At 44.2% G+C, this 70130-nt stretch overlaps 2 pseudogenes and 3 gene segments (V, D, J or C); all 5 read left to right on the forward strand.

Annotated features, from left to right (window-relative positions):
- The first annotated feature begins 8353 nt into the window (after positions 1-8353).
- Positions 8354-8800, forward strand: LOC118660986 (annotated as a pseudogene).
- Positions 8801-28454: 19654 nt separating this feature from the next.
- LOC118660987 lies at positions 28455-30074 on the forward strand. The segment is given in 3 exon segments: positions 28455-28524; positions 28628-28939; positions 30066-30074. Coding segments are annotated over 3 exon segments (367 nt in total).
- Positions 30075-33300: 3226 nt separating this feature from the next.
- On the forward strand, positions 33301-35429 carry LOC118660991 (annotated as a pseudogene).
- A 4509-nt stretch (positions 35430-39938) lies between these two features.
- On the forward strand, positions 39939-40519 carry LOC118660988. The segment is given in 2 exon segments: positions 39939-40120; positions 40203-40519. Coding segments are annotated over 2 exon segments (363 nt in total).
- A 3557-nt stretch (positions 40520-44076) lies between these two features.
- On the forward strand, positions 44077-44535 carry LOC118660990. The segment is given in 2 exon segments: positions 44077-44122; positions 44207-44535. Coding segments are annotated over 2 exon segments (375 nt in total).
- Positions 44536-70130: the final 25595 nt, after the last annotated feature.

Genomic DNA, 70130 nt, shown 5'->3' on the forward strand with positions numbered 1-70130 from the left:
CCAGGGCACTTGCAACCACAAGCAACAGCTGTGTGAGCATGCCCCCTCCCCCGTCCAAGGAGCAGCAACCACACGAGCAGCCTGACCAGTCTGAGGATCAGCAGCCGCAAGAGCAGTCTGCCTATGTCTGAGGAGTGGCAGCCCTGTGCAGCCCACCCCCATCCGAGGAGCAGCAGCTGCGCACAGCCTGTACCCTGCACCAGTCCGAGGAGCAGCAGCTGTGCAAGCATCTTGCCCTCATCCAAGCAGCAGCAGCCGCACCAGTAGCCTACCCAATCCAAGGAGCAGCAGCTGTGTGAGCAGCCCACCCCCATCCGAGGAGCAGCAGTTCTACAAGCAGCCCGTCCCCATTCAAGGAGCAGCAACAGCCCACCCTGGTCCGAGGAGGAGCAGCCACACGAGCAGATCACCCACATCCGAGGAGCAGCAGCCCTGCACAGCAAGCACTGGTCCGAGGAGCAGAGCTACACACAGCCTGCACCTGTCCGACAAGCAGCAGCTGGGTGAATGGCCCATCCCCGTCAGAGGAGGAGCAGCCACGTGTGCAGCTCACTCCCATCTGAAGAACAGCAGCTGCACAAGCAGCCCACCCCTTTCCGAGGAGCAGCAGCCTTGCAATCAACCAGTCCAAGTCCAAGGAGCAGTAGCCCCACAAGCAGCCCACCACATCAGAGGAACAACAGCAGTGTGAAGCCAGCCCCCATTCAAGGAACAGCAGCCACATGAGCAGTCCACCCCAGTTCAAGGAGTAGCAGCTGTGTGTGTAGCCCGCCTGATCCAAGGAACAGCAGTCTTGTCATCAGCACACCCTCTGTCGGAGGAACAGCAGCTGTGTGAGAAGCCTCTCCCACCAGCCAGAGGAGCCACGACAGCTGTGAACAGTACCCACCAGAGGAGTTGCTGCCAACTGAGGAGCAGCTGCTACTACAACTGCCCGAGGAATAACCACAGCCCGAGGAGCCACTGCGACCCAAGGAGCAGGCCCTGAATGACTCCACATCTAGACCTGTTGGTGAGATCGAACATGGGTAGACAAAGAAACCCCCAAAGGAAAGAAAAGGAGAACTCACCAGAAAAGCTGCTAAGTGAAACGGAGGCATGCAATATGTCAGAAAAAGAATTCAAAATAAGGGTCCTAGAGTGCATAAACCGGATGGAGGGAAAAATCAACAACTTATGCAAGAATCAAGAAGAAATCAACAACTTCTGTAAGAATAAATAAGAAATGAGGGGTGATCTAGCTGCAATAAAAAACACAATTGAAAGTTTCAACAGCAGACTAGGAGAAGCGGAGGACCAAATTAGCGAATTAGAAGACATGGAAGCAAAACACACACACACTGAACTGCAGTTGGAGAAAAAAATAAAATAAAAGACAGAAGGAGAGCCTAAGGTAGCTATGTGACAACATGAAACGAAGCAACATACGAATAATAGGGGTGCCAGAACAACAGGAAGAGGAACAAGGATTGGAAAATCTATTTGAAGAAATAATATCAGAAAACATCCCTGAGGTGGGGAAGAAAATAGTCACACAAGCACAGAGAGTCCCAAGCAAGATGAACCCGAAAAGACCCACACAAAGACACATCATAATTACCATGGCAAATGTTCAGGACAAAGAGAATCTTAAAGGCTTCAAGAAAGAGAGGGAAAGTTACATACAAGGGATCTTCCATTAGATTATCAAATGATTTCTCAACAGAAACACATCAGGCCAGAAAAGAATGGATGGAAATTTACAAAGTGATGCAAAGCAAGAGATTGAATCCAAGAATACTCTATCCAGCAAGGCTATCATTCAAAATTGAAGGGGAAATAAGAAGCTTCACAGACAAAAAAGGCTAAGGGAGTTTATCACTACCAAACCAGCAATGCAAGAAATGCTAAAGAGACTGGTGTAAAAAGAAGAAATAAAAAGCTAAGAAAGAAAACTGGCACAAAAAATAAAAACGGCTACAAATAAGTACCTTTCAATAATAACTTTACACATAAATGGACTAAATGCTCTAATCAAAAGACATCGGGTGGCTGAATGGATAAAAAAACATGACCCATATATTTTCTGTCTACAAGAGACCCACTTCAGAATAAGGGACTCACACAGACTGAAAGTGAAGGGATGGAAAAATATCTTTCAGGCAAATGGAAATGAAAAAAAAAAAGCTTGGGTAGCAATACTTATATTAGACAAAATAGACCTCAAAGTGAATGCCATAACAAGAAATAAGGAAGGCCACTTCAAAATACTAAATGGATTTATACAACAAGAGGATATAACCCTGAAAAACATATATGCACCCAATGCAGGAGCACCCATATACATAAAAAATACAATTCCTGAAAGGTATCAAGGGAGATATAGACAACAATACAATCATAGTAGGGGACTTTAATACACCACTGACATCACTGGATAAATCTTCTAGACAAAAAAAATCAGCAAAGAAACAGCAATTCTAAATGACTCACTAGATCAGATGGACTTAATTGGCATCTTCAGAACATTTCACTCCAAAACCACGGACTATATGGTCTTCTCAAGTGCACATGGGACATTTTCAAAAATAGAGCACATATTGGGTCACAAGCAAAGTCTCCCCAAATTCAAGAAGATTGAAATTATACCAAGCATCTTCTCAGATCACAATGGCATAATATTAGAAATAAACTACAATAAAAACAACCCAAAACACTCAAACACTTTGAAAATGAATAGCATGTTATTAAATATTGATTGGGTTACCAATGAGATCAAAGAAGAAATTAAAAACACCCTGGAAACTAATAACAATGAAAACACAACAATCCAAAACCTATGGGACACAATGAAAGCAGTCCTTTGAGGGAAGTTTATAGCTCTACAGGCCTACCTCAAAAAACAAGAAAAACTGGTAGTAAATAATCTAACTCTACATCTCAAAGAATTAGAAAGAGAGCAACAAGAAAAGCCCAGAGTGATCAGAAGGAAGGAGATAATAAAGATTAGAGCAGAAATAAATGACATAGAGACCAAAAAAACCCCAAAACAAACAAACAAACAAACAAAAAACAATACATAAAATCAATGTAACCAAGAGCTGGTTCTTTGAAAGGATAAACAAGATTGATGAACCTCCAGCCACGCTCACCAAGAAACAAAGAGAGAGGATCCAAATAAACAAAATCAGAAACGATAGAGGCGAAATAACAACAGACCCCACAGAAATACAAATAATTTTAAAAAATACTATGGAGAACTCTACTCCAACAAACTAGACAACCGGGAGGAAATGGACATATTCCTAGAAAAATACAACATTCCAAAACTCAATCAGGAAGAATCTAAAAATCTCAATAGGCCGATAACTATGGAAGAAATTGAAGCAGTCATCAAAAAGCTTCCATCAAACAAAAGCCCAGGGCCAGACAGCTTCACAGGGAAGTTTTACCAAACATTCAATGAAGAACTAAAACCTATCCTCCTCAGATTATTCCAAAAACTTCAAGAGGAAGGAACCCTTCCAAGCTCATTCTATGAAGCCAGCATCACCCTAATACCAAAACCAGTAAAAACAACACAATAAAAGAGAATTAAACGCCAATAGGCCTCGTGAAATAGATGCCAAAATCCTCAACAAAATCTTATCACATGAGATCCAGCAGTATATCAGAAAGATCATACACCATGACCAAGTAGGATTTATCCCAGGGATGCAAGGATAGTACAATATCCACAAATCAATAAACGTGATACATCACATAAACAAACTGAAAGAAAAAAACCATATAGTCATATCAATTGCTACAGAAAAAGCATTTAAAAAAATCCAACACCCATTTTTGATAAAAACTCTCAGTATGTGGTAATAGAAGGATCATACCTCAACATAATAAAAGCCATATATGACAAACCCACAGCCAACATCATACTCAATGGACAAAAACTAAAACCATTTCCCCTAAGAACAGGAACAAGACAGGGATGCCCACTCTCACCACTCCTGTTCAACATAGTACTGGAAGTATTAGCCATTGCAATTAGACAAAAAGAAGAACTAAAAGGCATCCAAATGGGAAAAGAAAAATTAAAACTGTGCTTATTCGCATATGACATTATATTAGACATAAAAAACCCTAAAGACTCCATCAAAAAACTATTAAACTTAATAATGATTTCGGCAATGTAGCAAGATACAAAATTAATGCCAAGAAATCTTTGGCATTTCTATACACCAATAGTGAACTTACAGAAAGAAAGACTTAAAAGGCAATCCCATTTACCATCGCACCAAATAAATTAAACTACCTAGGAATAAACTTAACTAAAGAGGTAAGAGACCTCTACTCAGAAAACTACAGGATGGTGAAAAAAGAGACAGAGGAAGACATAAACAGATGGAAGAACATACCATGTTCTTAGATTGGTAGAATCTACATCATTAAAATATCCATACTACCCAAAGCAATCTATAAATTCAATGCACTTCCCACTAAAATACCAATGGCATATTTCACAGACCTAGAACGAACTATCCAAAAATTTATCTGGAATAAAAAAAGACCCCAAATAGCTGCAGCGATCCTGAGAAAGAAGAACACAGTAGGTGGGATCTCAATGCCAGATATCAACTGTATTACAAAGCCACTGTTCTCAAAACTGTCTGGTACTGGCACAAGAACAGATATAAAGATCAATGAATAGCATGGAGAACCCAGAAATTGACCTGAACCAAAATGCTCAATTAATATTTAGCAAAGGCAGCAAGAACATACAATGGAGTCAAGATAGTCTCTTCAATAAATGGTGTTGAGAGAATTGGACAGATACATGAAAAAAAAAAAAAGAAACTAGACCACCAACTTATACCATACACAAAAATAAACTCAAAATGGATAAAGGACTTAAATGTAAGATGAGAAACCATAAAAATACTAGAGGAATCCAAAGGCAACAAAATCTCAGACATATGCTGAAACAATTTCTTCACCGATACAGCTCCTAGGGCATTGGAAACTAAAGAGAAAATGAACAAATGGGACTACATCAAAATAAAAAGCTTCTACACAGCAAAAAAACCCATCAACAAAATAACAAGAAAGCCCACTGAATGGGAGAACATATTTGCCAATGTTACCACCAAAAAGGGTTTAATCTCCAACATTTATAGGGAACTCATACAACTTAACAAAAAGGAAGATAAAGAACCCAATCAAAAAATGAGCAAAGGACTTAAATAGACACTTGAAAAGAGAACATTCAGAAAGCAAAGAGACATATGAAAACATGCTCAAAGTCACTAATCATCTGAGAGATGCAAATCAAACAACAATGAGGTATCATATCACACCTGTCAGAATGTCTATCATCAACAAATCAACAGCCGACAAGTGCTGGAGAGGATGCGGAGAAAAGGGAACACTAGTGCACTGCTGGTGGGAATGCAGACTGGTGCAGCCACTATGGAAGACAGTATGGAGTTTCCTCAAAAAGTTAAAAATGGAACTCCCATTTGACCCTGTGATCCCACTTGTAGGAATATATCCCCCCAAAAAAAACAGAAATACCAATCAGAAAGGATATATGCATCCCTATGTTCATAGCAACACAATTTGCCATAGCGAGGATCTGGAAGCAGCCTAAGTGCCCATCACCAGATGAATGGATTTGAAAACTGTTGTACATCTACACAATGGAATACTATGCTGCTGTAAAAAAGAAAGAATTCTTACCATTTGTAACAGCATGGATGGAACTGGAGAGCATTATGCTAAGTGAAATAAGCCAGTCAATGAAAGAAAAATACCACATGATCTCACTCATTTATGGATAATAAAGACCATTATAAACTGATGAGCAAAAATAGATACAGAGGCAGAGCAGCATCTAACAGACTGTCAAACTACAGAGGGAAGGCTGGGGAGGGTTGGGAGGCGGGAGGGAGGTGGGTAAGAGATCAACCGAAGGACTTGTATGCATGCATATAAGCATGACCAATGGACAGAAGACATGGGGGTTATGGGAGGCTAGGGGAAGGTAAAGGAGAGAGAGAAAAAAGGAGTCATATATAATACTCTTTGTAATACTTTAAGTCAGGGGTCCTCAAAATACGGCCCGCCGTAAACATTTATCCGGCCCACCAGGTGTTTTTGCAGCCGCTGCCTGTCCTACTTAGCAGCCAACTTGTCCCGGGCCAGCAGTGTGCATGTGTGGAATGTCTGAGGGACAGTGAACTGTCCCCCTGTTTAAAAATTTTGAGGACCTCTGCTTTAAGCAATAAAACAATTTTAAAAAAGCCAGAGGAATTATAGAGAAACCTAATTTATGCAAATAAGCAAATATGTTAGATGTAGTAAGTTAAAGGGCTAAATGCGTACTGAGAGCTAAAAAGAACCCAGACCACAATGTTATTCCCATTCTTATTTTATCTTTTTAGCTGCTTAATTCCAGGAAAACCAGTTAGCCCTCTAAGGCTCTGCTTTCTCATTTGTATAACGAGAAAATAACACCCAATTTGTTGGGTCCTTGTGGATTATATGAGAAAATTGATAAAGAATGTTTCCATAGACCATGGACCACAGTAGATACTCAATAAATACATTTATATAGTTATAATTCTATTTAATATTAACACTATTTAAAAATAACTCAGAAATGCCCATGTTAATTTTTTGTAATATGAAAAAGACTATAGACAAATAAATAAGTAAAATAAATAGAAATTATTGAACTAAACGGAGTAAATAGAAATTAATAAATAGCATATCTTCTTAACTACTTTAATGTGAACTGGATAGTTTTCTTTGAAGAGTTTTCATACTACCTTTGCAATTGATGCCATCTCCGTAATATCCAAGGGGGCAGCTTCCACATCGGAAGTGACCATCGGTGGTTGGCACACAGGAAACACCCAGAAAGCCAGGCGATTCTGCACAGGTTGGTATTTTGATTGACTCTGGCTTTTCTGGCAAAATAGTGATGACTCTACTAACTGATGCTGCAAACCCATCCATGTGCTGTGTGTAACCCTGGGCAGATGTGAAAACTTGATAATTATATCCTTCTGTCTCTGTTTGGACAGTGCCCTGGCTAATGTCCTTTACTTCATCATGGGAGAGATTGGGGTTAATGCGTATATAACTACGATTGTCCATAGGAACTTCTAGCTCCCCCAGGCTGAGGTTTGTACTCAAAGTATGAGCCGCATGTTTAAAACCTGATATTTGATGAGACATTGCCTTTGAATTATTCATTCGAGTTATAACTGTTTTTAATGAAAAGTACGAGATGTTGCTGGTTTTGGTAGTAAACAGACTGTGGGTAAAACTTGCACCAGTTAGTAAATGCTCTGTTGATGGCGACTGAGAATTTATATCTAAATAACTGGTGGGGAAATAAATGTTAGTCAATAATAATAAAAAAAGAATTATTACCATAAGCAAACCAACGCATTGTTTGTGGAGCACTTGAGGATGTGGAAAAAAGTGAACCCTAGTACAGTGCTGGTGGGACTACAGATTGGTGCAGCCACTATGGAAAACACTATGGAGTTTCTTCAAAATATTAACTATGGAACTGCCATTTAACCCTGTGATCCCACTTCTAGGAATATATCCTAAGGGAATGGAAACATCAATCAGAAAGCATGTCTGCATCCCTGTGTTCATAGCAGCACAATTTATAATAGCTAAGACCTGGAAACAGCGCAAGAGACCATCAGTAGATGAGTGGATTAAAAATCTGTGGTGTGTTTATACCACAAAGTATTATACATCCATAAAAAGAAGGATCTCTTGCCCTTTGAGACAGCATAGAGGGACCTGGAGAGTATCATGCTAAGTGAAATAAGTCAGAGAAAGACAAGTATCACATTATCTGATTCATATATGGAATCTAATAAAAAAATTAAATGATGAACGAAATGGATCCAGAGACCTAGAAGAATAGGGAATCTCAGATGGAAAGTAGGAGAGGATGGGTGGTTGGGAAGAGATCAACCAAAAAACTTGTATGCATATATGTATAACCCATGGACACAGGCAATAGGCTGGTGGAGGCCTTTGGAAGGGGGGGGGGTGCGGCTAGAAGGGGTCAATGGGAGATAAAGAGGACATATGTAAGACCTTCAACAATAAAGATATAATGTTTAAAAAAAGAATTAGGACCTGGGCACTCAGTCTCCTACTGAGCCTGGTCCCTGTGCCATCCACCTTCTCTCAGGTGGGGTCAAGACCTCAGCTCTGAAATACTCTGCCTCATGAATATGCAAAAGACAGGAGGTAGACTAGGTTAAATATGGACAAGTCTGTGCCCTGAGGGATCACCAACAGCCACACCTTCCCCTACAGAAGTGCTCACAGCACAGCCCTCACCATGGACTGGAGTTGGAGAACCCTCCTCCTGGTGGCCATGGCTACATGTAAGGGGATCCCCAGTCCCTGGGTTGAGGGGGGGACCAGGGAGAGTCAAGGAGAATTTCCACCCACTCCTGTCTCCTCTCCCCACAGGTGTCCAATCCCAGGTGCAGCTGGTGCAATCTGGGGCTAAGGTGAGGAAGCCACGGGCCTCTGTGAATGTCTCCTGCAAGACTTCTGGAAACACCTTCACCAGCTACTGGATGCACTGGGTGCGACAGGCCCCAGGACAGGGCTTGAGTGGGTGGGGAGGGTTTACCTTAACAATGGAAACACAAATTATGCACAGAAGTTCCAACGCAGAGTGTCCATGACTAGACACCTCCATGAGCACAGCCACATGGAGCTGAGCAGCCTGAGAGCTGAGGACACAGCCATGTATTACTGTGCAAGAGACACACAGTGATGGAAAGTCGGGGTGAGCCCAGAAACAGACCTCTCTGCAAGAGAGGCTGTGACCAACAGGGGGCACTCACATTCCCTGAATGCATGGACCATCCCAGTAGCAGGTGTGGTTGGAGGTTTGGGCTGGTTTCCTGTGTGGTTTCCTCTTCATGTCACGGTTTCCCTCAGGAAACCTCTGGTTTGCTGATTCTGCACTTACCTCTGAAGTCTCTGAGTTAGAAAAGTCTCTTGAAACAGAGACAACTTCTTCATATGGACAAATGTCAGAGAGTCTCTTTCAGACTCTTGTGCCAACTACCAAGTAATGATCAAATCTTCTGACCTAAGTCAGCTAAATCCAACCAGAGGTTCTGCTGACTCAACAGTGCAGCTCTGCTCCACCCACACAGCTCAGGGTCCCAGCCAGCCAGCAGGACAAGATCGTGTTGGACAGCAGACACCAGAGGCATGTGACTCCAAAGCTAGAGATGAAGAATCACTGGTGGTTACATTCATTGACTTGCCATCATGCTTATAGAGCCAAAAGTAGGGGATGCCAGGAAAAAGCAGAGGGACCCACAGAATCGTGTTTTGCATGTCCAGGCTGATTATAAATACACTCACCACAGGGACGTGGAATGTTTATTATGCACACGGTTGAAATCTCTAGGAAGCACAGGGAAGGCCCTTCAGCAGTTCAGAACTGCTTTGATGGAGTAAGGAAAGGAGACTGGCTCTGTGCTTTATTATTTTCAAAGAGATGGGAGAGGGAATGAATTCTGTTTCCAGGGGCTTGAGTGGTTTCTATCTCCCAATGACATCTAAAGACAAAACCCTGATTTCTTATCAGATATCTCCTGTGTGGCAGATGGAGAAGAGGCAAGAATAAGCCATCAGTTGTGAGTAGTCAAGCAAAAATAAAATAGAGTATGACTACCTGTTTTATATAACAAATATAAAAAAAATGAGCAAAAGTTGAGATAAGGTGTTATTGTGTGTGTTAAAAAAACAGGTCTAAACAAAATGGAAAGAATAATTATAAGTAAGAAATTGAGAATGAGGATGATGAAGATAATCATGATTTTGATGATGTTGGTGATGGTGATAATAATATTGGACAACAGTAACTCTCTGTTCCAATGTCTTTGTGGGAATCTGTACTTTATCCAAGGCCACCAGTTATTAGAAGGCCTTGGGTCAACTTAGAGTTGGGCTTTTGGGGTTTCAATTTTCCAATGACAGCCATGGTGAAGACTCCTGCTTTCTTTTCCTATGAAAAGTCATTGTGTGTGGACAACCACCTTGTCTATAGAAAATGAGAAGAAAGATTATAGGTAAAAAATGGTGATGATTATGATAATGATGATGATTAATATGATGCACAATGGGTCAAAGGGGAGACTTATATAACACTTCAAACAATATGATTTCTTAAAAAAAGAATCACACGTTGAAAAAGACGATGACTACAGATTGGGGCAGGGTCTTGGTTTAATAAAATGATGGCTCCTTATACAGACACACCATCACCATGGCTTCTCCAGTGAGGGGTATCCACTCTTATCTCTAAGTATTGAAAGATTTCATAAAAGGGATCTCAATGAATTAGGCAGCTTTAGTGATTCAGGGTGAGACCAGATCAGTAATGACCCCAAAGTTGTCCAAATGCAGATCCCTGGACCTGGGAAGTGTTACCTTCTAGAACAGAGACACTGTGAGAATGTGCATGTAAGAGACAGGGAACCCCTACCCACCAGTGTGCAATGACAGGTTCCTTATTTATCTTGATTCCTACCTACAAGATCTTTAATGATTTTATTTCTATCAAACTACTGTTCATAATTATTCGTGTATTTTCTATAATGACACAAGTTGTTTCTATAGTGCCCTGCACTTCCTACTGGGCCTTCACTGGAGGCTTTAAACCCACATGTCCAGTAACTCTCTGTCCATGAACATCAGGCACATTTCTGTCATGTGACTCAAAACAAGTCCAGCTTCCTCCCCTCACCCAGTTCCACAGTCACGTCCAGATTTATGGGTAGTTTCCCAGCAGTGCTCCCCTCTGGTACCAGAACCTGCTCCAGTCCCTGTGGCTGCTGTAGCCAATCCACATGGACAGTGGAGGCTCAGCATTTTCTGAGGAGTTCTATGTAAAATCACCCAAAGCAGGACCCATTAAAGAAAATACTGATGAATTGAACTGTAATAAAATGAAAAACATTTGTTCCTCCAAATATTCCATCAAGGATATTCAATGATTAGCTTAGCAAGAGACTATCTTTCTGAATCATGTGCCTGATGGGAGAATGTGTGCATTACACATTAAGGATGTTGTATGTTAGGGGGAGAGCCCAACACCCTCTGACTACAGTGAGCATCCCCAGGGACAGGGCAGAGGGAGGCTGGGATGAGGGATTCCTGACAGGGTTGAAGTTCCCTTTCCTGTGAGAAAATGTGTGCTAGGAATTCTCCAATTTCCCTTACTGTGATCCCCAACATCAGTGACAACCCTAGACTGAGAAATCAGGTCACTTAACAGGCTGCATATATTGTTCAAGATATGAAAGGTTCTCAGTGGTACACATGCAAATATCTTTATCTCTTATCTTTTATCCAGGTTAAAACATGATTATTTCAGATGTGGTTATTTCAGGGTGTCTGCAATATGCCATGGGTTTGCATAAGGGAAGAGTTTGCACAGTGTGTCATAACACATTAAAAGTTACGACATCAAGTATCAAGGGTCTCCCTTTTTCTTGTGGTTGGGAATCAGGTACTCATATGAAAGTAGAAATGAAGACAATGTGATGGGAAAAAAATGGTTGTGCTTTCTTTTTAAAATATTTTACACCAGGTGAACATAATTAGCATATAAAATGACAATGATAAACATTTCTTACTTGTAGATATATGTAATTGTTAGATTTCAGAAGCTAAACAATTGCTAAACCCTATTAAATTTGTTTGAAAGATGAATGAGAACTTACCAATGTAACGTATTCATCTAGTTCAACATTTCTTCTTCTGCTCAGGTAAGGTTGTCCTTGACCTAATTCCAATGTGTCTCATGACCCAGGTAGTTCCCTGTCCCTGACTTACATGGTGAGTAAGATTAAGGAAAGAGATTCCCCGACATGAACCCCCAAATGATCAGGGAATACAGACCTCAGTCCCTCTACTTAGAAGGAAAAGACTGCCCGACATGCAAATTTCTCTTCAAGCTCCAGGGTAAATCCTCTCCTGGGCTGTGCAGGCTCACAGCTCTCTCCTCACACAGGGCTGAGGTCTCTGGGAAGGCAGAGCTGTGGTCTAGAAGAAGATGAGACTGCTGGGTCTTCTCCTGTGCCTGGTGACAGCCCCCCAAGGTGAGGGTCTCAGGGGTCAGACAGGGGTCATGGGATGGCTGTGACTGCAGGTGACTGACAGGGACTGATGCTCCTTGTCCATGGGTGTCCTGTCCCAGGTGCAGCTGCAGGAGTCGGGCCCAGGACTGGAATAACCCTCACAGACCCTCTCCCTCACCTGCACTGTCCCTGGATTCTCTCCAATGGGCTATGATGTGAAAGGAATCCTCCAGGCTCCCAGAAAGGGGCTGGAGTGGGTTGGGGTTATATGAGGTTATGGGGTTACAAACTATGATCCCATACAGAAATCCAACCTCAGCACCACCAGGGAAAAGTCCAAGAACCAGGTTTATTTACCATTGGACAGCCTGAGAGCCAAGGACACGGCCATGTATTCCTGTGCAAGACAAAGTGAGGGGAAGTCAGTGTGTGCCCAGACACAAACCTCTCTGCAGGAGACAGCAGGGCTGGGCCATAGAGGGTGCTCAGGACACCAGGGGGCACTCCTGACCCCTGAAGCCCAGAGGACAGCCCCAGGAGCAAGGGTAGAGGGAGGTGGGGAAGGAAGGGGCTTCCTGGCAAAAAATCCTGTACCAATCAATAATTGTTTTAAATGTAAATGGCTTAAATGCTACAATCAAAAGACTTAGGGTAGCTGATTGGATAAGAAAGCAAGACTCACATCTATGCTGTCCACAACCGACATACTCCAGAATGAAAGATACACACAGAGAAAAGTAAAGGCTGAAAAACAAATTTTCATGCAAATGGAAATGAAAAAATAAATAAAACAAAACTGGGGCAGCAATACCTGTATCTGACAAAACAGACTTTGAAACAAAGACTCTAGTAAGAGACAAAGAAAGAGACTACATAATAATAAACAGAGCAATCCAGCAAGAGGATATAACGCTGGTAAACATTTATAACCCCAACAAAGGAGAACCTAAATATGTAAAGAACATTTTGAGTCCAGCCTGTGTGTCCCCATGGTTGAGCTCTGACCTGTGAACTAAGAGGTCACAGTTGGATGCCCAGTCAGGGCACATGCCCATATTTGAGGCTCTTTCCCCAGAGCAGGCCAAGGCAGCTGATCAATGATTCTCTCTCATCCTTGACATTTCTTTCTCTCTCTCCCTCTCCTTTCCTCTCTGAAATCAATAAAAATACATTTTAAAAAAGCAAATCTTGAAGGACATGAAGGGAGAGATTGACAGGAATACTTACATTGTATCAGACTTTAACACCCCATTAACATCAATGGATAGATGTTCCATACAGGAAATCAACAAGAAAACACATATCTTCAATCATATACTAAAGCAGATGGATTTAATTGAAATATTCAGAGCATTCCACCCCAAAGCAGCAGAATATACATTCTTTCCATGTGCACATGAAACATGAAATATTTTCTAAGATAGACCACATGTTAGTACACAAAGCAAATCTCAATAAGTTTAAAAAGATTGAAATCATATCGAGCACCTTCTCTGACTATAAAGTTATGAAATTATAAGTCAACCACAGAAGAAAAAACAGAACAACACACAAAGTCAGTGAGGCTAAGGAACATGTTACTGAACAATGAATGGGTTATCAGAGAGACCAAGGAAGAAATCAAAGTTACCTTAAAACAAATGAAAATGAGAGCACAACAAGCCAAATCTAAGGGACATAGAACAAGCAGTTATAATAGGGAAATCCAAACCTCAGGAAACAGAAACAAGGATACCATTCTAACTCTACACCTAACGGAATGGGGGTAAAAATCCTGGAGTGAGTACAAGGAAGGAAATAATAAAGACCATAGAGGAAATAAACAAAACACAGTCTAAGGAAATTAATGAAACCAAGAGCTGGTTCTTTCAAAAGATAGACTAGATTGACAAACTTTTAAACAGACTAGTCAAGAAATAAAGAGAGATGACACTAATAAATAAAATGAAAAATAAAAGTGATGTAACAACTAACACCATAGAAATAGAAAGGGTTATACTAAACTATTATGAACAACCATATATCAACATATTGGAAAACATGGGTGAAAATGCTAAATTTCTAGGAACATATATCCTTTCAAAACTGAATCAGAAACAATAAGAAAATCTAAATAGACCAAATTAACCTAATGAAATCAAAGCAGGAATTAAAAAAACTACCAACAAATAAAAGTCCTGCACCAGATGCCTTCACAGGTGAATCTCACCAGACATTCCAAAAAGCACTAACACCGATCTTTCTCAAAATACTACCAAAATTCAAGAAGAAGAAAATCTCCCAAGCTGCCTTCCACTGTCCACATCCTCCCTACATCTGTCCGAGTCCCTGAGCTCCATGGCCAGAGCCCTGCTGACTCTCCCCAGCTGTTCCCACAGCGTCAAGGGCAGATCAGACCCTGTAAAAGCCACCTGCCCCCCTTCATCCACCAGCACCCCTCTCACAGGTGCATGCAGCTGTGGACACCCCAGGACAGGTCACAGACAGGAGACCTGAAGCTGAGCCAGGACATGGTGACAGTGGTCCCAAGGGTCACATGCAGACATCAGATTTCCAATAACAATTTTTTCATAACCTAATCTTCATTATTCCTCAATCATTAGCCACATCTAACCCTTAAGCACACCTGGTCATGAGGGAGATTCTTCTATATCCCAATGTGTGAAACTGGATCTACAACAGATTCTAGAGAATAAACACCACAAAGGAGGCAGTGCAGGTGCTACACATCCAGCACCAAACTCCCCTGAAGGAATAGGACCCGGGAGCTGTGTCTGCATATCCATAGTTCATGCTTCTGGTTCCCAGGGACCCACACAGACACTCCACTCTCCCCCAACACTTGGTCCACTGGCTCTAGGCTCACACTCTTGTCTTGGTTTATCCTCTGATCACTTTGTAGGGTAAATAGTGTCGAATGGAACTTCCCATCTCCTGAACATGAACCTGCTGTACTTTTACTTATCCGATTTGAAGGTTAATTTCTCTTTCTTTTCATTACTGGTGACTGTCGAAGGAATCCATCATTTTTAATCCTTCTCTTTTTTGTACAGGTGACCTGGAGTGATTGGTTCTGGTATGGAGAACATAGGCCCAGATGCCGGGAATTATTTAACATACATGCATCCCTAGACATGTCACATTCTTATATGGTGTCATTTGTACCAGCATCCAACCCAAGAGCTTCCTATATACTAGGAGGACATGCAAATATGGACCCCTCTGCTCATAAAAACCAGCCCACCCTCGACCCTGCAGCTCTGGGATAGGAGCCCAGCCCCGGGATCCCTAGGTGTTTCCATTCCTGATCAGGACTGAACACAGACCACTCACCATGGGGTTTTGGCTTAGCTGGGTTTTTATTGTGGCTCTTTCAAGAGGTAGTTTATGGAGAAAAAGAAAGACTGAGTATGTGAGTGGATGTGAGTGAGAGAAACAGTGGACTTGTGAGAGTTTCCTGACCAGGATGTCTTTGTGTTTGCAGGTGTCCAGTGTGAGGTGCAGTTGGTGGAGTCTGGGGGAGGCTTGGTGCAGCCTGGAGGGTCTCTGAGACTCTCCTGTGCAGCCTCTGGATTCACCTTCAGTAGCTACTGGATGCACTGGGTCCGCCAGGCTCCAGGGAAGGGGCTGGAGTGGTTATGTCGAATGAATCCTGATGGAAGTACCACATACTATGCCAACTCTGTGAAGGGCCGATTCACCATCTCCAGAGACAACACCAAGAACATGCTGTATCTGCAAATGAACAGCCTGAGAGCTGAGGACACAGCCATGTATTACTGTGCAAGAGACACAGTGAGGGGAAGTCAGTGTGAGCCCAGACACAAACCTCCCTGCAGCAGAAGCTGTGACCACAAGCGGGCACTAGGGTCCCTGAACACAAGGACTATCACAGCAGCAGGAGCAGTTGAAGGTTTGGGCTGGTTTCCTGTGTGGTTTCCCCTTCATGTCACAGTTCCCCTCAGGGAACTTCTGTATTCCTGACTCTGTGCTTACCGCTGACGTCTCTGAGGTAGAAAGTCTGTTGTAAAAAGAGACAACTTTCTCACGCAGACAAACTGCAGTGTGTCTTTCTTTGACTCTTGAGCCCAAATGACAATTCATCATCAAATGTCTGACCTGCATCAGCTAAATCTAACCAGAATCTCTCCTGACTCAACAGTGCATCTCAGCTCCACGCATCTCTGGGTACCACCAGCTAGAAACAGAACTCGTGTGTTCTGGACAGCAGGCACCAGAAGCTTATGAATGCAAAGCTAGAGAAGAAGGACCCCTGCGGTGACAGTCATTGACTTGGCATCATGCTCATAGCACCAAGAGCAGGTGGTACCAGGAAGAGGTAGGTGGACTCACGGCGGCTTGGTATGGATGACCAGGATGATGATTAACACACACACCAAGGGACATGGAATGTTTATTATGCACATAGTTGAAATCTCTGAGAAGCACAGGAAAGGCCCTTCAGGAAGTCAGACCTGCTTTGATGGAGCCAGGAAAGGGGGCTGACTGAGGGATTTTATTTTGTCTAGGTGGTGGGGCAGGGGGAGGAATCCTGCTTTCAGGGGCTTGTGTGGATTCAACCTCTTATTGACATCTGGAGAGGAGACCCAACCTTTCTTTTCAAATTCCCATGTGGGGCAGGAAGAAGCCATCAGTTTTCAATAACCAAATGAAAAGAAAATAAAGTATGGCTAGATATTTTGTTCACAATTACAAAAATTGAGCAAACATTGAGAGAAATGGTCATTATGTGTATACAACAACAGCTTCTACTGTAACTAAGAAAAATAATTATAAATAGCCATATGATGATAATGGTGGTTCTGGTGATGGTGATGGTGCTGATGACCATAGAATTGGACAGGGGTCCTGGCCCATTGTCCTGGGAGGGATCTCTCCCCTGTCCAAAACCATAAGTTGTTTGGAAGGCCTTGTAACAACTCTTAGGTGTGGCAGTTGTGATTTCAATGTCCAATGACATCTAAATGGAAGATTCCTGTTTTCATTATTTGATAAAAAGTTAATGTTTGTGGAAAACTACCATGTCTACAAAATATAAGAATGATTATAAGTCAACAAGGGATGAGGAGGAGGAGGAAGTGGAAGAGGATGATGATGATGAGGTTGGGCTGAGACAGGGCTCTTCACCTAAAGAAATGAAGGCTGTTCAGAGGGTCACACATCACCATGGCTCTTCCAATGAGGGGTGCACACGCTTCCCTAAAAGTGTTGAGAAATTTCACAAATGGGACCTCAATGAATTAGGCAGCTTGGGTGATTCATGGTAAGATCAGATCAGTAATGACCCCAAAGGTGTCTAAGTGCAGATCCCTTGCACCTGGGAAGGTGTTACCTTTCAGAACTGAGACACTGCGGGAATGTGCATGTAGGCAACAGGAATCCCCTTCCCACCAGTTGGCAATGGCATGTTCCTTATTTTTCTTATCCCCTTCCTGCTGAATTTTTAAGCTTTCAATTTCTAAGAAACTCCTGCTCATAAATATTCTGGTATTTCCTCCAGTGATACAAGATGTCTCTATCATGCCCTGTACTTCTTTCTGACCCTTCACTGGAAGAGGTTTTAGACCCACATGCCCAGTAACTCTCTGTCCATGAACACCAGGCATATTTCTGTCATGTGACTCAAAACAGTCCAGCTTCCTCCCCTGACCCAGTTCCACAGTCACATCCAGATTTATGGGTAGTTTCCCAGCAGCGCCCCCCTCTGGTACCAGAACCTGCTCCAGTCCCTGTGGTTGCTGTAGCAAATCCACATGGACAGTGGAGCCTAAGCGTTTTCTGGGGAGTTCTTTGTAAAATCACCAAAACAGGTCCCATTAAAGAAATTATTATTAAATTAGCCTTGGTCAAAATTAAAGACTTTGGTCCCATCAAGGATTCCATTGAGCAACTTAAAACATAAACAAAGAATATATTTCCAAATCAGTCTGATGGTAGAGTTAATAAAAAATACATCAAGGATGTTACAATTTGTGGGAGAGCCCAGTACCCTCTGACCACTGTGACCTCCCAGGGAAAGGGCAGAGGGAGGCTGGAAATGAAGCATTCCTCTCAGGGTTAAAGTTCTCTTTCCTATGAGAAATTCTATGGTAGGAATTCTCTGTCCTCACCTCCCTCTGGACCCTAACATTACTGATAACACTAGACTGAGAAAAGAGGTAAATCCCCTACCATTATCACTTCAACATATGAAAGATTCTGAGTTGTACACCTGCATGATCACTGCTTTTATTTCTTGTCTTTTCTCCACTTAAAGCCATGACTATTTCTGATGTAACTAGATTGGGGTCTCTGCAATAGGCCACTGCCTTGCATATCAAATAGTTTCTACAAGAAACTGTAGACACAATAAAAATTTTTCCAACATCGAGAATCACAAATGTTTCACCTGTCTGTGCTTGAGAGGTAGTTTCTCAGATCAAAGTAACATCATAATTTAAGATATAAGATATTGAGAATTGATGCCCTTTATATTTTTCACAATGATATAAATTGTTTCTAAAATATTAGATTCAAAAAATTAGGAAATTGTGGATACAATATGATTTTGAGATTCAGAAATCGTCTGAACAAATGGTAATCCCTTTCACATCAGCTTGAAAGATGCATGAAAAGTTAAATGTGTAACCTTCTCATTGAGTCAACCATTTCTTTTTTTGCTCAGAAACTTTAGGTCAATCTTTTACCAAACTACAATGTGCTTTGTGACCCAGCTGGTCCCCTATCCCTGACTTATGTGGTGAGTGAGGCCAGGGGAAGAGATGCCAGAAGAGGCATCCAGAATGACCAGGGCAGCCCAACCTCAGGCCCTATACTTATAGGAAAGGCTGCACCACATGCATATTTCTCTTCAAGCTCAAGGTTAAATCCTCTCCTGGGCTGTAAAGGCTCACAGCTCTCTCCTCACACAGAGCTGAGGTCTCTGGGAAGGCAGAGCTGTGATCTAGAAGAAGATGAGACTGCTGGGTCTTCTCTTGTCCTTGGTGACAGCCCCCCTAAGTGAGGGTCTCAGGGGTCACACAGTGATTATGGGACAACTGTGTCTGAAAGTAACTGACAGGAATTGATGCTCCTTGTCCCCAGGTGTCCTGCCCCAGGTCCAGCTGCAGGAGTTTGGCCCAGGACTAGTGGAGCCCTAGCAGACCCTCTCCCCCACCTGGGCTGTCTCTGGATTCTATTTAATGAGCTAAGATATGAACTAGATCTACCAGCCTATGTGGACTGGTAAAGATGCACTATAACCCAACACTGAGATCCAATAGCATCACTAGAGACATGTCCAAGAGCCAAGTTTACTTAACATTGAACAGCTTGACTACTTCATGTCATTCCCTCTGGCCTGTAGAGTTTCTGATGATAAATCAGGTGTCACCCTTATAGGAACTCCTTTGTAGGTAATAGTTTTCTTTTCTCTTGCTGCCTTTAAGTTTCTCTCCTTATCTTTAATTTTTGGCATTTGAATTATGATGTGTATCGGTGTGGTTCTGTTTAGGTTCTTCTTGTTTGGGGTTCTCTGTGCCTCCTAAACCTGTATGACTTATCCCTTTACCAGGTTAAGGAAGTTGTCTACCATTATTTCTTTAAACATCTTCTCAATTCTTTTCTCCCTTTCTGCATCTTCTGGCACACCTACTATTCTAATATTGTTACGTTTCACAATGTCTCACAGCTCCCTTAAGCTGTCCTCCTGTTTTTTAATTGTTGATTCTTTTTGGTTCTCTAATTGAGTGATATTTTCAACTCTGTCTTCTAATTCACTGATTTAATCCTAAGCTTCCCCTAATCTACTGTGTATACCTTCCAATGTTTTCTTTATTTGTATTACATCATTCTATTTTTATTAAATATTTATTGTTAAAATTATTACAGTTGTTCCTCTTTTTCCCCCCATAGCTCCATTCCACCCGGTTCCCACCCCACCATCTGCCCTTACCCCCCCACTGTCCTCATCCATAGTGTACAATTTTTTAATATATGTTATTAATTTTTTACAGAGAAGAAAAGCGAGGGATAGAGAGTTAGAAACACAGATGAGAGAGAAACATTGATCAGCTGCCTTCTGCACACCTCCCACTGGGGATGTACCTGCAACCAAAGTACATGCCCTTGACCAGAATCAAACCTGGGACCTTTCAGTCCACAGGCCAACGATCTATCCACTGATCCAAACCGGTCACGGCCATAGGTGTACAATTTTTGTCCAGTCTCTTCCTGCACCCCCACACCCCTTTCCTCTCAAGAATTGTCAGTCCACTCCCTTTCTATGCTCCTGGTTCTATTATATTCACCAGTTTATTCTGTTCATCAGATTTTTTATTCACTTGATTTTTAGATTCACTTGTTGATAGATATGTATTTGTTGTTCATAATTTTTATACTTACCTTTTTCTTCTTCTTCCTCTTCTTAAAGAATACCTTTCGGCATTTCATATAATACTGGTTTGGTGGTGATGGACCCCTTTAGCTTTTTCTTATCTGTGAAGCTCTTTATCTGATCTTCAATTCTGAATGATAGCTTTGAGGGGTAAGGTAATCTTGGCTGTAGGTTCTTGCTATTAATCACTTTGAATATTTCTTGCCACTCCCTTCTGGCCTGCATAATTTCTGTTGAGAAATCAGCTGACAATCATATGGGTACTCCCTTGTAGGTAACTGTTTTTCTTTTGCTGCTTTTAAGACTCTCTCTTTGTCTTTTGCTCTTGGCATTTTAATTATGATGTGTCTTGGTGTGGTCCTCTTTGGATTCCTTTTGTTTGGGGTTCTCTGTGCTTCCTGGACTTGTAAGTCTATTTCTTTCACCAGATAGGGAAAATTTTCTGTCATTATTTCTTCAAATAGGTTTCTAATATCTTGCTCTATCTCTTCTTCTGGCACCCCCATAATTTGGATATTGGTATGCTTGAAGTTGTCCCAGAGGCTCTTTACACTATCTTCATATTTTTGGGTTCTTTTTTCTTTTTGTTTTTCCAGTTGGGTGTTTTTTGCTTCTTCGTATTTCAAATCTTTGACTTGATTCTTGAGATCCTCTAGTCTGCTGTTGGATCTCTGTATATTATTCTTTATTTCAGTCAGTGTATGCTTAATTTCTAGTTGGTCTTTTTTTCATATCCTCCAGGGTCTCACTAAATTTATAGGCGGTTTCCAGAAAATTCTTGAAAAACCTTATAACCGTGGTTTTGAACTCTATATCCAGTCTTTTGCTTTCCTCCATTTCTGTCATTTGTGACCTGCTTCTTTGTCTCCGCATTTTTTATGCTTCCCTGTGTTAGTAGAGTGACTTTGTGTGCTATGTGTCCTATAGGGCCCAGTGGCTCAGCCTCCCCAATTACCTGAGGTAGACACTCTTGGTGCACCCCTTTGTAGGCTTTGTGCACAGTCTTGTTGTAGTTAACCTTGATTGTTGTAGTTATCACTGGGAGGAATTAACCTTCAGGCCAATTGGCTATGAGAATCAGCTGTGTCTGCAGTGGGAGAACTTCTGTGCTGAAGACACCCTTCTGGGGAAAGACTTGCTTCAGTGGGGCTTTGGTGCTCACTGAGTATGCCCCCTGAGTGTGTCCCTTATGGATCTGAGGAATTGTAACCTGGATGGTCCCAATCTGACCACTGGGTACACTGGCTCTTGGATCTAAGGAGGTGATAATTTATCCTCTTCCTGAGGCTACCCAGCAGGAGCTACAAAGAGATCTGCAGATTGCCCTTCCTTTTTGGGGGTTTGGAGGTGCCAGATGAGGCCCAGCTGTGAAGCAATGCAAGCTGCTCTGGGGCCATGGGACTTCTCTTAGAAGTTCTGGGTCTGTCTGGCCCAGCTGCAATTTGTTAGGTAATTTTAGATTGCAAAGGGCCAGGGAATTCATATGCAAAAGCCTCCGCAGCAGCCTGGGTGGGGCGGGGTCTCAGGGAATCAACAGGGCAAGCAGCTATGGCTGATCCTCAGCCCTGCCCTAAGGGGCCCTGTGTCTCACTGTCCCCGTAATTGCTGCAAGCACCTCTGAGGGAAAGTGGCCCTCAAGTTCCGAGTTCTGCCAGTTGTCAGACAGTCCAGTTTCTCCCCGTATGAGTCCTGGGTTCCCAGAGACTTCCTAGAACTGGAGTTCAGAGAAGTTGGGAGCTTGTGACTCCTCCAGATTCAAAAATACAGCAGTGAAGATGGCTGCTAAATAGGCAGACACGTCCCAGGTCTTGTCCTGAAGCAAATGGAGTGAGCAGCTGAAACTAATAACACCCACCCCGGAACTGGCAAAGTATACCCAGCTGGTGAGACAGTTTGCAGCAGGGAAGGGCGGAGTACCCCCAGAAAGGTAAAAACCAGTGATATGGACAAGAACGTTTGCCAGACCTCTGAGTTCAGAGGGTCAGAGGGAGACCACGAGCACAGCACACAGTCGCGTCTCTTGGGACAGACAAAAAGACAGCCACATCCTCAGGTAGCAGTCCCTTTCTGTGCATGCTCGAGCCTCTGTACCTCTGTACCTCTGTACTTTACTTCCGCAGCTCCTCTGAGTCTCAGTGTACTTTTCTCTTTCCTTCTAGTTGTAGCATTTCCACTCAGCCAGCCTTCCTGTAGTTCTGGATGATGTCTGTTTTGTCTTTTCATTGTATTTTTGAAGTTGTTGTGGGAGGCAGCAGTTTCCGGTGTTTACCTATGCTACCATCTTGGTTTTTCCTAATCTTGAGTGGTTTCAATCTCACAATTACATCTAAAGACAAAACCATGATTTCCTATCAGATTTCTTGTGTGTGGGAGATGGAGAAGAGGCAAAAATAAGCCTTCCCTTCTCAGCAGTCAAATGGAAAATAAGAGCATGGCAACCTATTTTACTTAACACATATGCAAAATGACCAAAAATTTTAGATAAAGTGTCCTTATGAGTATTCAAAAACTAGACCTACAGAAAATCAGAAGAATAATTACAAGTAAGCATGTGATAATGATGATGATGGTGGTGCTGGTGATGGTGATGGAGGTGGTGATGATGTTGATAGAACTGGACAGAGATCATGGTCCAAAGTTCTGGATGGAATCTGTACTTTATCCAAGGTCATCAGTTTTTAGAAGGCCTTGTGTGAACTTAGAGTTGGGCCTTTCAGGGTTGAATTTTCCAATGGCATCTAAAGAGGAGGCACCTGTTTTCTTTTCCTATAAAAAGTCATTGTGTGTCGACAACCACCATGTCTACAGAAAATGAGAAGAGTGGTTACAAATAAGCAAATCACAAACACTATGGCAGTGAGGGCCTGGTGCAGGGGGTGTGGTCATGCAGAAAGAAAAAGCAAATGGCAATGATTCAGATTACGACTATGATGGAATGACACGGGTCTTGGTCCAAGGAAATTATGGCACAAATGCAAACACACCTTCACCATGGCTCCTCCAGCGAGAGATACCCACTCTTCCCTGCAACTATTGCGATATTTTACAAATGGGACCCCAATGAATTATACAGCTTGGGTGATCCAGGTGTGACCATATCAATAATGACCCTAAAAGTGCCCAAGTTCCGATCTCCTGGACCTGGGAAGGTGTTACCTTCTAGAACAGAGACACTGTGAGAATGTGCATGTAGGAAACAGGGGTCCCCTTCCCACCAGTTTGAAGTGACATGCTCCTTATCTCTCTTGATCCCTGCCTGAATGACCTTAAATGATTTTATTTCTAACAAACTCCTGCTCAAGCTGTCAGCTGTATCCAGGGAGGATTCTTGCTTTTTTGCTTTGGCTCTAATTCCCTGTATTCTCACAGGCGACACCAGAGGAGGAGGTCACATTGCTGTTGGCAGATGGCATATGGGCAGTGACTGGGGACTGTCCTTCACTAACATGATACTGTACGTAGAAAACCCGAAGGACTCAAACAAAAAAAAAACTGCTAGATTTAATAAATGATTTCGGTAATGTAACAGGATACAAAATTAATACTCAGAAATCAAAGCTATTTTTATACACCAATAATGAATTCTCAGAAGGAGAAAATTAACACACAATCCTTTTTACCATTGCATTGCAAAAACAACAACAACAAAACTTAAGATACTTAGGTATAAATTGAACCAAGGGGGCAAAAGACCTGTACTGGGAAACCTACAAGATGTTGAAAATAGATATAGAGGAAAACATAAAAAAGTGTAAGAATATACAGTGTTCAGAAATTGATATTATTAACATAATTAATATGCCTATACTACCCAAAGCGATCTATAGATTCAATGAAATTCTTATTAAAATACCCACTGTGGTCTTCACAGATATATAACAAATATTCTAAAAATTTATATGGAATCAAAAGAGATCCTGAAAAGCTCAGTAATCTTGAGAAACAAGAATAAAATTTGAGGGATCACAATACCGGATATAAAATTATACTACAAAACCACTGTAATCAAAACAGCCTGGTACTGGCATAAGAACAGACATATAGACCAATTAAATAGAACATAGACCCCAGAAATTGACCCAAGTCATTATGCTCAATTAATATTTGATAAAGGAGGCAAAATCATACAATGGAGTCAAGAGAGTCTCTTGAATAAATGATGTTCAGAAAATGGGACAGCCATGTGCAAGCAAAATTAAACCAGACCAACTTACACCATACACAAGAAAAAGCTCAAAATGGATAAAAGTCTTAAAAGTCATGAAAACATAAAAATCGTACAAGAAACCATAGGCAGTATAATCTCAGACATCTCTAGTAGCAATGTTTACAGATACATCTCCTAGGGCAAAGGAAATTAAGGAGAAAAGAAACAAATGGGACTACATAAAAATAAAAAGTTACTGGAATGTATTCACGCCTATATTCATAGCAGCACAACTTACAATAGTTAAGATCTGGAAATAGCCCAAGTGCCCATCAGTAGATGAGTGGTTATAAAAGCTGTGGTACATTTATATCATGGAATACTATGCAGCAGTAACAAAGAAGAGACTCTTACCCTTTGAGACAGCATGGAGTGACCTGGAGAGTATCATGCTATGTGAAATAAATCAGTCAGAGAAAGACAAATATCACATAATCTCACTCATATTTTCCTGTGGAACAAAATAAACTGATGAATGGAGTGGATCCAGAATCATGGAAGCATGGAACAGAGTTCAGAATCTCAGAAGGAAACCAGGGAAGGGTGGGTGGGTGGCAAGAGATCAACTAAAAACTTGAATGCATATATACATAATCCATGGACACAGACAATAGGATGGTGAAGTCTTGGGGCAGGCTAGAAGGGGTCAATGGGGAATTAAATGGGACATATGTAATAATTTCAACAATAAAGATATAATTTATAGAAAAGAAAAACAAGAATAAGGACTAGGACCCTCAGACTTCCACTGAGCCTGTCCCTATGTCATCCATCTTCTCTCACGTGGGACCAAGATGTCAGCTATGAAATACTCTGCCTCATGAATATGCAAAAGAGAGGGAGTAGACTAGGTTAAATATGGATAAGTCTGTGCCTTGAGGGCATCACCCACAGCCACACCTTCCCCTATAGAAGTGCTCACAGCACAGCCCCTCACCATGGACTGGAGCTGGAGAACCCTCCTCCTGGTGGCCATGGCTACTGGTAAGGGGCTCCCCAGTCCCTGGGTTAAGGAGCGGATCAGGGAGGATCAAGGAGGATTTCCACCCACTTCTGTCTCCTCTCCACAGGTGTCCACTCCCAGGTGCAGCTGGTGCAGTCTGGGGCTGAGGTGAGGAAGCCTGGGGCCTCCGTGAAGGTCTCCTGCAAGGCTTCTGGATACACCTTCACCAGCTACTGGATGCACTGGGTGCGACAGGCCCCAGAACAGGGGCTTGAGTGGATGGGGTGGGTTTACCCTAACAATGGAAACACAAAATATGCACAGAAGTTCCAAGGCAGAGTCTCCATGACCAGAGACACGTCCATGAGCACAGCCTACATGGAGCTGAGCAGCCTGAGAGCCGAGGACACGGCCGTGTATTACTGTGCAAGGGACACACAGTGAGGGGAAGTCAATGTGAGCCCAAACACAAACCTCCCTGAGGGAGACAGCAGGGCTGGGCTGCAGGGGGCGCTCAGGACACCAGGGGGTGCTCAGGACCCACAGCACAGAGAGCAGCCCCAGGAGCAGGGGCAGAGGAAGGTGGGGAGGGAAGGGGCTTCCTGTTGGGCACAGGGATTTCCTCTCAAGCTCTCAGCTGCCTCCAGGGATGGCTCTTCCTTCTCATATTCTCACTGCAGACATTTCATTCTCAATGAAGAAGGGACATTGTCTGTTTGCAGGAGACATGTCAGCAGTGACAGGGACTCTCCTTCACAATTCTTCGTATTTTCTATTTCTCTTTCTCTGCAAGGAAACCATCCTCAGTGCTCTCCTTGTCCTGGGTTTTGGAAACCTTCCCACCAAGAGAGACCCCAGTGCAGCCCAGGCCCCTGTGTGCTGACCTCAGGCCCCCTGTCCCCACAGACCCACCTGTCCCCATGTTTCCCTCTGACAGTCCCATCTGTTTCCCTCTGAAAGGCCCACCTGGGCCACAGCGGCGAGGATCATCCCCCAGGACCTCCCTCCACAGCTCTCCATCCTCCCTACCAAAGGCTTCCCTCCTGGTCCTCATTCACTTGGATGGGTGAGCAATCCCACTCCAACATCTGGTTTCAATGATTTCATTTTAGTCTGATTTGTTTGTTTCTCTCTGAAGGGGACCCTTGTGGTTATTGATATCTCCCAGCAGATGAGTCAGGATAATCCCCGTGTTAGAACACTTAGCTCCCTCGTCCCCACCTTAACCATGTCTGCAAAGTCCTGTCATATAAGGACACCCACAGGCTCCAGCGATGAGAACCTAGATATTCCTGATGTCAGGGTCCAGCCATCACAGTCCCCTGAGAGTCAGGGCCTCCACTGCCCCTCAGGAACCTGGGATGAGTTTCTTCCCTGGGAACTGGGAATTGTGTGCATGAGAGTGGAGTGAGCATATGTGTGTTCACATGTTAATCTGTTTGGAATTCAGCCATGACACCTGTCTGTCTGGGATGCATGGCACAGTAGTTTGGACCTCACCTGGAACCTGGAACTTGGGTTAAATTTTAAGTCAGTGCTTCCTTATCTGAATGACTGCAGATGTTATGTGTGGCTATTTCAGGAAAAAGGGAGACAAACTGAACTGGGAAAACAATGAGGAAATCACCACACAATGAAGGGACAATCCTGGAGCTGTGCCTGCTCAGACGTGGTGAATTCCCGTCCATGGTAATTCATCTTCCGCCTCGGGGTGGCTTTTCCCATGTTGCACATTGGTCCATCCAGTGAATGGGCCTCCGGTCCCAGGGGACGCCCATCATGTACAGACACGGTGACTGCACTGCCAAGGGCCACATGCAGATGTGAGTAGGCACTGGAGAGGGAGGACATGGTGCCTCTGAAATGAGCTGCTGATGAAGCAGGAAAGCCCAACATGCCCTCCTGCTCCCCGGTTAGAACCATGTCACATGTCCTCATGGACACAGACCCTGATGGTGAATACAAGGCAGAACCCATAAGGGTGACCAGGTTTCTATCAGTGATCTGCATCAAGACCTTACATAATTAAATTCCCAAAACTTAAACTTAATTGGTTCCCAATTATTACCAGCAACTTCACCTAAACAGTTCTGGTTATAATGGAGATTCTTTTATGTTCTAATGTTTGAAACTGGATTGACAACAAAGTCTAGAGAATACATACCACAAAGGAGGCAGTGCAGCTGCTACACGTCCAGCACCAAACTCATCTGAATAAATTGGACCTGGGAGCTCTGTCTGTGTCTCTATAGTTCATGCTTCTGGTTCCCAGGGACCAACACAGACTCTCCACTCTCTCCCAACACTTGGTCCACTGGCTCTAGGCTCACACTCTGGTCTTAGTTTCTCCTCTGATCACTTTGTAGGGGAAACAGTGTCAGATGGAATTTCCCATCTCCTGAACATGAACCTCCTGCACTTTTACTTCTTTCTCTGGTTGTGAGGGTTGATTTCTCTTGGTTGTCATTACTGGTGACTGTCCAAGGCATCTCTCATTTTAAACCTCTTCTTTTTCATTTTTGAAAATTTTTCTCCTGGGTCTTTGTACAGGTCTCCTGGAGCCTTTGGGTCCACTGGGGGGAGCACAGGCCCAGATGTGTTGAGTAATTCCTCACACACAGCACCCTTGGACATGTCACACTCTGGGACTATGTCCTTTATGTCATAATCCAACCCCAAAGCTCCCTATATAGGAGGTGGACATGCAAATCAGGACCCCTCATAAAAACAGCCCAGCCCTGACCCCACACCTCTGAGATCCCCAAGTGTTCCCAGTCTCTGATCAAGACTGAACACAGACCACTAACCATGGGGTTTGGGCTCAGCTGGGTTTTCTTTGTTGCTATTTTAAGAGGTAATTTATGGAGAATGAGAAACACTGTGTATTGTGAGTGGATATGAGTGAGGGTAACAGTGGATGTGTGAGTTTCGTGACCAGGATGTCTTTGTGTTTGCAGGTGTCCAGTGTGAGGTGCAGCTGGTGGAGTCTGGGGGAGGCTTGGTGCAGCCTGGGGGGTCTCTGAGACTCTCCTGTTGCAGCCTCTGGATTCAACTTCAGTAGATATGACATGCACTGGATCCGCCAGGCTCCAGGGAAAGGACTCGAGTGGTTGGCAGTTATATGGTTTGATGGAAGTCAGAAATACTATGCAGACTCGGTGAAGGACCGCTTCACCATCTCCAGAGACAATGTCAAGAACATGGCGTATCTGCAAATGAACAGCCTGAGAGTTGAGGACACCGCAGTGTATTACTGTGAAGCATACACAGTGAGGGAAAGTCAGTGTGAGCCCAGACACAAACCTCCCTGCAGCAGAGGCTGTGACCAGCAGGGGGCAAACAGGACCCACAGACTTTGTGTTGCAGCCCCAGGAGCAGTTGCAGGTGGTATTTATGGCAGTTTCCTCTGAGGGCTCTGGGTTTCCTCTCCATATAACAGTTTATCCAGGAGCCTCTCTAGATATATGCCTCTGTGACTACCACTGATGGCTCTGTGTTTCAACAGTTATACTATATTAGTAGAAACACTCTCACATGCAGCACAGTTGAAGTTTCATGTTTGCAGGAAGAGAAATGCAGAGGGTGAGGGCTCAACGTGGTTTTGATGTAGGTGGATTTTACTCTCACCTCCTCCCAGAACCAACTGGAAATTACAACTAAATTGGGACTCAATCACCTTGAATTACCAATTAAAGGCTATCTGAAGAGGAGACATTTAACCAAGGAGCTGGGAGAAACCACCTGGAGACTAGAAGGAAGGGGGGACACTCAAAAGAGGCTGGCCCCTCTCCCCTGGTTGTCAGGCCAAGGTGATAGAGGGATAGTTCAGCTGCAGAGGTTCACCCTGAGAGGTGTGAAGCCCAGACCAAGACCAGGCCCCTGCCTGGAGTGCCAGAGACTTGAATAGGCAACAACATAGCACCCAGCTGTGAAACGCAGGTAGGTTTCTGTTTGCCAAGGAGAGGCAGAGCCTGCTGGAGACAAAGCCACCACTTTAAAGGCCAAGGAGCAAAATGAGTGTTAGCAACCAGTCCTGCTGTGCTCCAAGGGAAGGAGGGCAGTCAGAAGGCACCAGCCTGAGGAGAGTCAGGATGGGTGGCTTTGGGGAGGGACGTGGGGAAGAGCCTCCAGGACACTGTACTGGGCCCTCCTCCATTCCTCAGCAGCCATATTTCTTGGGAGGAGCTATCCCCACCCAATGGCATCAGCTTGGGGAAAGCAATCCCCCACCTCTGGAACCCTGTCACCCCACCCTGCATCCTAGGCCCTGCTGAGGAGTCAGGGGCATAGGCCTGGTGTAGACATCTGGGAAGTATCGGGAGGTGTCAGAGACTGGCTTTGGTGAGGCCATTGACCCACTTTCTCATGAACCTCACTGGTGCCTGCTCCTCACAGGAGATCTGAGAAAAATGCTCTTTGGGAGACCCAATCTCTGGTCTGCAAAGTCCCCACCCACCTGACCACCAGGGGTTCCAAGGTACCAAGTTCAGGGTAAAATCAGGGACAGACTCAGACAAGTGGCTCTGGAGCAGGGGAACACACCCACCATCTTCCCTGAAGTCTGATCAGTACTTCCTAAGAGCCCCATTCTCCTGATTCTGCCAGAGGCTCTTTAAGAGACTGAGCTTTTCCAGATACGGAGGTTAACAGCCAGTCAGCAGGGAGAGGCAGGAACAGGAGGATCCAGGGGTGCCTTGGGACATTTGCTGACCCCCACCCTGGACTCTGTGGTGGTAAACACCAGGCTTGGTGCTCAGCTTGTTTCTTTCTATGCACAGCCAAGCCCAGCAGAGGCACCACAAACTGTGAGTCACTTATATCTTCAAAGTGGTTGTCAAGGACTAGGCATAGACAACACTTAAGATTTGCCTTCACCAGAGAACCTCCCAGGGGGCCCTAAACCAGCACACCCACTAGCCATCTTCAGACAACATTGGAGCAGCATCCAACAAGCTTCACACACAGCATATCCAAAGGGAGATTACAGCAGGTAAAACATACTCTATTGAGGTGAACCCCAATTTTTCCTTTTTATTCTTTTCATTATAGTTTAAATTTCTTTTTTTTCCTACTGTCTTTTATATTTCTTACTAGAGGTCCAGTGCATGAAAACTCATGCACTGGAGTGGGGGTCCCTCAGCCCGGCCTGCCCCCTCTCATAGTCCAGGAGCCCGCAGGGGCAGGAGGTGACTGGGTGATCAGGGAAAGGCGATGCCCCCATCGCATCTCTGCTGCTGCCACTGTCAGCAGCCCAAGCCTTGGCCGGCCCTGGTTACCTGAGCCTCAACGGCTCTGGGCAGCTGGGCAGCTGCTTTCTGAAGCTTTCCTGTGACCCAGGCTGGGAGTGGGCTTGGCCTTGCCACATGCCTGCCACACCGGCGGGGCTAAGAAGACTGGGTGCCACCATCTTGTGACTGTGGGTGCCACCATCTTTGAGGGTGGCGCAGGCAATTAGCATATTCCCTCCTTATTGGCCGTGAGCACCACCATATTTTGTGATGGTGTGAGGGTCAATAAACATGTTTCTTCTTTATTAGGCAGGATTTTTCTCTTTTCTTATTCTATTATTTCCCATTTACATTCCTCATCCCTTATTTTTCCGTCTTTCCTTTCAAATTTTTTGCTATTCTTGTTCTTCTTTCTTTATTCTATTTTTAATTTTTCATTCATGTTTATTTGTTTGTTTTTAGTTTTTATTCATGGTGTTGATGGTGTTTTGTTCTTATCATTGTATTGTATTGTATTGTATTATTTGAAGACATCTGTATAACAATTCCATGATGTGGTCTGGTTTGAGTCTCACAGTGAGCCAGTCTGAAGGTCAATACAAGCCATGAATGGGACAAGAGAAATCAAGACCCAATTACGAAAAGAGGGCCCACATAATTCACAATAGGGACATTCCAGAGCATCAGGCTCAAGACATCAAGGAGATAGCACCAATGGGGCTCACAGGACACCTACTTCCTAAAACATTCCCAAAAAGACTGGGAGTCATATCAGTTCTATCTGATACATAGAAAGAAACACAAAGAGACAGCCATATTGGGGAGACAAAGAAACAGGCCCCAGAACAAACAAGAGGAATCTCCAGAAAATGAACTAAATCAAATGGAGGCAAGCAATTTCTCAGATATAGAGTTTTAAGTAGTGGTTATAAGGATGCTCAATGAACTTAGTGGGAACTACAATGGCATGAAAAATTGCATAGAGACTCTGAATAAGAACCAGTTTGAAATGAAGAACACCATATCTGCCATCAAGAATACACTGGAAGGAATTAAAAGTAGGTTGGATGAAGCAGAGGATCAAAACAGTGATTTGGGAGAAAAAGTAGTGGGAGAGAACATTTGGAGAAGAAAAACATAATGAAAAAGAATTAGGATAGTTTTAAGAAAATTTGGAACAACATGGAATGAAACAACTTCTTCATCATAATGGTATCAGAAGGAGGAGACACTGAGCAAGTGATCAAGAACCTATTTCATGAAATAACAACTGAAACTTTCCCTAAACTGGTGAAGGAAAAAGACACACAAGTACAGGAATCACAGAGAGTCCCAAATAAGATGAACCCAAAGAGGCCCACAACAAGACACAGGATCATTTAAATGACAAATATTAAATACAAAGAGAGAATCTTAACAGCAGTAAGAGAAAAGGTAGTTAATTAACCACAGTGCAGCTCCCATAAGAATGTCAGCTGGTTTATCAACAGAAATATTTCATTCCAGAAGAGATTGGCAAGAAATATTCAAAGTGTTGAAAAGCAAGAACCTACAATCAAGACTACTTTACCCAGCAACATTTTTAGAATTGAAGGCAAAACAGTTTCCCAGACAAGAAAAAGCTAAAGGAGTTTGTTACCATCAAACCAGTATTACAAGAGATGTTAAAGGTCTGCTAGAAAAAAAAAAAAAAGAAAGAAAAAGAAAAGAAAAAAAAAAGGAGGAGGAGGACAATGAAAAGAAAAAGAAGAAAAAATACAGAGGTGAAAACATAAAATGGCAATAAATATGTACCAATCAATCATCACTTTAAAAGTAAATTGATTAAATGCTGCAATGAAAAGACATAGGGTAGCTGATTGGATAAGAAAGCAAGACTCACATATATGGTGTCCACAACTGACATACTCCAGGATGAAAGATACACACAGAGAAAAGTAGAGGGATGAAAAAAGAAATTTCATACAAATGGATATGAAAGAAAAACACCTGGGATATCAATACTTACATCTGACAAAAATAGACTTTGAAACAAAGACTAAAGTAAGAGACAAAGAAAGAGACTACAGAATAATAAAAGGAGCAATCCAACAAAAGGCTATAACTATGGTAAACATTTATAAACCTAACAATGGAGGACTTAAATATATAAAGAAAATCTTGAGTCCGGCCAGTGTGGTTCAGTGGTTGAGCACTGACCTATGAACCAGTGGTCAGAGATGCATTGGCACTCAGGGCACAAGCCCAGGTTTCAGGCTTTATCCCAAGTACAAAACCAACACTTTTCAGAGTCAGAAATGGCTGCCTGGCCACTTCCCCTGTGTCGGAAAGAGCTCCAGGAAAGTGCTGGAAATTCAGGCCTGAAAGCAGAGGCTGAAAGAAAAACATCCGAAAAAATAAAAATGAGTGACTACTGGGAATACTATGGTGGATGATAAGCTGTCGTGCAGATTGAGTAAAGGAAATGAAATCAAGCAGAAGATTGAGCTGCTGATGTCAGTTAACTCTGAGAAGTTGTCCTCTTCAGAAAGGCCGGAGCCTCAACAAAATGCTCCCTTAGTTCCTCCACCACCACCTCGGCCACCACAGCCACTTCTGCTAGACCCCAAGCTCCCAGAGCCAGCTGAGGAGATCCTGGGTTCAAACAATGAGGAGCAGGAGGACCCCACAGACTAATGCAAAGGTGGCCATCATCCTGTGAAAATGGAGACCATTTCAATGGTCAGTATCATGTTACTAGGAAGTTAGGATGGGGACACTTCTCTACTGTCTGGCTGTGCTGGGACATGCAGGGGGAAAACTTGTTGCAATGAAATTTGTAAAAAGTGCCCAGCATTATGCAGAGACAGCCTTGGATTAAATAAAATTGCTCAAATATGTTCTAGAAAGTGATTCCAGTGACCCAAGTAAAGACATGGTAGTACAGCTAATTGATGACTTCAAGATTTCAAGTATGAATGGAATACATGTCTGCATGTTCTTCTAAGTGCTTGGCCACCATCTCCTCAAATGGATTATCAAGCCCAGCTATCAAGGCCTTCCTTTATGTTTTGTGAGGAGTATCATTTGATAGGTACTGCCGGGGTTAGATTATCTACACAGGAAATGCAAGATCATTCATACTGACATCAAGCCAGGGGACATCTTAATGTGTGTGATGATGCACACGTGAGAAGAATGGCAGCTGAGGCCATGCAATGGCAGAAAGCCGGTGCTCCTCCTCCTTCAGGGACTGCAGTGAGTACGGCTCCACAGCATAAACCTATAGGAAAAAATTCTAAAAACAAAAAAGCAGCAGAAAAGGCAGGCTGAGTTACTGGAAAAGCACCTGCTTTTGGGAAGAATTGGAGTGTGAAGCCAAAAGGAAAACAATAGAAGAAAATGTCACATCAGCCGTACCTTCCAAGGAGCAAGATGATGAATACCGCCCAGAGGTGAAACTAAAAATAGAAGCACTAGAGGCTGCTGAGGCAGAGCCTGTGCTTAACAACAGTGAAGCTGAGGACCAGGAAGAGAAAGAAGATGCTGAGGAAGAAAACATTGAGCAGATGAAGACGATGGTGAACAGGAGCTCGAGAAGATAGACCCCACCTGGATAGAATCACCTGAAACCAATGACCACATTGGGAATGGCCTGTTCCTGCTGGAGCAGCAGCTGGACGATGAAGACAATGATGAAGAAGATTGCCCAAACTCCGAGGAGTATAACTTTGATGAGCCAAACTCAGAAAGTGATTACATGTATACCAGCTCCTATGAACAATTCAATGGTAAATTGCCAAATGGATGGAATAAAATTCCTAAGTCTCAGTTTCCAGAGTTTTCCACCTCATTGTCCTCTAGGCCCTTAGAACCTGTGGCTTGTGGCTCTGCACTTTCTGAGGAATCCCGCTTACTGAGCAGGAGGAAAACAGCCCATCCCAAGACAAGAGCAGGATGGTTTTGGCCTTTGGCACTGGGGATTTGCCACCAAACAAAACACAGGTAGCAGACTTACTGGTGAATCCCTCTGGATCCATGGAACACTTATAAAGTTAGAGTAAAGACTGCTGACCTGTGAGGTGCTTGTTGGGTGCATACACACTTCACAGAAGACATTCAGACATGTCAGTACAGATCCATCGAGGTTTTAATAGGAGCAGGTTAAAGCACACCTGCTGACACCTGGAGCATGGTGTGTATGGCATTTGAGCTGACGACGGGCGATTATTTGTTTGAACCGCGTTCTGGAGAGGACTGTTCCAGACAGGAAGACCACATAGGCCATATCATAGAACTGCTATGCAGTATCCCAGGGCACTTTGCTCTATCTGGAAAATACTCTAGGAAATTCTTCAATCGCAGAGGAGAACTGCGGCACATCACCAAGCTGAAGCCCTGGAGCCTCCTTGATGTACTTGTGGAAAAGTATGTGTGTCCCCATGGAGATGCTGCACAGTTTACAGGTTTCCTGATTCCGATGTTAGAAATGGTTCCAGAAAAACAAGCCTCTGCTGGCGAATGCCTTCAGCATCCTTGGCTGACTTCTTAGTAGATTTTACAAATATGGTATTCTGAGCTAGCAAATGTTTTCCAGTACATTGGGTCTAAACGGTGACTCTCATTCTTTTAACATGATTACAAGTGAGCTGGCTTCATCCTCAGACCTTTATTTTGCTTTGAGGTACTGTCGTTTGACATTTTTCTTTGTGCAATATGATCCTGGAGAAGGGCAGTCTCTATATTCAGCTTAGTAGCTCACTGACCCACTTTCTTCTGGAACAACACCACGTCTCTAAGCATTGTTTGTGGCGTTGTGTGACATCCAAATGTCAGGTTTTTTGTTTTTTTGTTTTTTTGTTTTAATATACTTTCTTCTTGTGTTTTGGGAGGTTTTGTAACTATTTATTAAGAAATGTTTTATGCCGAAACCAGTTTGGCTCAGTGGACAGAGCGTCGGCCTGCGGACTGAGAGGTCCCAGGTTCAATTCCGGTCAAGGGCATGTACCTGGGTTGCGGGCACATCCCCAGTAGGAGATGTGCAGGAGGCAGCTGATCGATGATTCTCTCTCATCGATGTTTCTGACTCTCTATCTCTCTCCCTTCCTTTCTGTAAAAAATCAATAAAATATATTTAAAAAAAAGAAAGAAATGTTTTAGCCAGATACTATATAGTTTACAATCTTAAGAAATTATCAAGTTGGAACGAAGAAATAGCAGAAAATTTACAATTTTATCTTCTGGCAAAGGGAAATCATTCCTGTATTATAGGATATGTAAATGCAATGCACCCTGTAAATGTTAATTCCCATTAAATATAGGATGGAAACTCCAATTTTAGAAAGAAAGAAAGAAAGAAAGAAAGAAAGAAAGAAAGAAAGAAAGAAAGAAAGAAAAAAAAAAGAAATGGCTGCCTGGTGGCATGGCTCAGTGGTTGAGAGTCACAGTTCCATTGCTGGTCAGGGCACGTGCCCAGGTTGCAGTCTCAATACCAGTGTGGGACATGCAGGGGGAAGCAGATTCATGGCTCTCTCTCAACATTGATATTTCTATCTCTCCCCCATCTCTTCCTCTCTGAAATCATTGAAAAATATATTTTTGAACAAAAAGGAAAGAAATGTTTGGAACCCCCAGGTAAGGACACTGGTTCAGGGTTTTATTGTGGATGAAGGTGGGGTCAGGGAGGGTCCTTCACACAGAGGGGCTTATGTGGTTTCAATGTCCCACCTGCAGGACACATGGGGGCATCCCGCTTTCTCTTCCATTTTCCCCTAAGTTTGCAGGAGAAGAGAGAGGGATGAACCATAACACCTCAGCATGAATCATCAGACATAGAGCCTTTGAAAGAACCAAGATGGTGGCATAGGTAAATGCCTGTACGCACCACCTCCCACAACCACATCAAAATAATAACTAAAATACAGAACAACCATCAATCAGAATAGCCTGAAAGCTGGCAGAATGGAAGTCCTACAATTGGAAAAGAAAAGAAGACAGTACATTGGAAAGGAGGAAGTAAAACTGTCAATATTTGCAGGTGATATGATATTGTACATAGAAAACCCTAAAGACTCCACCAAAAATCTACTAGATTTAATAAATGAATTTTGCAATATGGCAGGATACAAAATTAACACCAATAAATTGATGATATTTTTATGCACCAATAATGAATTGTGATAAAGAGAAACTAAACAATCTCATTTACCAGTGCAACAACAACAACAAAAAAATGATACTTAGAAATAAACTTAACCCAGGAGGTAAAATACTTGTATTGAGGAAACTACAAGACTTTGAAAAAAGAGATAGAGTAAAATATAAACAAATATAAGAATATACAGTGTCCATGAATTGGTAGAATTAACATCAGTAAAATGTCCATGTTACCAAAGGCAATCTACAGATGTAATGCAACCCCTATTAAAATAACAACAGCATGTTTCATAGAGCTAGAACAAACACTCCAAAAATTTATATGGAACCAAAAAACACCCCAAATAGCTACAGCACTTTTGAGAAAGAAGAACAAAATTGGAGGGATCACAAGTCTAGGTACCAAGTTATAGTACAAAAGCCACCATAATCAAAACAGCCTGGTGCTGGGAAAAGAACAGGCATATTGACCAATGAAATAGAACAGAGAACCCAGAAATGGACCCAAGCCATTACACACAATTAATATTTGACAGAGGAAACAAGAACTTACAATGGAGTCAAGGCAGACATGCACCTATGGATGAGGACAGTGGGTGGGGAGTGAGGGCGGAGGGTGGGGTGGGAACTGGAAGGAGGGGAGATATGGGGGGAAAAAAGAGGAAAAATGTAATAATCTGAACAATAAAGATTTAATAAAACAATTAAAAAATTAAAAGTAGAAAAAAAAAAGACAGACTTTTCAATAAATGCTTTGGGGTTAAATTGAACAGATTCATGCAAAAGCAAATGAAAATAGACCACCAACTTACACCATACACAGGAAATAACTTAAAATAGATAACGACTGAAATGTAAGTTGGAAAACTATAAAAACACTAGAAGAAACCATAGGCAGCAAAATCTGACATCTCTCATAGCAATATGTTTACAGGTATATCTCCTAGGGCAAAGGAAACTAAGTAGAAAATTAACAAATGGGGCTACATCAACATAAAAAGCTTCTGCACAGCAAAAGAAACCATCAACAAAATGAAAAGGGAGGCCACTGTACGGGAGGACATATTTGGCAAGGATACATCTGATAAAGGGTTAATATTCAAAATATATAAGGAACTCATACAACTTAACAAAAGGAAAACAAACAAACCAATTAAAATATGGACAAAGGACCTAAATTAACACTTCCCCAAAGGGAACATACATATGACCAAGAGACATATGAGAATATGCTCAAGTCACTAATTATCCAAGAGATGCAAATTATAAAAAAAGTGAGGTATCACCCAACACCTGTTAGAATGATCATCATAAACAAACCAACAAGTTGTGTGTGGAGCACTTGAGGATGTGGAAAAAATGAACCCAGGTACAATGCTGGTGGGAATGGAGACTGGTGCAACCACTATGGAAAACACTATGGTTTTTCTTCAAAAAATTAACTATGGAACTGTCATTTAACCCAGTGTTCCCACTTCTAGGAATATATCCTAAGGGACTGGAAACATCAATCAGAAGGAATGTCTGCACCCCTGTGTTCATAGCAGCACAATTTATAATAGCTAAGACCTGGAAACAGACCAAGAGACCATCAGTAGATGAGTGGATAAAAAATCTGTGGTATATTTATACAACAAATTATTATCTATAATAATGAAAGCGTAATACGCAAACTGAACAGCAGAAAGACCGTCTGGACGACCTTCCGGATGACCACGCTATGACATGCACCGGTGCCAGGCCAGCCAAGGCAGGTGAGATGCAATTGGCCCCGCCATCGCCCAAACATCACCCCATAGAGGGAGGTCCAGACCACCCTACTGGCTGTGCTGAGGCGAGTGGGCAGGGCCTCCCTCTGCAGGGCTATGGATCTGGGGGTCCCCTCCATCGATTTCCCCACAGAGGGAGGACCAGGCCACCAGCCAGCAATGCTGTGGCAGGTGGCCAGTGATTTCACTGCAGAGGGAGGCCCACGTCAGCCAAGCGATGGCACCCCATGCCTGTCCAGCAGATGGAGGCAATGGGTGGTGGGGGAGGGGAAGCAACGCTGCACAGATTGCAAGCAGTGTCAGCAGGGGAGCTGGGCAAGCTGCTGACAGCCAGGGGAAGGAAAGCCCCAAAAGGCCAGGCCTAGGACACCCTCACCCCCTCCCCCGACCTCATGCAGGGATTCCGTATACCAGGCTACAGTACATCCATAAAAAAGAAGGATCTCGCCCTGACTGGTTTGGCTCAGTGGATAGAGCATTGGCCTGTGGACCGAAGGGTCCCAGGTTCGATTCCGGTCAAGGGCATGTAACTTGGTTGCGGGCACAACCCTGGTAAGTGGTGTGCAGGAGGCAGCTAATCGATGTTTCTCTCTCATCGATGTTTCTAACTCTCTAATCCTCTCCCTTCCTCTCTGTAAAAAACCAATAAAATATATTATAAAAAAAGAAGGATCTCTTGCCCTGAGATAGCTTGGAGGGACCTGGAGAGTATCAGGCTAAGTGAAATAAGTCTGTCAGAGAAAGACAAGTATCACAGGATCTCACTCATATATGGAATCTAATGAACAAAATAAACTGATGAACAAAATGGATCCAGAGACTTAGAAGCTTGGAACAGACTGTGGAATCTCAGAGGGAAGGTAGGGGAGGGCGGGAGGGTCTGGAGAGATCAACCAAAGAACTCCTATGCATATATGTATAATTCATAGGTACAGACAATAGGCTGGTGAAGGCCATGGGCAGAGGGTTGGGGTGGGCTAGAAGGGGTCATTGGGAGATAAAACAGGACATATGTAATACCTTCTACAATGAAGATACATTTTTTTAAAAAAGAATGAGGACCTGGAGACTCAGTCTACCACTGAGCATGGTCCCTGTGTCACCCATCTTCTCTCAGGTGGGGTCAAGACCTCAGCTATGAAATACTCTGCCTCATGAATATGCAAAAGAGAGGGGGTAGACTAGGTTAAATATGGGTAAGTCTGTGCCCTGAGGGCATCACCCACAGCCACACCTTCCCCTACAGAAGTGCTCACAGCACAGCCCCTCACCATGGACTGGAGCTGGAGAACCCTCCTCCTGGTGGCCATGGCTACAGGTAAGGGGCTCCTGTCCTGGGTTAAGGAGGGTCCAGGGAGAGTCAAGGGGGATTTCCACCCACTCCTGTCTCCTCCCCACAGGTGTCCACTCCCAGGTGCAGCTGGTGCAGTCTGGGGCTGAGGTGAGAAAGCCTGGGGCCTCCGTGAAGGTCTACTGCAAGGCTTCTGGATACACCTTCACCAGCTACTGGATGCACTGGGTGTTACAGGCCCCAGAGCAGGGGCATGAGTGGATGGGGTGGTTTTACCCTAACAATAGGAACACAAAATATGCACAGAAGTTCCAAGGCAGAGTCTCCATGACCAGAGACATATCCACAAGCACAGCCTACATGGAGCTCAGCAGCCTGAGAGCCGAGGACACAGCCATTTATTATTCTGCAAGGGACACAAAGTGAGAGGAAGTCAGTGTGAGCCCAGACACAAACCTCCCTGCAGCAGAGGCTGTGACCAGCAGGGGGCGCTCAGGGTCCCTGAACAGAAGGACCATCCCAGCAGCAGGTGCAGTTGGAGATTTGGACTGGTTTCCTGTATGGTTTCCTCTTCATATCACAGTTTCCCTCAGGGAATCTGTCTACATTCCTGATTCTGCACTTACCTCTGAAGTCTCTGAGTTAGAAAAGTCTGTTGTAAACAGAGACAACTTCTTCAAATGGACAAATATCATAGAGAGTCTATTTCAGATGCTCTTGTGCCAAGTACCAATTAATGATTAAATCTTCTGAATCAAGTCAGCTAAATACAACCAGAGGCTCTGCTGACTCAACCATGCAGCTCAGCCCCACAAAGCTCAGGGTCCCAGCCAGCAGCAGGACGTGATTGTGTTGGAAAGCAGACACCAGAGGCATGTGACCTGAAAGCCTGAAATGAAGAATTCACGGTGGTTACAATCATTGACTTGTCATCATGCTCATAGCATCAAGAGTAGGTGACACTAGGCAGAGGCATATGGACCCACAGAAGCTTGGTTCACATGTACAGGCTGATGACAAATACACACACAAGGGGACATGGGATGTTTATTATGCACACAGTTCAAAGCTCAGGGAAGCACAGAGAAGGCCCTTCATCTGGTCAGACCTGCTTGGATGGAATCAGGAAAGGAGACTGGCTTTCTGCTCTATTATTTTCAAAGAGATGGGGGAGGGAATGAATTCTGTTTCCAGGGGCTTGAGTGGTTTCAATCCCCCAATGACATCTGAAGACAAAACCCTGATTTCTTATCAGATTTCTCCTGTTTGTCAGATGGAGAAGGGGCAAGAATAAGGCATCAGTTGTCAGCAGTCAAGCAAAAATAAAATAGGGTATGGGTACATATTTTTCTTAACAACTATACAAAATGTGAAAAAGTTGAAATAAAGTGTCATTATGTGTATTCAAAATCCAGGGCTACAGAAAATGGGGAGAATAATTATAAGTAAGAAAATGAGGATGAGGATGATGAAGGTGATCATGATGATGATGATTTTGGTCATGGTGGTGGAGGCGGTGATGGTGATAATAAAATTGTACAACAGTAACTCTCTGTTCCAATGTCTGTGGGAATCTGTACTTTATCCAAGGTCACCAGTTTTTAGAAGGCCTTGTGTCAACTTAGAGTTGGGCCTTTGGGGTTTCAATTTCCCAATGACATCCAAAGAGGAGACACCTGCTTTCTTTTCCTATAAAAAGTCATTGTGAGTGGACAACCAGCTTGTCTATAGAAAATGAGAAGAACAATTTTAAGTAAGAAAATGGTGATGATGGTGATAATGATGATATTGATGATGATGTAGACGAGGCTTGATAGGAGAAAGGGGAGACTTATGTAACACTTCAAACAAGACAGTTTTTTTGTTTGTTTGTTTGTTTGTTTTTTAAGAGTCACACACTTAAAAAAGGACAGCAACTACAGATTTAGACAGGGATTTGGTCCAATGAAATGATGGCTCCACATACAGGCACACCATGACCATGGCTCCTCCAGTGAGGGGTGTCCACTCTTCCCTGTAAGTGTTGAGAGATTTCATAAATGGGACCCCAATGAATTATGCAGCTTGGATGATGCATGGTGTGATCACGTGAGTAAGGATCACAAAGATGTCCAAGTACAGACCCCTGGACCTCAGAAGGTGTGAGATCTATAGTAATGGTCTAGAACAGAGACACTGTGAGAACGTGCATGTAGGAAAGAGGGATCCCATTCCCACCAGTTTGCAATGACACGTTCCTAGTTTCTCTTGATCCCTACCAGGGTAATCTTTCATATTTTTATTTCTAACAAACTCCTGTTCATGCTAATTTAGGTAATTCCTACAATGATACAAGCTGTCTCTATCATGCCTTACACTTCCTTCTAGGCCTTCACTGGAGGAGGCTTTTTTTAAAGTATATTTTTATTGATTTCAGAGAAAAGGGAGAGGGAGAGAGAGATAGAGACATCAATGATGGGAGAGAATTGTTGATTGATTGCCTCCTGCACGCCCCCTATGGGGGATCGAGCCCGCAACCCAGGCATGTGCCTTGACTGGAATCAAACCTGAAACTATTCTCTATCTATAGCCCAATGCTCTATCCATTGAGCAAAACCAGCTAGGGTGGAAGGAAGCTTTAAACTCACATGCCCAGTAACTGTCTGTCCATGAACAGCAGGCATATTTGTCATGTGACTCAAAACAAGTCCAGCTTCCTCCCCTCACCCAATTCCACAGTCACGTCCAGAGTTATGGGTAGTTTCCCAGCAGTGCTCTCTTCTGGTACCAGAACCTGCTCCAGTCCCTGTGGCTGCTGTAGCCAATCCACATGGACAGTGGAGCTCAGCATTTTCTGGGGAGTTCTTTGTAAAATCACCCAAAACAGGTCCCATTAAAGGAAATATTATTAAATTAGCCTTGGTTAAAATTAAAGAATTTTGTCTCATAAAAGATTTCATTAAGCAAAATAAAACATAACAAACAAATTTCCAAATCATATGTCTGATATGAGAGCATATAAATTACACACTAAGGATGTATATGTTTGTGGGAGAGACCAGCACCCTGTGACCATAGTGAACTCCCAGGGGTAGGCAGAGGGAGGCTGGGGGTGAAGGATTCCTTTCCTGTGAGAAATTCTATGGTAGGAATTCTCTTCCCTCACCTCCCTCTGAGCCTCAACATCACTGATAACACTAAAATAAGAAAACAGGTCAAAGTTCTTCCATCATAATTTCAACATATGAATGATTCTGAGTTGTACACATACATGATCACTGCTGTTATTTCTTATCTTTCTTCACTCAGAGCCATGACTATTGCTGATGTAACTAGTTAGGGGGTCTCTGCAATAGGCTATGGGCTTGAACAAAGGAAGAGTTTGCACAGGAAGCTGTAGACACAATCACAAAGTTTCCAATAAGAGTCAAGAATGTCCCACCTTCCTGTGCTTGAGAGGTAGTATCTCAGATCAAAGTAACTTATAGATTAATGTATAAGATATTCGGAATGACTATCCTTTATCTTTTCTTTTTTGCACAAAGGTAGAAATTATTGGTATGAAATAAAAATTTGGAAATTGTATACACTAGAGTGTTCAGATTGAGAAATGGTCTGAACAAATGCTAATCCCTTTTGCATCTGTTTAAAAGATGCCTGAGAAGGTGAAAGTGTAACCTGCTCATCTACTCCATATTTCTTCTTATGCTCAGAAAGGTGAGGCTGTGCTTTGACCTGAATCCAATGTGTCTCATGACTGATGTGGTCCCCTGTTCCTGACTTACATGTTGATTGAGGTCAAGAGAAGAGGCACCCCACACAGGCCCCAGGAAGACCAGGGTAGCCTGACCGAAGGCCCTTCCCTTATAAGAAAAGGGCTGCCCCACATGCAAATTTCTGTTCAAGCTCCAGGGTACATCCTCTCCTGGGCTGTGCAGGCTCACAGCTCTCTCCTCACACAGGGCTGAGGTCTCTGGGAAGGCAGAGCTGTGGTCTAGAAGAAGATGAGGCTACTGGGTCTTCTCTTGTGCCTGGTGACAGCCCCCCAAGGTGAGGGTCTCATGGGTCAGGCAGGGGTCATGGGATGTGGGTGACTGCATGTGACTGACAGGGACTTATGCTCCTTGTCCCCAGGTATCCTGTCCCAGGTGCAGCTGCAGGAGTCGGGCCCAGGACTGGTGAAGCCCTCACAGACCCTCTCCCTCACCTGCACTGTCTCTGGTTACTCCATCACCAGTGATTACTGCTGGAATTGGATCCGCCAGCCCCCGGGGAAGGGGCTGGAGTGGATGGGGTGCATACGTTATGATGGAGACACTTACTACAGCCCCTCCCTCAAGAGCCGAACCTCCATCTCCAGAGACACATCCAAGAACCAGTTCTTCCTGCAGCTGAGCTCTGTGACCACTGAGGACATGGCTGTGTATTACTGTGCGAGACACAGTGAGAGGAAGTCAGTGTGAGCACAGACACAAACCTCCCTGAGGGAGGCAGCAGGGTTGGGATTCAGGGGGCTCTGGGGAAACCACGGGGCACTCAGGACCCACAGCACAGAGAGCAGCCCCAGGAGCAGGAGCAGAGGGAGGTGGGGAGGGAAGGGCCTTTTTGTTGGGCTCAGGGATTTCCTCTCAAGCTCTCAGCTGCCTCCAGGGATGATTCTTCCTTCTCATATTCTCACTGCAGACAACAAGGAAGAAGGGAGATTGTCTGTTTGCAGGTGACTTGTTAGCAGCGATGGGGACTCTCCTTCACCAAGTCTCCTTCACAAATTCTAAAAGTGACTTTTTTCACTAACTTTTCAATGTTTCACTGATGAGTGTAAACCCCGCAGGTATGTTGCTGGCATTGGGCTGTGTTCACTGCTCTGCTTCCATCCCTTCACGGTCACAGCTCTCTCAGGGTCTGTCTTTCCATGTACTCTCTCCCATCCTGGTTCCAGGGAGATCACAGGGCCCTCCCTCTGCTAAAAGGCCTGAGCTCACTCAGGGCTGGTGGACCTCACCCATCCTCTCTGGATCCACATTGACCCCCAGAAGAGCTGTCAGCTCAGTGCACCAAACACAGGGAGCCCCACATCCACCCACAGGAGGGGGCCCTGCTGTCCTGCAGGAAGCAGTGCTAACCCCATTGTAGGGACAGGTGACCCTGAGAGCTGGGATGTGCATCATAGAACGTGTCCCTTCAGCTTTCCTCCTGGATCCAAGGTTTTCTAACTTCACTGGGGGTGAGATGTGCATCAGGAGCCAAGGAGTTGCCCATGGGACCCCCTGCATCCATACCCTCTTCTTACTACTTCCCCAGGAAACACAGAGTCACATAGTCCCACACATAGAGTCACAAGCAGTCAGAAACACAGACACACATAGTTACAAACACAGTCACACTCAGTTGCATACTCATTTCTGGAAAAGACATGCATTCACACATGAGCAGTGATACAAAACCATTCATCTCATTACACACTGTACTTTATGAATTCTAAATAATAAAATGTGGTTATATTTCATTCTCTTGGATTCCATATGAAATAAATATGTGGTCTGCAAGCAACTATTATTTCAACATTGAAAACACTCTATGAAGATCAGCAGTTGTGTTTCTCAGTCCACTTGGTAGGAGCTCAAATTAGGGATTTGATTCCAACATTGCTAGATTGTTATGAATTAAACACACACACACACACACACACACACACACACACACACACACACACACACTTGAAGTAATAGTGAAAACCTTCTAATAGAAAATATCCAAGGGTCAAATGGACTCAGAATTTCAAAGAAGAATTGATAACTTTTTAATCCACTCTTCTTGAACTCTTCCAAGAATTAAAAGAAGGGGCAACATTTCCAAAGATATTTATTGAGCTGAGCATTACACTGATACCAAGCCATGTAAGGACACATAAAAATGACAGATCAGTGTCCCAGAGGAACATAAATGGAAAAATCTTCAATGATACTCTAGGAAATGTACCAGCATACAGAAAGGATAATATACCATGATCAAGTGGGATACCTTACCACCATGGAAGGATAGCTCAATGTATGTAAATCAGAAAATGTGATAGCTCTCATCCACAGAATGAAGGATAATGTATACCACCATATAATTAGATACAAAATAAAGCCTTTAAAAATAAAAATCGCTTCAGACTTACAATTTTTAACAGGTTAGGTGTACAAGTGATGGAACTCAATAGAATAAAGGCCACATTTGAGACACCAAGTGACAGCATGCTACACAAAAAATTTCAAAGCTTTTCTTCTTACTTAAGGACCAAGACAAGGGATCCCCTGTGACTACTTATATTCATCAAAGCTAGAAGTCCTTGTCAGAATAATTAGAAAAGAAAAGGAAATTTCAAATGTCTAAATCAGAGAGAAACAAGTTAAAATATTTCTAAACTGTATGCAGATGACATGATCTTGTACATAGAAAACCCTAAAAACTGTATGAGAAGATAATAGAACTAGAATTTAGGAAAGGTATAAGGTACAAAACCAACAACAAATGTCTTGTGCTCCTGCACACTCTCAACAGCATGTCTTCATGACTCTAGGAAATATGTGGTCTGTTTCAGAAGAAAGTGAGGGAAGAAAATGTGAACTGGCTAAACACCCATGAGATGACAACCTAATGAAACAAGAATCCATCTACATCACAAATGATAGACACAAGTCTCACAAGTGAGCATACAGAATAAACTCCACAAAGGAGGCTGTGCAGCAGCTACACGTCAAGCACTAAACTCCCCTGAAGGACAATGAACCAGGAGCTCTGTCTGTGTCTCTAAAGTTCACACTTATGGCTCCCAGGGACCCACACAGAAACTCATCTCTCCCCCATCACTTGGACCACTGGCTCTAGATCAGGGGTCCTCATACTGCTGCCCGCGGGCCACATGCAAATATAAATATTGTATTTGTTCCCATTTTGTTTTTTTTACTTCAAAATAAGATATGTGCAGTGTGCATAGGAATTTGTTCAGAGTTGTTTTTTTTAAAACTATAGTCCGGCCCTCCAACGGTCTGAGGGACAGTGAACCGGCCTGCTGTTTAAAAAGTTTGAGGACCCCTGCTCTAGTAATCGGTTCTCAACCTGTGGGTCGCAACCCCTTTGGGGGTCAAACGACCCTTTCACAGGGATTGCCTAAGACCATCAGAAAACACATGTATAATGACATACTGTTTTTGTGATAAATCACTATGCTTTAATTATGTTCAATTTGTAACAATGAAATTGGGGGTCACCACAACATGAGGAACTGTATTAAAAGGTTGCAGCATTAGGAATGTTGAGAACCACTGCTCTAGGTGAACACTTTGGTCTTAGTTGATCCTCTGATCACTTTGTAGGGAAAATAGTGTCAGATGGAACTTCCTGTGTCCTGAACATGAACCTCCTGCACATTTATTTCTTTCTTGCATTATGAGGGTTGTTTTCTCTTGGATTCAATACTGGTGACTGCAAAAGGCATCTCTCATTTTAAATCTTCTCTCTTCTTTTCATGAAAATTTTATCTCCTGGGTCTTTGTACAGGTCACTTGCAGCAGTTAAATCCAGTGGGGAAGGCACAGGCCCAGATGTGGAAGGTAATTCTTAATAAACAGCACCCTTGGACATGTCAGACTCTAAGACCATGTCCATTATGTCAGTGTCTAACTCTAGAGCCCCCTATATAGTAGGAGGACATACAAATAGGGGCCCCTCTGCTCATAAAAATCAGGACAGCCCTGACCCTTTAGCTCTAGGAAAGGAGCCCAGCCCCAGAATCCCCAGTGTTCTCATTGCCAGATCAGGACTCAACACAGACCACTCACCATGGAGTTTGGGTTTGGCTGGGTTTTCCTTGTGGCTCTTTTAAGAGGTAATTTATGGAGAATAAGAAGCACTGAGTATGTGACTGGTCATGAGTGAGAGAAACAGTGGACATGTGAGAGTTTCCTGACCAGGACATCTTTGTGTTTGCAGGTGTCCAGTGTGAGGTGCAGCTAGTATAGTCTGGGGGAGGCTTGGTGCAGCCTGGGGGTCTCTGAGACTCTCCTGTGTGCCTCTGGATTCACCTTCAGTAACTACAGGATGAGCTGGATCCTCCAGGCTCCAGGGAAGGGGCTAGAGTTGGTGGCAGTTATATGGAATGATGGAAGTCAGAAATACTATGCAGACTCTGTGAAGGGCCGATTTACAATCCAGAGGCAATGCCAAGAACATACTGTATCTTCAAATGAACAGCCTGGGAACCTAGGACATGGCCATGTATTACTGTGTTAGAGACACAGTGAGGGGTAGTCAAACACAAACCTCCCTGCAGGAGAGGCTGTGACCACCAGGGGGCGCTCAGGGTCCCTGAACACAAGGACCATCCCAGCAGCAGGTGCAGTTGGAGGTTTGGGCTGGTTTCCTGTGTGGTTTCCCCTTCATGTCACAGTTTCCCTCAGGGAACCTTTCTGGATTCCTGACTCTGCGCTTACCTCTGAAGTCTCAGATAAAAATTCTGTTGTAAAGAGAGACAACTTTCTCACATGGACAATAAACAGTGAGTCTCTTTCAAATACTCTTTTGCCCAAATGGCAATTAATGATCAAATCTGCTGATCCACGGCCCCTAAATCTAACCAGAGACTCTGATTACTAAACAGTGCAGCTCACCTGAATGCTGGACAGAGGCCACCACTGGTATGTGAACCCAAAGTTAGAGAAGAAGGACCTTGGTGGTGTTGGGTATTGAATTGTCATCAAGCTCATAGCTCGGAGAGTAGGTGACACCAGGCAGATGAAGAGGGACCCACAGCAGCTTGGTGAAGATGTCCAGGCTGATGACAAATACACACACCAAGGGAAATGGGATGATCATTGTGCTCATAGTTGAAATATATGTGAGGCACAGGAAAGGCTCTTTAGGAAGTCAGACCTGTTTTGATGGAGCCAGGAAAGGAGACTGGCCCAGGGATTTTATTTTGTTAAACTGGTGGGAGAGGGGGAAGGAATTCTTCCTACAGAGCCTTGTGTGGTTTCAACCTCTTATTGACATCTGTAGAGGAGACCCAATGTTCCTTTTCAGATTTCCATGCGAGGCCAAGTGAGAAGAGGCAGGAAGGAGCCATCAATTTACTGACATCAAATGGAAAAGAAAATAAAGTGTGGCTACATATTTTACTTAACAATTATAAAAATTGAGCAACATTTGAAATAAATGGTCATTATATGTGTACAACACCAACATCTACTATAACTGAGAAAATTAATTATAAATAGGCAAACGATGATGATAATGGTGGTGGTGGTGTTGATGATGACCATAGAATTGTACAGGGGTCATGGTCCATTGTCTTGAGTGGGATCTCTCCTCTACCAAGGCCATCAGCTACTTGCAAGGCCTTGTATTAAATTTTAGGTGAGACTGCTGTCATTTCAGTTTTCAATGACATCAAGAGAGGAGATGCCTGCTTTTATTATTTGATAAAAAGCCATTGTGTCTGGATAACAACCATGTTTACAGAATATGAGAACAATTATAAGTAAGCAAATTATATTGATGTTGCTGCTGCTGCTGCTGACGATGATGATGATGATGATGATGATGATGGTGAAGACAATGAACTGAGAAAGGGGTCTTGTTCCAATGAAATGAAGGCTCCACATACAGACACACCATCACTATGGCTCCTCCAGTGAGGGGTGTCAACTCTTCAATGTAAGTGTTGAGAGATTTCATAAATGGCATCCAAAATTTTCAGGCATCAGTGATTCATGGTGAGACCATGTTTCATGCATGTTTCTATCTCTCTATGCCTATCTATTCCTCTCTAAAAGTCAAGAAAACTATATTTTTAAAAAATCTATATCATCTATATCTATATCTATATCTATATCTATATCTATATCTATATCTATATCTATATCTATATCTATCTATTTCCATGGGAGCAGAGGCACATTGATTTTATCCCTAAGGAGTCACTGATTGTTCCCACATCCTATTTCCTGACCACCTCCTGCAGCACATCTCCTGCTGTGGAAGAAGAGGTCCCTGGGCACAGTGACCAGGACCCCAAGGAGGGCCTGGTTCTCTGAGGGCACAGTCAGCACCTCCTTCCAGGAGAAGCCCCAGAGACCAGGACCTCCCCTCACCTCTTGCCCTTTGTATGTGCAGACACCTCCCATATGCAAATGCCCACATGGCCACCAGACACACACACAGTTGGCATCCACTTAAATTCAGGGCCTCCTCACCCTGGAGAATACTTTCTGGGGGACGAGGACCTCACCTGCAAGAGCATGACTCCCATGTGGCTCTTCCTCTTCCTGCTGTCAGCTCCCAGATGTGAGTGACTCAAGGGCTTAGACGTGAAGAGATGGGGACCCTGCATCTGAGCCCAGGACTCACTGTGTTCTCTCTGTCCCAGGTGTCCTGTCCCAGGTGCAGCTGCAGGAGTCGGGCCCAGGACTGGTGAAGCCCTCACAGACCCTCTCCCTCACCTGCTCTGTCTCTGGATTCTCCATCACAACCAGTGGTTACTGCTGGAGCTCAATCCACCAGCCCCCAGGAAGGAGCTGGAGTGGATGGTATACATATGTTTCATGGAAACACTTACTACAGCCTCTCCCTCAAGAGCCAAACCTCCATCTCCAGAGACACATCCAAGAACCGGTTCTCCCTGCAGCTGAGTTTCATGACCACTGAAGACATGGCCGTGTATTTCTGTGCGAGATACACAGTGAGGGGAAGTCATTCTGAGCCCAGACACAAACCTCCCTGAGGAAGACAGCAGGGATGGGCTTCAGGGGATAGCAAGGACCAGTAGGGGGCCCTTAGGACTACAGAGAATGAGGACCAGCTTAGGAACTGAACCTGGGGATATATTCTCTGATGATCTTGTCAGTGGTTTTATTCTTCAGGAATAAACAGCCTCCTCACGGACTCACTGCCTCTCCCCTTTATGCCTTATATTTTCTCTCACCCTGTTGTATTGTAAATCAGTGAGTGGAACATAGGAGGCCTTAATGATCCAATTAATTAGGAGTCTTTATTACGCTAGCGGGCTCAGAAGAATGGCTTCACAAATTCTGAGCAAAAACATGGAGGAAGCTTTCTCTATTTATATCTTTCTCAGTTCTTTGTTTCCCAAATATGGGGGTTCCAGACCTACTGCAGTCCTTCCAAAGAGTTCTGTGTAAGTTATTTTTCAGGCAGCTTGTAACCCTGAGCACAGCACAACTTAGTAGATAACTAACAGGCACCTGGTAAGGGGGTGGATAGAAACAGCAGCAGAGTGGCTGTAAGGTCAGACAGCCAAGCTTATCTTCCTCATTATTTAAGCAAGTTAAAAAGTAAAGTTAACTTACAGAATAAGGGACTGTCTATAAAATAAGAGTTGGCTACATAGAACAAGGGATCATTTAGAAACAGCAAGGATTTTAAACAGTAATTTTACAAACTAGAGATTATTATGCTTCATACCCCACTGGTTTTATGTATATGAGTCAAATCATTGACTCTTGTGGGTCATTTTTGGGTAGAGGGTTATATTGAACCTTGAGAACCATAAGCTTGATAGAATTAATTCTTTGTTGAATAAAGTCAGTAAGCCAGTTTATAAGATCAGGGTCCAGATTGAGGGCCAGGAGTACATGTGAGATTCTTAGCTTTAGTGGGTCTGATGAAGAGTCCTGGATTTTCTACTGTGCTTTAGTTTCCTTGAGTTGTGTATGTTAGAGTCATGCCAGGATTCCATTGACCTTTACTGTTGTTCATCATCAGGATAATGATATATGGTCCTTTCCAGGAGTCAGTCTCTGGGTGGTAAATTTCTTTACCCAAACAGAGTCACCAGGCGAGAAGGGATGGACTGTATCAGAAGTTGGTACAGGTAGAGCGTCTCAGACATGCTTCTGGACTGCTATTTGTGGACTGCAAAGCCTGTAAGCACTTGAGTAAAGATTGATTATGAATTTCAACTTTTATTTCTTCTCTAAGTTTTTGGGAGTATGGGATGGAGTCTCTCAAACATAATTTCATGTGGGGAGAACCCCACCTGGCAAGATTACCTCCTGTCCTACAGTTAGTTTGTCTGCTTTCTTGATAAGTATAACAGTGGCTGCTACTGCCCGGAGGCAGGTAGACCACCTAGATACAACGGTGTCAAATTTTTTTTTGGACAAGTAGGCTACCAGACTTTTCTAGGGTCCAAGACTTTGGGTGAGAACCCCGTTGGCTATGCTCCTTGTCCTTTATATATAGAGGAGGAAAGACTTAGTTACATTTGGTAGCATCAGTTGGCCCATTGTCCTTTCTCTGCTCATGTCTGTCTTACTGTCTAATATACTATCTCAAGGATCCTGGCTCTGAATTCTTTCAGAGAAAATAGACGTTGGTGGGGCCCCTCTGGCTACTTCCATGCTAAAGAGGGACAGAGTTTTCTTTCAGAGCCAAGAGATCCTTGCTGTCTGTAAGAGGGACAATGAGGTCTAGGCACAGAAGGAGGTGGGCTTGTGACCTGGCGGAGACAAACTAAATTATAAAATTAAGTATTATTGAGCAATTAGAACAGTAAGAGTTACAACAAATGATCTGGTGGAAGGGAAAGAAAATATTTTAGTTTTAATAACTTCTATAAAAATAGAATTTTTCTCCTTAAAATTACCCTTATGTTTATTAAAAGAGCCAAAATAAGATTAATTTATTTATTATATTCAATTTGGCCAGATTGTTTGCATAAACACAACAAGAATGGTAACTTACTACCTTTGCTAGAATTTCATGATTGAATCTTAATGTGCCCCCAAAGGCCAGGAAGCCAAGCCATTCAGTTGCCGTCAGGCCTGCCTACAGTATCTGCTGAGTTAGGTGAATTCTGCACTTTAGCAACTTCACCTGGGCCTGCACCCTAGGCTTTAAGGCCCATCTCAGCAGCCCTCCTACTCATCTTGGCTTAGAGTGTGTGGGGGTTCCGCAGGGACGTGGAGATGCCCTTATTGCTCCCTTTCTACTCTGACCAACCACCAGCGATGGCAAGGTATGGGCCTGACCCTCCAGCATTATCTATTTTCAGAGCTACCAAGCAAGATACCGGGCTTTCTCCATGACACTCTTATTGGTTTCAAGTCTTCAGAGTCCAGACAGGACTCTTTAAAACAAGATACTTCAATCAAAAATTTCGGTCAATAAAACTACTATTGGACACCAGTCATATTGGATTTATGCAAAGAAATTCATTGCCATGATTTGCTTATTAAGTATTGCCAAATTTCGGAGGAATTACATAAGGACAAAAATGCACTGACCTGCTTTAAGATCTTCTGATTTTCCTTGCCAGTCCTTTTCATGGACTTTCCAGAGTATTATAACAAAGTAGTAACTGTATTCAAATGGCAAGAAGAAATTTAAAATGTGTCTATACTCAAATAGACAGTTACAGCTGTCCCTCTAGTAGGGTGCTCCATACTCTTCCTTAAACCATATATGGTCTCTGAAGGGGAGGAGGTGACATGCCCTCTCAGAACAGACTAAGGAAGTAGCTTCTCTACATGAGTTTTATCCCTTTACAGGGTCTTACATGTCACAGGATCTCTTTTAAGGACTGGTACTCATAGCTTCCCTTTGTTCTAAACAGGCCTGCCCCACTTTCCCAAAGTTGAGGTTTGTGCTACCCCTGACATGGACATGGTCACACAGGCCTACAAGGCAGTATACAGGCTGCCAACTGTCTTTCAATAAGAGAGCATCAGCTCCTAGGTTTCTTTCATAACTGAGACCAAAACAGGATGAGTATTTTCCCTTGCCCATTTGGGCAACTGCCCTTTACTTCTTTTGGGATTTAATCCTATATAACCCTCTTCCAGGACAGCTAACATATGGCCATAACAATGATGCTTAGGGTGGGAAACTGGACATTTGCCAGTTACTCCTAAAGACTACTAAAGCCTGTAGACCAGTGGTTCTCAACCTTGGCTGCACATTAGAATCACCTGGGAATCTTTTTAAAATCCTGATTCCTGCTGTAGACCAACCATAGGTCTATAGAGATTGGTGGCAGCTGCATTCAAATGTGCAAGAGAATTAAAGGTTAATACAATACTATTAACATAATGAAAGAGAATATTGGCACCATGGCCACCACAGGGAGCCATATCCCTTGCCATTAAACATGACACATGGTAAAGCTATACAAAACACCTCTGAGGGAGGGCGACTAAAGTTCACTGTCAACCCTTTTATGCAAAGTAGCTGTCCTTGACTCTCTGGAGTCATGTCCATGGAGAAGGCACCAATTAAGTTCATCATGCAGTTTTCTGCAAGTCACAGTCATCTATTAAATGCCATTGGCTCCTCTTCACTGGTCACACTGGACATCTGCAGGGCGATGTGCAGGGGACCATCCTTCCTCACTCTAGCTGCAAACAGTCTGTCCAATCTCCCTAGAATGTGTTCTGGCATGGGAGAAAGTTGTTTGCTGTACACGGCAGCTTATCCCCTATACAACTGGGCCCAGACAGCTATAGTCTATAAGCTTAACATGTAGCCTCAGGTCCTCCTAACCCAACGGGGTCTCAGCCAATTCCTCAGTCAGACTCTTTCTCTCCCAGAGAATCTCAAAAAGTCCAGAAGGCTCTCGGTCCAGGGAGAGTGTCTTCCCTTTACCCTGTCCTGTTAACTCTGTTTACCAGTCACAGGGTCTTGCTATCTTTGTTTCTTGCTGCCAGCCCAAAGCAGCCAAGGCTGAAGCTAGGAACAACTTTGCATATTGCAAAACGCTCCTGTGGCAGTGGCTTTGGCATCAGGCCTCTGCCTTCCTGCTTGTCCTCTTTCCCAGCAGTGACATTAACTTTTTCTACAGGCTTCTTTGTAAGTAAGAACAGGGCATCTGCTCCCCTCCCCCACCACCTTAACCAGGTGTCTTGGTCCACCCCTAGACTCTAAGGGATTAAATCTTTCAGCTTCTCTGGGAGACTTCAAAGTACTGGAAGCCCTCCAACTCAAAGGGGATGTCCTTTCTCTATATACTCCTAGTAATGCCTTGCTGTACTAGCAACTGCTATTGAAGTGCTGAAGTTTTAACCCTTTCAGCACATTTGCAACCAGGAAACTTTACCAGCTTTATCGCTGGCTGCTTTTACAGATCCCAGGGCTTACTGCTTGTCTCCCTTTAACCAGCAAACCAAATGCTTAAGTTTTTAAGTTTTTTATTGCATGTTGTGAAACACCTATAATTTACTGGGCAGCAGCTTGCTGGGGTCCAACCCCAGCAGGTCCAGGGGTCCCCAAAGGTGTGGACGGAGTTGGCAAAGAAGGAATGACACGGAGATAGCGTTCAGTTGATCAGCAGCCTAGCCAGGATCTCTAGCCAGGATCTCCAGCCAAGTTCTGGTCTGGATCTCCAGCGAAGTTCTGGTTAGGATCTCCAGCGCAGTTCTGGTTAGGATCTCCGGCCAGGTTCTGTGTCCATGTTCTCTTGCTAGGTTCTCCAGGTTCTCCAGCCAGGTTCTCCAGCCAGGTTCTGTCCAGGTTCTCCAGCCAGGTTCAGTCACCAGGTTCTAGTCAGGTTCTCTTGCCAATTTCTGTAGTCAGGTTCAGTCCAGGATCTTTTGCCATGTTCTCTTGCTAGGTTCTGTCTCTAGGTTCTGTGGCCAGTTTCTGTCCAGGATCTTTTGCCATGTTCTCTCCAGCGAAGTTCTTCTGTCTCTAGGTTCTGTGTAGGTTCTGTCTTCTAAGTTCTGTCTTGTTACATCTGTATTTATACCAGTTGATTCCAATCCTATCAATCTCTATTCCAAAGGTTAGGGCGTTTCTTATCTCCATTCCAGGGAGTAAAGATTATGTAGCTTAAGCATGATTGTTCGTAGTTAAAGTGATTAATTACCTGCCTGGCACTTAGTTAAGGGGTTTTATTCCCTCCCTAACTTCAGGGGAAAATCCCTACCTGGGGAAACAACCTTTCTCAGAGAGGTGACCTTGGTTAAAACACATAGTGCCAAGAAGGTGAGCAAACATATCAAGAACAGTATGCCATATATGCCAGGTCCCTTGAAACAGCAAGGATGGACCGGCTCCCGGCAGCAGCTCAGGTGTCAGGTTCTTGGGGGCTGAGTCTTTGTTCTGCCTAGCAATCAGCTCTAAATCACCAGGGCAGCTGCAGACAGCTCTGTCTCTCCTCCACCTGGCTCCTGGAAGTTTTTGTGTTTTTTTTTTTTTTTTTTTTTTTAGTTTTTCAAGTCACGCCTGCTCCTGTTCTGCTTCTTTTCTGCCTGCTACTGAAACCTTATTCTGTCCATTCTTATCACATATATAACATTTATAAATTTTATACTTCTAAATTAGTCTTTAAACCTTCTTTCTATGTTCTTCAAAAATGCATAACTATGCCTTAGACCAGCCGTGGGCAAACTATGGCCCGCGGGCCAGATCTGGCCCATTTGAAATTAATAAAACTATTGAAAAAAAAGACCGTACCCTTTTATGTAATGATGTTTACTTTGAATTTATATTAGTTCACACAAACACTCCATCCATGCTTTTGTTCCGGCCCTCCGGTCCAGTTTAAGAACCCATTGTGGCCCTTGAGTCAAAAAGTTTGCCCACCCCTGCCTTAAACCTTCTATTAAGTATTTCCACTTTAATATTCTTTTTTCCTGCTATACCTTTAGCAATTTGTACTGGTCTTTTCTAGTCAGGCTAATAAAATATGATATTTTAAAGTTTCTTTGCTGAATATTCTGATGTCCAGTAATCTTATTTTGCTAGGCTCAGAGCCAGAAACCTCCTGCTTCTTTTTTCCCCCTTCAGTTTTTATCTTTCCCTCTCTCCCCCTCCCTTGTTGCATTAACCATTCCCTCCTTCCTTGGCAAGAAGAGATAAAGGCAGCTGTAAATAACAGGTTCTTGTTTAAATCTCCTTGAGATTTTTATGAATGCAACTCTTTTGCAAATGTTAACTTCAGAATTCATTTTTTTTTCTCTTGCTTCACTTCATGAGTAGTAAACATGACTGGGTTGCAATCTTTACAAATTTTATACCTTTAAATTAACCTTATAATTTTAAAATTTTAAACCAACCGGGAAAAGCAAATTAAAAGTTCTCTAGCGAGCTGATACTTAAAAAGAAAGATAAGGACAATTCCTAAGAAAAAAAAAAATTCTTAGCAGATGATGGAATGTCATCCTGCAATTTCTGTTACAGTTCAGCACTACTGGGCTTACCCCCTAAAGTGAGGCTTACCCCCATCAAATTAAACAGAAAAAACAAAAAACAAATACTCTTATGTTTGCAGCCAGACGGTCTAATCTCTCTCAGTTAACAAAAGCACAAAACAATACAAAGTAGCTTTCACTTCACACAGGCTCTCACACTCTTGCAGCAGACATTCACTCAGAAGTTAAACAGTTAACCGGAACACTGCCTAATTCCCCTAATAGACCTGGGGCCCCAACAGAAACAGACGTGGGGCCCTCCCTGAACCCATGTCTCAGGAACAGAATTCTCAACAAAGGTCTCGATGAGAATCTCACCAGAAAAGTTACGAATGCGTCCAGTCCTTCTCTCGGTATAGGATTACCGGGCATAGGCAGGCAGACAGGAAAGTGAACTTGAAATCCCTTAATCAAATATACTCACCTCTGGAGGTTTTCTGGTGACTCTGAAAGAATGCAGGGGCAGGTGAGGTGCCCCCTGTCCCGCTGTCAGGACCACGGCAGATATCTCTGGGGCCCTGGAACTTCATCAGGTGGTACGTCCCGTAGAGATCCTCAGGGCCTGGCAATCAGGCTGGGGAGGTTGTCCGCCCTAGGTGCCTGAGACCAAGTGCCAAATAACTAGGAGTCTTTATTATGCTAGAGGGCTCAGAGGAATGGCTTCACAAATTCTGAGCAAAAGCATGGAGGAAGCTTTCTCTATTTATATCTTTCTCAGTTATTTGTCTCCCAAATATGGGGGTTCTGGACCTTCTGAAGTCCTTCCAAAGAGCTCTGTGTAAGTTATTTTGCAGACAGCTTCTAAGCTTTGAATGCAGCACAACTTAGTAGATAACTAACAGGTACCTGGTAAGGGGGTGGGTAGAAACAGCAGCAGGGTGGCTGCCGGGTCAGACAGCCAAGCTTATCTTACTCACTATTTAAGCAAGTTAAAAAGTAAAGTTAATTTAGAGAATAAGGGACTGTCTAAAAAATTACAGAGTTGACTACATAGAATGAGGGATCATTTAGAAACAGCAGAGGATTTTTAAATAGTAATTTTACAAAATAGAGATTATTATGCTTCAACCCCACCCCTTAGAGGAAGTCACTTACTTCCTCTGCCCCATTAATCAATCAGAAGGAGTCCTTAATATTTCCTTTGGTCCCTCCTCCAGGAAATGTTGCATTTTAAGGAGGCCATTGGGGACGTCGTTGGGCAGTGACCAGAAAAACGTATTGCAGCCCCAGCAACAAATGCCTCGGCTGTGCTAGCAAAGGGGCAGTCTTATGTCAAGAGCTTCTGTTGGATAAAACACTCAGGGCTTTAATCTAACATGAAAGACCTTGGTGGAACTAGTCTGTATTTTGAATTTCTAGAGGTTAAGATAATAACAACGTATGAAATGAATAATACATGAAGTAAGACTAACACTGCATATTAAATGTAAGTGAACTTGAATAAGTGTAATAGAAACTCTCCAAAATAGAACACAAAATAAATTTTCCAGAAAATAGCCAAATGTAAGGAATGTAAGAGACAGTAAAAGCAGTTCAGCCCTACTGGGAGATATATATTATATATATCTCCTATATAATAAAAGAGAAATATGTAAATTAACCATCCCTCCGCTATGCTCAAGCCACACCCACAAAGCAACACCCACCAGCCAATCAGGAGTGAGTATGCAAATTAACCTAAGATGGTGGAGGCCACTGAGCCAAAGTGAACAGGAGGCGTGGATTACCCACAGCAATGGAGGAAACCAAGCTTCCCATCTGCCCTGGCCAGCCTTGGGCTCCATTCAAGGCTACAAAGTTTCAATTATAGAAGATAAATAAATCCCAGGAAAAAAAAGAAAGAAAAAAGGAGAGGCTGGGAGCTTGGGTCTCCGGGGGGCATTGGCAGCCTGAAAACGGCCATCAGCCCCTCACCCAGGTTGGCCACACCCCCATCAGGTGAGGGTCCCCACTGGGGAACTTGACCAGCCTGCAAACAGCCATTAGCTCCTGACCCAGGCTGGCCAGGCACCCCAATGGGAACCCCCACCCTGAAGGGGGTGTGCCCATCCTGAAAACAGCCCTCAGCCCCTCACCCAGGCTGGCCACACCCCCATGGGGTGAGGGTCCCCGCTGGGAGGCTTGGCCAGCCTATAAACGGCCCTCACACCCTCATCCAGGCTGGCCAGGCACCCAGCGGGACCCCACCTTGATACAGGACACCTTTCAGGGCAAACCAGCCAGCCCCCACCCATTCATCAGGCTTCTATTCTATATAATAAAAGGTAATATGCAAGTTGACCCTAACAGTAGAATGACTGGGAACCACTGGTCACTATGACACACACTGAACACCAGAGGGCAGATGCTCAATAAAGAAGATGCCCCTTGGTGGTCAGTGAGCTCCCACAGAGGAAGCTCTGCTCAGCCACAAGTCAGGCTGATGGCTCCCAGCACAGCGGTGGTGGAGGGAGCCTCTCCTGTCTCCTCAGCAGCACAAAGGATGTCCGACTGCAGCTTAGGCCTGCTCCCCATTGGCAAGTGGACATCCCCCAAGGGCTCCCGGGCTGCCAGAGGGATGTCTGACTACCAGCTTAGTCCGATCCCCTGGGGAGTGGGCCTAAGCCAGCAGGTGGTCATCCCCCGAGGGGTCCCAGACTGTGAGAGGACACAGGCCAGGCTGAGGGACCCCCCTGAGTGCACAAATGTTTGTGCATCAGGTCTCTAGTCTGTGTGTGTGTGTGTGTGTGTGTGTGTGTGTGTGCGCGCGTAATGTAATTCGAATCCCAGAAAGAGGAAAGCACCAAAAAGAATGGTTGAAGGAATTATGGCAAATATTTACAGAATTTGGTGTAAACTATAAAGAGATCAAAGAACACTAAAGTACCTGAAGAAGAATAAGAATAAACAAAACTAAAATAAGGCACATTAAAATAAAACACTTAAAAACCAATGAAAAAGATAAAATGACTAAGAGCAGCATAAACAAAACACACACACACACACACACACACACACACACACACACACACACACACACGAATTAAGGAACAAGATTAATAGAAACATCAAAGGTCACATGAAAAACTACCAAAACCAGAAGACAATGGATGAGGACTCTAAAGAGCTGAAGGAACATTGAAAATCCATGAACTTAGAATTCTAAACTAACTGAAAATGTATTTCAAAACTGGATGAAAATTAAATGACAAAATATCCAATTTTGTGAGATGCAGCTAGAGCAGTGCTTGGAGGGAAATGTATAGCATTAAATGCTTATGTTAGAAAATAATAAATATCTTTAAATCAATAATCTAAGCCTCCACTTTAAAAAGTTAGAAAAGGGAGAGTATCAAGATGGAAGCATAGGTAAAGGCTTGGGGCGGGGGGGTCCCTCAGCCAGGCCTGTGTCCACAACCACATGTAAATTACAACTAAAATAGACAACAACTATCATTCCAATCCACCTGATGTCTAGCTGAATGGAAGTCCTACAGCTAGGGAGGTTAAGAAGAAAGTACACCAATACTGGTGGGAAGGGAGGAGGCATGGAACAGGCTAGTCCGACACCTACATGTGGTGTGTGTTTAATCAGGAGGGATATCTCAACCTTGGAGGCCTCCCATGAGAATCAGAGGGTCCCAGCCCCACATAATACCCCCAAACCCAGGTTCTGAGAGCTGGGAAGAGATGTCTTCACAACTTCAGAATGTAAAACCAAACAATTGTCACTGAGAGACATGGATGCAGCTGGAGACCCAGGCTGTTCCTCGCAAAAGGTGGGCACAGGATCTTATAGGATCCCACTTGCTCTGAGCTCCAGTGGAAGGCAGTGGAATTGGGGGATCCAGGTACATACAGGGAAGAACTGGATTGTCTGGCATTTAGGGCAGTAACTTGGGGTGGCTTTTTCACAAATAGGAGTGCTCACTGGGGTCATTGTTTCTGTGCTGGGACCTCCCCCATCACATAGTTGCCTCAAAGCCATATCTGAATTTCCATCTGGGTGACTCACACAGTTTGCTCTGCCCTGGTGAATCCCAGAGAACATGCCCCATTCATATTTCAGCCCCACCCAAACTGTTTGCAGTAGCTTTTCCATATGAATGCTTGTCCTGGCTCAGGCTTCAAACTCTCCTAAAATCTCTCAAACAAGCAGCAGCTTGCATCAGCATGCCCCAGACCTATCAATAAGAGGCCCAAGACCTGGCACTAACACCAGTCTTCTTTGCTGCACAATTTGTTCTTACCAGGCCACTTCCAAGCTCAATACAAATAGCAGCCAACTGCAGATCCCCCTATAGCTCCTGCTTGGTGGCTCCAGGCAGTGATTGACTTTGCCCTCCCAGGAGGCTATAGAGCCAGTGCACCTGGTGGACAACTTCAGACCACACTAGATTATAACTCCACACACCCAGGAGGAGGAGCAGAAATAGAGGGAGGAGGAGGAGGAGGAGGAAGAGGAAGAATCAGAGAAAGGGATACAAAATATGAAAAAATAGCAATAAATCCATATCTATCAACAATTTCATCTAAAAACCAAATTAAACCAACAAAGAACCTAATGAACAAAATAAACTGTTGAATAAAATAGAACCTGAGGCATGGAAACATGAAACAGACTGAGGAAACTCAGGGAAATGGGAGAGGAGGGTGGAAAGAGATTAACCAAAAAACTTATATTCATGTGCATTACCTATGGACACAGAGAGGAGGGTGATTAAAGCCTGGGGTGGGGCAGGAATGGGGTTGAAGGGTGATTTGGGCAGAAAATGGGAAACATTAGTAATACTCGCAACAGTAAAGGTTTTTAAAAATTAAATTAGAAAAGGAAGATCAAAATCACCCAAAATCAAGCAGAAGGAAGGAAAAATAAAGATGAACAGAGATTAATGAAATCAAAACAGAAAAATAATAGAGAAAAATGAATGATGCCAAAAGCTGAAACTTTGAAATGGTCCTTAAAACTAATCAAATGCTAACAAGATTAACAAAGAGACAAATTACCAATATCAGAAATTAATTAGGAGATATAAACACATTCCCAAATGCATTCTTATGAGACTGGCATTCTTTGTGCAGTCAGTACAAAGAAATAGTAAACTACTGACCAAAATCTCTTATTAGCATACTAGAGGTCCGCTGCACAAAATTCATGAATTGGGGAGTTCGTCAGCCCGGTCTGCACCCTCTCCAATCTGGGACCCCTCGGTGGATGTCTGACTAAACTGGCAGTCGGACAGCCCTCTGACAATCCAGGACCACTGGCTCTTAACCACTCGCCTGCCTACCTGCCTAATTGCCCCTAACCGCTTCTGCCTGTGGGCATGATCACCCCCTAACCACTCCCCTGCCAGCCTGATTGCCCCCAACTGCCCTCCCCTGCTGGCCTGATCACCCCCAAGGTTTTATTCATATAGATATGACCCTTCACAGAAAAGTTCACTAACCCTGCTTTACAATATGGGCTTGACAATTGAATCATTGGGGCTAGACACCAAGATTTCCTTTCTTTGAATAGTGGAGGGAATAATTATCTTGTCTTTAAGTTGCCCTGAACAACAAATGAGATAAAGACTTAGAAAAGTAAAAGCACCATATAAAGACACTCTCCCCTTCCTTCCTTTACAACCTTTATTTAAACTTTGAAATTTATAAAAATTTCACTCCTATTTTCATTTCTTTATATTCAATATTATTTGGTATTAGTTTCAGGTTTTATATTAATTACAGAATAGTAGTTAGACAATCATATACTTTACAAAGTGTTCCCCGATATTTCCAGTACCACCTGGCATCATACTGTCATTACATCACTATTGACTCTATTCCCTATTTAAGTGACAATAGGTTTACAGGTTCCTTCCAATCTTTCTTTTGTGTTGCTCGCCCTTTTTCTTTCTCATGTCTTCCCTCATTTTCTTTATATAGTATCTTAATTGACCCTCAAAGCTCAGCAACGGCACTGGGACACGCTTAATCCATTTTACAGAACAGGAAACTGAGGCCAATTCCATTTGGCTGCTTCACTTGACTCAGCATGCAGGGAGCCCTCACAGTCTTGCTCTCTGCCCTTCCTAAGGAGCAGCCTCGGGGCAAACATAACAAACCTTCTCATCAGGCTTCTGAGCCTCATTCTCAAGCACCTCTTCATCAGGAAGCTCCACATTCTTTCCTCTCCCTCACCCCCATTCTTTACTGCCCCCCCCCTTCTGGGGAGCATGTGGTAGGCTTTGCACTCACCTTACAGGTGTATGCTGCAGTGGGGCAGGGCGGCGCGCGCTTGCTTTTGGGCCAAGGTGGGAGCAGGAATCACCACCTCTGAAGTGAGAAGGCTGCCCTAGGATGCCCAGTTAGCACCTGGAGCTTCTCTGAATCCCTTCAGTCAGTTGGGTAAGCTGCAGTGCTGCACCCCTCCACTGAGATGGCGCTGTCCCTAACCCCCACCTCAGGGCTGCTGGTCAGCCCCCTCTGCCCGAGCATCCTTCCATGCCCCTTGATCCCCACCTGGCCAACTGGAGTCTTGGGGCCACTGTAGAACCTTGCTCTCTGCAGGTGAGGCAGATCCCCTCCCGCCCCCCTACCCCAGCCCGAGCCCCCTCTGGTGCACCCGCCTCACCAGGTTTTTGCCTTTGATTGGTGGCATTGGTGACAGCACACTCCTAGGAAGCCACGTACCCAGAGGGGCACAGGGTCAGTTCTTTGCCCATAATGTTAGAGGTCGGAGTAGCATTTGCAGATGGCCCCCAGAGCCTGCTGGTGAAGGCAGCTCCTGTGTGAGGTGTCCTCATAGAGGAACTGTGCGGTGCCACTCTGCGCCCCTTGGACCATCTACGTCCTGGCCTGCCAATTCACCAAAGCCGCGGTGTTCACCCAGGAGCCGCCCCTCAGGCAGCCCTGCAGTCAGGCCTTGCACCTGTGCTAGGTCTCCACACTCACCTGGGTCACCTCCTTTCTTCCAAATTTGCCCTTTATCCAGCCCTCTCTCCTGCAGTGCTTGCACTCCAGGCCAGAAAGAAAAGGACCAAGGCCAAGAAGGACAAAGCCCAAAGGAAGTGAGTCTTGAACCCCCTCATCCCATTCTCTGGATTTTCTCCTGCACCATCTCTCTGTGTCACATCTTGAACGGGCACCTTGCGGCCCAACCACATGGCCTCCAGGTGGCCTGGTAGAGTTGGTCTCCGCAAAGCTGTGGATATGTGGCCAGAGGCCCAGCCTGGGTCTCAGCAACCCCGTGACTGCTGGAAAGGGCTATTGGAGGAGGACCGGAACCCGTCAATCATTAGCTCCCCAAACCCAGAGGAGGTACCACAGGGTCATGTCCAGGCTGCAGACCCCACTCTCCCTCTCCCCCTGCCCCCCTGCCAAGCAGCCATGAAGTTATGAAATCCAGCCTAATTTGCATATTCCTCTTTTATTATATAGGATTTACTAAATTCCTCAACAAAACAATAGCAAATCCTACCAGCAATATAAGAAAACTAGAGGCCTGGTGCACAAAATTCACACACAGGGGTGTGTGTCCTTCAGCCCAGCCTGCACCCTCTCCAATCTGGGACCCCTCTCATGATCCAGGACTGCTGGCTCCCAACCACTCCCCTGCCTGCCTGCCTGATTGTCCCTAACCGATTCTGCCTGCTAGCCTAATCACCCCCTAACCACACCCCTGCCAGCCTGATTGATGCCTAACTGCTCCCCTGATGGCCCCATTGCCCTTAACTGCTCTCTGCAGACCTGATCGGTGCCTAACTGCTCCCCTGTCGGCCTGTTCGTCCCCAACTGTCCTCCCCTGCAGGCTGGTCCCCCCCTCAACTGCCCTCCCAAGCTGGCCCAGTCACCTCTAACTTCCACCCCTCCCTTGCCAGCCTGGTTGTCCATAACTGCCATCACATGCTGGCCTGGTTGCCTCTAACTGCTCTCCCCTGCTGGCCTGGTCTCTCCCAACTTCCCTCCCTGCTGGCCTGATCCCCCACAACTGACCTCTCCTGCTGGCCACCTTAGGTGGCCATCTTGTGTCCACATGAAGGTGGCCATCTTGTGTGTTGAGTGATGGTCAATTTGCATATTACTCTTTTATTAGATAGGATAATACTACATTATAACAAAGCAAGAATTATTATACCAAAAATTCTAAGCTGAGTCAATATTTTTTAATCAACCAATGTAATCCAACAGGTCAACTGTGTAAAGAAGAAAATTCACATGGTCATAAAAATTGATACAGAAAAGTGTGTGACAAAGCACAGCATTCATTCATAATAAAAACGCTTAGGGAACTTGGGATAAAGGGCACTTCCTCACTCTGATCATGGGACTCCTGTAGCTAATGTCACACTCGATTGTGGGAAGGGAAATGATTCCCCCTCAGATGGGGACAGAGTCAAAAAGGCCCACTCTTACCACTTCTATTCAACATTGTCCTTGACGTGTTAACAAGTGAAATAAGACAAGAAAGATGCATAGAGACATTCAAATGTTAGCAAAAGACACATCTTTGTCTTGCATGTGACATATTTATCTATAAAAAAAATCAAAAGAATTGACTTCAAAATCTCCTAGAATTTATCAATAATTTTAGCAAAATCATGGGTCAATACACAAAAAATGATTTTATTTCTATACACTAGACATGTGTAAATGGAAATATAGTCTGGGCGGTGAGGCTCAGTGGCTGAACATCAACCTGGTTAGGAGGTCACTGTTGGATACCCGGTCAGGGCATATGCCAGGGTTGCGGGATTGATCTCCTTTGTGGGGTAAGCAGGTGTCAGTCAATCAATCAATGAGTCTCTCTCATCATTGATGTTTCTATCTCTCTCCCTCTCCCTTCCCCTGTGAAATCAAATATATATATATATATATATATATATATATATATATATATATATATATATATATACTGTACATATCCTGAAATAATCTCCCAAGAGATTAAATATTTAGGTATAAATCTAACAAACTGAAAATCTACCAAATTTTAATATTTATGTATAAACCTAATAAAACCTAAAATTTACCAAATTCTAAGAAAATTAACTAAAGAAGCTCTAAACAACTGGCAGATTGGAAGAAGCAACACAGTTAAGATTTCTCCACCAAACTGACTTGCAGATTTCACAGAATATCAGTCCAAATCTCAGCATGGATTTTACAGATATGGACAAACTGATTTTTAAATTGATATGGACAAAGAACAAAGGAACAGAAACATCTAAGCAATATTGGGAAAGGAACAATAGTTACAGGAATCGCTTGCCCAATATTAAGAATCACCGTAACTGCATTGGTGTTGCCAGTGTGAGGCTTATCAAAGCAGCAGATAAGGGGACGGAACTGAGTTCTTGTGGGAAACCATCCCCAGAAACACAGCTTTTCACAGAGGTGCAGCCTCAGGAGGAACTTGGCAGCACCACTTGTCACCCAGAGTTCACCCTAAATCCCCTGGTGACTGGAGGGGCCACGCGTGTTTGCTCCTTGACCTGATCCCAGGGAACATGAGACCTCCTGCCTCTTTAGGACAGGAAGTAGGTTTGCACCTGGGAGCCAGGAGCCCCCTGAAGCCTGGCTGCCCCCTTCCTCCCACAGAAGCGGGGAGAGGGTGCCCCCTAGTGGTCACACTTCAGAGATGGTTCCAAGGTCCCCAGAAAACACCCTGGGGTGTAAAGCTGGGGAGGTGCTCAGTGAGCTTTTAAACTGACATTGAAACTTACATGCATGTTGCAAGAGGGAGGGAGGGAGTCCCTCTCTCTTCCTGGCACCTGGGAACACGGGCTTTTCCCTAATTTAGGTTTGTGTTTCCCTCAGCCCTCATGGTGCCTGACCAGCTGGCTTCAGGTGGGTCCCCCACAGCGAGGCCCAGCATCAGCCTGCAGGAGAGGGGGTCTGGGTGGTTCTTCCTCATTAAGTCTCTGGAGAGAGGTTCCAGCCCAGCTCCCCATGCACCCCTGTACCCTGGCACCTGGGGCTGCCCTTCTGGGAGCCTCTCCACCCTAGTTCCCTTCCTCCCAGAAACACAGACAACCCCCAGGTCTGTTGGTCCACCTGGCAGGACCCTGGCTGCCTGCATGCGGTGCGGGGGCCTCCACAGTGTTAACTAGACATGGTAGGAGGGTCCTTAGCCCGTGTGGTTCACTGGATAGAGCATCAGCCCACAGACTGTGGAGTCCTCGGTTCAATTCCCATCATGGGCACGTACCTCCATTGCAAGCTCCATCCCTGCCAGCAAGAGGCAACTACTCAATGTGTCTCTATCAGCTCTCTCCCTCTCGCCCCACCTTCCACGATTTCTAAAAATAAGTGGTAAAATATCCTCGGGTGAGGAGTAACAAAACTAACCAAGTAAAGAAATCTTATTTTGTTTTTAATTGAAAGAAAAATATGGTAACAGGTAATCCCAGAACCCGCCAGGTGTTGCTCATTGGTTGAGCTTCGACCTATGAACCAAGAGGTCAGGGTTGGAATCCTGGTCAGGGCACTTGCCTGTGCTACTGCCTGGACTCCCACTGGGGGACGTGCAGGAGGCAACCGATCAATGATTCTGTCTCATCACTGATGTTTCTATCTCTCTTGCCCCTCCTTTCCTCTCTGAAACAAATACAAATATTCTTTTAAAATAAGAATAAGAAATGAAAAGAAAGAGAGAAGGAAGGCTTTGCAGTGTTTGACCTGCCCATGCCCCACCCCCTCCCCAGCGTGACTGCACTTTCCAAGTGGTGGTGGCCGCCTTCCCAGAGGAACAAGTGACCACAGTCCCAGGTTCCTGTGTCTGTCTGTCCTCACGTGGGGCTGTGGAAGGATCAACACAAGTGGCCGCTTCCCCAAGAACGGGGGCGCTTACCTGTTCCCAAGGATGAGGTGGTGCCTCAACTCTCTACCCAGGGTTTTGCTTCCAAGAGACAACATATTCCATTTTTTATTGTATTTCATCCTCACCCAAGGATATTTTTTCCATTGCTTTTCAGAGAGAGAGTGGAAGGGAGGGAGGGGAAGAGAGAACCATTGATGTGAGAGAAACAGATCAACTGGTTGCCTCCTGCAGGTGCCCTAACCAGGGCAAGGGCCAGGGAGGAGCTTACAACTAAGGTCTGTGCCTTTGACCAGAATTTAACCTGAGACTCTGGTTCACAGGTCAACACTCTATCCACTGAGCCAGACCAGCCAGGGCCAGGACTCCATTTTTTAAATTAATTAATTTACTTTTATTATTATTTTTTTTTATTTTGAAAGGATCAAGTATATCCTTTTTTTTTCCAGCATTGACCTCCTCCAGCTCACCCCCACCAGCCGCCAGGGAAATTCTCCCACGTTGAGAGGCCTAGAAAGAGGACTTTTGCACAGGAACAGAAGCTGAGTGAAATCTGTGGTTTCAGGCAGGCAGGTGTGTGCAGTGACAGGGCCAGCAGGTTTGAGACAGAGGCTGTGGCCACAGCGTCCAGCCCAGCCTCTCCTGCCTCATCACTTGTAGAGGTTCGAGTTTTGTGGAAGATCTGACTGGCAAAAACAACATGGAGAATCTTTCAGTCTCAAAATAAAAGTATCATTCCAATGCACATTCTTATTCCCAAATCCAAGAAAGGCAACATGGCCCACGGCGGGTGAAGGAGAGCAAGAGGAAGCCCCATCCACGTGCCTCTGGGTGCAGCACCCCTGGGTCCTCATCAAAACCCCAAGGATGGAGGACTCTCAATCCTGGAAGCTGCCCCCAAAGGAATGGGGTCAGAGTGACGGGTCTCAGGAAAGGAGGGAGGGAGGGTGGGTCAGGACAGGACCCCCTGTGGCCAGCATCCTTGAGTCCTTTCCCATCTGGGGTCACCCCTAGGATGACAAGGTCAGGCATGCAGCCCAGGGTCCCAGCTGCACCCTTATATGCAGACTCCATGCAAATGGGGCTCTCCTCCTGCTCATAAAAGAGGGCCCTGCCCGGCATGCTGGGGAGACACCCAGAACCCAAGCGCCTGAGACAGGACCCCAGCGGCTCCACCATGGACTTGGTGCCAAGCTGCGTTTTCCTCCTGATCATTTTTCAAGGTCATTCTCAGGAGAGGGGAGCACTGAGACCTGTGCCTGTGCCTGTTTGTGCTTCCATGTGATTCTAAGTCCACCTTGTGTCTCTGTGTTTGCAGGTGTCCAGTGTGAGGTGCAGCTGGTGGAGTCTGGGGGAGGCTTGGTGCAGCCTGGGGGGTCTCTGAGACTCTCCTGTGCAGCCTCTGGATTCACCTTCAGTGACTATGAAATGATCTGGGTCCACCAGGCTGGAGTGGGTCTCATACATTAATCCTGACGGAAGTAGCACATACTATGCCAACTCTGTGAAGGGCCGCTTCACCATCTCCAGAGACAACGCCAAGAACATGCTGTATCTGCAAATGAACAGCCTGAGAGCCGAGGACACGGCCATGTATTACTGTGCAAGAGACACAGTGAGGGGAAGTCAGTGTGAGCCCAGACACAAACCTCCCTGAGGGAGGCAGCAGGGCTGGGCTGCAGGGGGCGCTCATGCCACCAGGAGGCGATAAGGATCAGCAAACCCAGGTCCCAGTCAGAAGCTGTCCCTGGAGGGGTTGTGCAGGCTTCCTTTTGGGGTCAATGCTTTCTTCCCTCCTGTTGTCCCAGGGCAGCTCTTGCTTCCTTCTTTGGGTCTTTAGATTCTCTGCAGGAAAAAAAAAAAAAGTAGGAAGTGGCTTTGTTTTCAGATCTGGTCGACTACTCATCTGTGCCATTCCTGTCGCCATGTCCCTGATGGTCTGATCTCTGGGTTGACAAGGAAAACATTGTAGGGATGCCTGTCCTGCTCACTGAGAGCGACTTTCCCCAGCCTCCAATGTAGTCTGGAGAGGGGAATACAGAGTCCAGGCCCAAACCTCACCTGAAGTTATCAGCTCCACGCT

The sequence above is a fragment of the Myotis myotis genome, unplaced genomic scaffold (assembly GCF_014108235.1).
Source record: "Myotis myotis isolate mMyoMyo1 unplaced genomic scaffold, mMyoMyo1.p scaffold_m19_p_75, whole genome shotgun sequence".
Taxonomy (NCBI): Eukaryota; Metazoa; Chordata; class Mammalia; order Chiroptera; family Vespertilionidae; genus Myotis; species Myotis myotis.